The sequence below is a fragment of the Atractosteus spatula genome, chromosome 14 (genome assembly GCF_055471065.1).
Source record: "Atractosteus spatula isolate fAtrSpa1 chromosome 14, fAtrSpa1.hap1, whole genome shotgun sequence".
Classification (NCBI taxonomy): Eukaryota; Metazoa; Chordata; class Actinopteri; order Semionotiformes; family Lepisosteidae; genus Atractosteus; species Atractosteus spatula.
The window spans coordinates 31,533,777-31,605,152 of record NC_142719.1 but is presented as its reverse complement, the minus strand read 5'-3'; the positions used below and the strand labels follow the sequence as shown (position 1 = coordinate 31,605,152).

Sequence of the window (71,376 nt, the reverse complement as noted above, 5' to 3'; positions counted from 1 at the left end):
CGGGGTGACGGAACGAGCCTCTGCTCTCCTTAATTTATATCAATGACAACGATTCTGCTATAGTTAGTGAAAGGAAGAGTCTGTAGATGATACCAAAATTAGGAAGATTAACAAACACTGTAGAAGCAGCAAATGAAATGCAAAAAGATCTAGATCAAATTCAAGACTGAGCAACCCGCTGGCAGATGATGTTGAATATGGTCAAGGGCAGGGGTTTGCGTGTATATAAATACAAACGGGCAAACACTGAGATAGCACAGACTTCGTGTGAAGAAGGTGGTGTTTATGTTGACCCATCAGTTCAGACAGTGTGGAGAAGGAACAGAAAGGGCCAACAGACTGCTGGGGTACTGAGGCAGCCCTCTCAGTAGTAAGAGGCAGTGAGACTATTTGTTTCAGCTGACCTGCCACTAGGGGTCATCAAGGCCCCGTTGTCTGGAGATATGTTCACATGTGGACAGAAAGCTACATTCTCGTGTAGGGGCCGATAAGGACTAGTTTGGTATATTCACAGGGGAGCTTGGTTTAGAGTAGGGGGATGTTTCGTGTATGTTTACGCACTCTCCCTGTGCTCAGGCCTCCTGAGGCCTCTGCTGAGATGTGGGCCTGGTCACAGGAGCAGTACGTAGCTAGAAGGTCAGAGTTCACATTAAGGGGTGCCGTGTAAAACCTGTACAGTGCACTAGAAGGCCTCATATAGAGTACAGAGTGTAGTTTAGGTCATACAACAAAGATGATTACTCTGGAATCCGTCCAGAGATGAGCAACTAGATCTGTTCTGAGGCTTAAGGCAGCCCTGGCAGGCTGCAGTAACTGAACCTTCTTGTCAGAAAAGATTATGGAGGGAAAGTAATACATTCTTTCACATCTTAAAAGTCACTGACAGATCAATTCTGTGGACTTCTTCAGTGTGAATAGTGAAACACCAATCACAGGGCACAAGTGGAAACTACAGGCAAATGCATTTAACACGGAGAACAGGAGGCACAGATTTACACAAAGGGTGGTGGGAGTGTGGAACAACCTGCGAAGCCCTGTGGCTGAAGCCCATAACCTGGCTTCTTTCAAGGAATAGCTGAATGAGATCCTCAGATCAATTAGCTAATAATCAAATAGAACTCTTCTCATTTATGTCATGTTTTTCTATGTTCTTAAGTCCATGTTTCTCCAGGTTTCTGTCCAGTCTTTCCCTTCAGTGTCTCTCTCTCCAGTTTATCTCCCGGTCTCTCTCCAGTTTATCTCCTAGTCTCTCTCCAGTTTATCTCCCAGTCACTCTCCAGTCTCTCTCTCTCTCTCTCTCTCTCCAGTCTGTCTTCAGTTTCTCTTTCTCCAGTCTCTCTCCAGTCTCTCTCTCCCAGTCTCTCTCTCCAGTGTCTCTCCAGTCTCTCTTCAGTCTGTCTTCAGTTTCTCTTTCTCCAGTCTCTCTCCAGTCTCTCTCTCCCAGTGTCTCTCTCCCAGTGTCTCTCCAGTCTGTCTTCAGTTTCTCTTTCTCCAGTCTCTCTCTCCCAGTGTCTCTCCAGTCTCTCTCTCCAGTCTCTCTCCCAGTCTCTCTCTCCAGTGTCTCTCCCAGTCTCTCTCTCCAGTCTCTCTCTCCAGTCTCTCTCTCCAGTCTCTCTCTCCAGTCTCTCTCTCCAGTCTCTCTCCCAGTCTCTCTCTCCCAGTCTCTCTCTCTCCAGTCTCTCTCTCCAGTCTCTCTCTCACTCTCTCCAGTCTCTCTCTCACTCTCTCCAGTCTCTCTCTCTCCAGTCTCTCTCCCAGTCTGTCTCTCCAGTCTGTCTCTCCAGTCTCTCTCTCCAGTGTCTCTCTTTCTCTCTCTCTCTCTCCTGCTGGTGGTGCACAGAGGGTGTGGTAAATGTGAGAATATTAAAGGTGTCTGGGCTGGCCTCTACCAGAGCAATAAAGCAACAGTAAAGCTGCATTATTAAAAAATACAGAGAGAGAGAGGGAGAAAGAACAAAATAAAAATATTGGAGTTTTTTTGCAATTTTTTTTAATAGAAAAAAATACATATCTTTAAAAGTCCAAATGACCACTCAAATTGGATAGTGCATCACTTTTTGTCAGGGAGGAGAAAGCATCTCGGACAGCTATAATTCATCATTTTTGTGATTTAATACCAAAGAAATATATTAAAATAATAAAAAGAATCCTGAAGTGCCCAGAATTTGCAGTGATAAATAGCCCTCCCTGTCTTTATCCAATTACCAGCGCTAACAGATATATTGCGGCCAGGATTTCTGCAGACAAGCGCGATTGTTTTCCAATAAAAAGTTGCATATTAAATTCCAACACATGGAAGAGGGCTGGAGAGAGGAGCAGCCAGGAACCAGCCTGGAACAGCCCTCCTCCTCCCAGAGAGAGGGACAGAGGGAGACAGGGACAGTGAAGGAGAGAGAGAGAGGGACAGAGGGAGAGAGAGGGAGACAGGGGCAGTGGGAGAGAGAGAGGGACAGAGGGAGAGAGAGAGGGAGACAGGGACAGTGGGAGAGAGAGAGGGAGACAGGGGCAGAGGGAGAGAGAGAGGGAGAGAGAGGGAGACGGGGGCAGAGGGAGAGAGAGAGGGAGACAGGGACAGTGGGAGAGAGAGGGAGACAGGGGCAGTGGGAGAGAGAGAGGGACAGAGGGAGAGAGAGAGGGAGACAGGGGCAGTGGGAGAGAGAGAGGGAGACAGGGGCAGAGGGAGAGAGAGAGGGAGACAGGGGCAGAGGGAGAGAGAGAGGGACAGAGGGAGAGAGAGAGGGAGACGGGGCAGTGGGAGAGAGAGAGAGAGACGGGGGCAGAGGGAGAGAGAGAGGGAGAGAGAGGGAGATGGGGGCAGAGGGAGAGAGAGAGGGAGACAGGGACAGTGGGAGAGAGAGGGAGACAGGGGCAGTGGGAGAGAGAGAAGGAGACAGGGACAGAGAAGGAGAGGGACAACAGTGTCTGTGTGACGCCCCCAGAGCGCTCGATCAGTCGATTGATTCATCAATCAATCAGTAAAGGGCAGGATTCTCGATGGTGCCTGCCTTCTTGAATCAACCTGTTTCCTTGGGGACAGGAAGATGAAGAAATTAAAAACAAATGGGATGCCAGTCGCTCATATGGTATGGCCACGTGTGAATAAGGAGTCAGCAGCAGTCAGTCACTATGGAAAGTGAGTGTATGTGCCGCTACAGAGACTCGCAGACTTCCAGAGACTTTACCCCAGGGAAGAATGTCCTTCATTTTCAAACACTGCAGCCGCTGTAGTTTCCCCAAACTCTTCTGAAGTCGGAGGACAAGGACAGAGAGTCCTGATGTGGCTCCTGTGAACCTCTCTGCTCTAAGCTGATTTATCAGTTTCCCAGATCCTAGTCTGTGTGTGGAGAGGTTACGCTCTCAAACCCTGGACCCTGGAAGTGAATTCCACACACTCCCCCCCTCGCGTGTGTGTGTGTGTGCTCCTCCCCCCTCTCGATCCTTTCTCGCTGTGTGATAATGTGTTGTGAGCCCAGTCCTAATTCCCAGACTAATATCTCTCTCTTTAAGAGCCAGAATCGCCCTCAGCACTGTACACCCCCATATAAACACACACTCGGGTACACCCCCCCCATATAAACACACACACCCCCATATAAACACACACACACACCCACAGATACATACCCCTCCGTATAAATCCACACACCCCGGTATAAACACACACACACACCCATATAAACACACACACTGATACACACCCCCCCCCATATAAACACACACACACAGATATACACCCCCCATATAAACACACACATGGGTACACCCCCCCCATATAAACACACACAGATACATACCCCTCCATATAAATCCACACACCCCGGTATAAACACACACACACACCCATATAAACACACACACTGATACACACACCCCATATAAACACACACACACAGATACATACCCCTCCGTATAAATCCACACACCCCGGTATAAACACACACACACACCCATATAAACACACACACTGATACACACACCCCATATAAACACACACACACACACACACAGATACATACCCCTCCGTATAAATCCACACACCCCGGTATAAACACACACACACACCCATATAAACACACACACTGATACACACACCCCATATAAACACACACACACAGACACATACCCCTCCGTATAAATCCACACACCCCGGTATAAACACACACACACCCATATAAACACACACACTGATACACACACCCCATATAAACACACACACACACACACAGATACATACCCCTCCGTATAAATCCACACACCCCGGTATAAACACACACACACACCCATATAAACACACACACTGATACACACCCCCCCCCATATAAACACACACACACGGATATACACCCCCCATATAAACACACACACGGGTACACCCCCCCCCCCCATATAAACACACACAGATACATACCCCTCCGTATAAATCCACACACCCCGGTATAAACACACACACACCCATATAAACACACACACTGATACACACACCCCATATAAACACACACACACACACAGATACATACCCCTCCGTATAAATCCACACACCCAGGTATAAACACACACACTGATACACACACCCCCCATATAAACACACACACACGAATATACACCCCCCCCCCCATATAAACACACACACAGATATACACACACTCCCATATAAACACACACACTGATACACCCCCTCCATATAAAAACACATCCCCATATAGACACTCAGGTAAATACGCAAACTGACACGCACAGCCACATAATACTAATATTAATATCACTACTACTTCTGATAATAAGGAACAAGTAAAGGTTGGTTCCAGGCTGAAAAGAAAAGGTGTCACACCTGAAGAAGGCGCCACAGCCCAAACGTTGTGTTTCCTTTCTTCTCCCTTCAGCCTGGAGTAAACCTTTCCTTGTTCCTTTGCAGCCTACGCATGCTGACGCAGCTCCCTACTTGAACGTCTATCATAATTATAATAATAATAATAAAATAATAATAATAATAATAACAACAGAACCAGCCATGTAGAGCCTTATAGGTGAGCAGGAGGATTCTGAAGTCAACACGAGACCTGACAGGAAGCCAGTGCAAGGACTCCAGGACAGGAGTAATGTGACCACTTGCACGCGGCATGGTCAGGGTTCTGGGCGCCGAATTCTGGACATACTGTGGTTTGGTCAACGTGGATTAAGATATCCCATCGAGTAGAGCTTTGCAGTAATCAATTGGAGAGAAGAGAAAAGTGCTGACCAGCTTCTCAGCAACAATTAGTGTCAAGATAGGACATGATAGTCTGGCGATACTTCTGTCATTTCAGGATGATATTCACGTTAATACACACACTACCACAAAAATACACAAACCAATACGCACAACTCCATGTAAGCACACTGATGCACACACTCCCATATAAACACACAGTGATACTATACTCCCATTAAAACACACACACTGATGCTGATTGGTGTGTTGCAGGTATGGTGGGTTACAGTGCTGCTGTGTTACATCACTGGTCTCATCCAGCTGTTTCTTGAAGAACCCAGGGTACTGCCTTCAACGGCATGGCTGTGCAGCTTGTTCTACGCTCCCACCAGCCTTTGTGTAAAGAAGGGCCTCCTGTCCTTAGCTTCGTATGCTCCAACAAAATCCATTTTCAAATCTGGGAGAGATGCCAGTAAGCTCTAAAACAGAGCGTTAGCACTGTCAGACTGCGGTCTGTAGGAGAGGTGTGGAGAGACTGTGTGGTCTAGCTTGATGAGGTCACGGTAAACAGGTGTTCAATCAATCGATCGATCGATCGATCGAACAATCAATCAGTCGTGTGTTTACTTGAATTGGAGTTCAGCAACTGCTCTCGCTGTGCTGCAGGAGACTGCAGTGACTACAGCTGTTCCTGCAGCAGCGTTAATGACGCCAGGACCGTGAGGAGTGTCATTTCTGTGTGTTTATTTTGCACGCTTCTGCACCAGCCTCAGGCTGGGCTCCCCTGTCCCCCCACACAGCCAAGGCCCTCCCTCAAAACGCTAATCACTCCGCCGCTCGCCAGGACGGCTGCCATCTTAATCGTAATTAATTAGCACATTTGCTTATGCAAATGTAGGCAATTAAGTCATATTACCTTAATAATTGTTTACTAAACAGAAGACTCCCCTAATCCGGTTAGAATGCAATATTTATCTAACAGGAAATTATGCACGCCTAATTAAGCTCATTACTCTAAATTGGTAATTAACTGTCTCTAATTAGAGGGGGAATATTTACTTCAGGAGCAGTCGGCGTTCCTTTGTCTCTGGATGTGTCCGGGGAGCCGGGGCAGACAGGCTGACAGAGGCCGGACAGAGACTCCGACAGGGACCGGCCACGCCAGCAACACACCGGCCAGCCGGGCCACGGGTCCGAAAACCTCTCCGGATCGGGGGGGAGATCGGAGTGCGGCTAGATCGGTTGCCCCCGTCCAGATTCCTCCCGGCGAGGTCAGATGTTCTAGTCTGGGGGTCTCCGAGCCCGGCCCTGGGGAGCCCCAGTCCAGCAGCTCTGGGAGGTCACCCTTCCATGTCCTCTTTGGGAAGCCCTGCAGCAGTGAGTGTGTCAGAGCACCGGAACCCAAGACAGGACTCGGGCTGGACCGTACGGTCTGCTGGGTCATGAGGAGTTCAGTGACTTGAGGACCGTCCACCTGTTTCTAGAATGAGCCTCGTGTATTATCTGCAATCGCATATACGCCCACCCCCCTTTATTTTTCCACTGGTGCCCGTTTGTGATCAATTCAGCAGTAAAAAGCCCATAGTTGAGAAACAGAACACAGAGGCCCCCTCCCAGGAACTGGTCTTCCTTTAACTGCTCACAGACCCCCAACCATTCTCCGCTTTCAGAAACTGGTGATGGTGAGGGGCCTATGAGACCTTCTGGGACTAGGGCTGGAGACACCCTGTTCCGGGCCATTTCCAAGACGTCAGCTCCCTGTCTCTGCAGGCACCCCCACTGTCAGATCTCCTGAGCGAGGCTGTTCACTACAGGCCGATAGACTTGCCCACAGCTATTTCTGATTGCATACGTGTATGCAGGAATGTGCAGTGTATTGGCTTATATTACACTGCAATATTGGTATTGCAGGACCAGTCAATTATGGGCTGAAGAGGGGTGTCCAAGACTGATATCACATGTCAGCTATAGGTCAGCCCTTCGCTATAGTGGGCAACCCCCCCCAATACCAAATGGAATGCTCCTTGGTCCCTTGAAAGTTGTGTGCTGCTGGTTGTCAGGAACTGCCACCCCCCAGGATAACGTGGCACTGACTTGACCCCAGTCACATGTCTGGCTATCAAGACAATTCCACTTCCTGTGGCACAGGGGCTGGGGGAGGAGTTCAGTTCTATAAAGTCCCTGCGGACCCAGCCCACAGGGGTGTTCTGGTATCCAGTCATATTTCTTTCTGACACACAGTAAGTACAGATGCTGTAAGAATGCTGAAATGCATTTTTTTTTAAATCACATCTGGCAGCTTCTCTGTTTCGCTCAGCTACAGACACTCCTCTGTCTTTCAGAGTGGTCTTGTCTTTTGCAAAGGGAGGCTGTCCTGGCAGAGGAGGTGTGGCGTAGACTCGGAAGAGGAGAGAGCAGCAGTCTCCCTCTCTCTTCTGCTGTCTGTCCCTCACTGATCCGCTGTCTCCCTCTCCTGCTGCTGTCTGTCCCTCACTGATCCACTGTCTCCCTCCCTCTCCTGCTGTCTGTCCCTCTCTGATCTGCTGTCTCTCTCTCTCTCTCCGCCGTCTGTCCCTCTCTGATCCACTGTCTCCCTCTCCTGCTGTCTGTCCCTCTCTGATCCGCTGTCTCCCTCTCTCTCTCCGCCGTCTGTCCCTCTCTGATCCGCTGTCTCCCTCTCCTGCTGCTGTCTGTCCCTCTCTCTCCTGCTGTCTGTCCCTCACTCTCTCTCCTGCTGTCTGTCCCTCTCTGATCCGCTGTCTCCCTCTCTCTCCTGCCCTCTGTCCCTCTCTGATCCGCTGTCTCTCTCTCCGCCGTCTGTCCCTCTCTGATCCGCTGTCTCTCTCTCTCTCCGCCGTCTGTCCCTCTCTGATCCGCTGTCTCCCTCTCCTGCTGCTGTCTGTCCCTCACTGATCCACTGTCTCCCTCCCTCCCCTGTTGTCTGTCCCTCTCTGATCCGCTGTCTCCCTCTCCTGCCGTCTGTCCCTCTCTGATCCGCTGTCTCTCTCTCCGCCGTCTGTCCCTCTCTGATCCGCTGTCTCTCTCTCTCTCCGCTGTCTGTCCCTCTCTGATCCGCTGTCTCCCTCTCCTGCTGCTGTCTCCCTCACTGAGCCACTGTCTCCCTCTCTCTCCGCCGTCTGTCCATTCCTCCTGCTTCCCTCTGTCCCCCCGTCCCTCTCTTTCGCCATGCAGAGTGACGGCTGTAATAATTCTCTCCCTTACTTTCACACAAATACCCAAAGTCACTCTCTTCCCCAAATCACATTAAGTCATTAACATTGTTTCATTATTTTTAATAACCGATGAATATTTGTCTGTCTCTCTCAGCCACCGTTTCTCCTGCTGGCTCTTCAGAACATCTCTCCCCTTCTGTCTCCCTCTTCTTCATTCATCTTCTGAATCTTTCTCTGCCTTCTGTTTTTACCATTAACCCACACTGCCTCCCTCTCTCTCTTCCAGTGCCTTAGCTCTAACCACTAGCCCACACTGCCTCCCTCTCTCTCTTCCAGTGCCTCAGCTCTAACCACTAGCCCACACTGCCTCCCTCTCTCTCCCAGTGCCTCAGCTCTAACCACTAGCCCACACTGCCTCCCTCTCTCTCCCAGTGCCTCAGCTCTAACCACTAGCCCACACTGCCTCCCTCTCTCTCACAGTGTCTCAGCTCTAACCACTAGCCCACACTGCCTCTCTCTCTCTCCCAGTGCCTCAGCTCTAACCGCTAGCCCACACTGCCTCCCTCTCTCTCCCAGTGCCTCAGCTCTAACCACTAGCCCACACTGCCTCCCTCTCTCTCCCAGTGCCTCAGCTCTAACCACTAGCCCACACTGCCTCCTTCTCTCTCCCAGTGCCTCAGCTCTAACCACTAGCCCACACTGCCTCTCTCCCTCTCCCAGTGTCTCAGCTCTAACTGCTAGCCCACACTGCCTCCCTCTCTCTCCCAGTGCCTCAGCTCTAACCACTAGCCCACACTGCCTCCCTCTCTCTCACAGTGTCTCAGCTCTAACCACTAGCCCACACTGCCTCTCTCTCCCAGTGCCTCAGCTCTAACCACTAGCCCACACTGCCTCTCTCTCCCTGTCCCTCAGCTCTAACCACTAGCCCACACTGCCTCCCTCTCTCTCTCCCAGTGTCTCAGCTCTAACCACTAGCCCACACTGCCTCTCTCTCCCAGTGCCTCAGCTCTAACCACTAGCCCACACTGCCTCTCTCCCTCTCCCAGTGTCTCAGCTCTAACTGCTAGCCCACACTGCCTCCCTCTCTCTCCCAGTGCCTCAGCTCTAACCACTAGCCCACACTGCCTCCCTCTCTCTCACAGTGTCTCAGCTCTAACCACTAGCCCACACTGCCTCTCTCTCCCAGTGCCTCAGCTCTAACCACTAGCCCACACTGCCTCTCTCTCCCTGTCCCTCAGCTCTAACCACTAGCCCACACTGCCTCCCTCTCTCTCTCCCAGTGTCTCAGCTCTAACCACTAGCCCACACTGCCTCTCTCTCCCAGTGCCTCAGCTCTAACCACTAGCCCACACTGCCTCTCTCTCCCTGTCCCTCAGCTCTAACCATCAATCCTCAGTGTCTCTCTCCCTCTCCCTGTCTCCATGAGTGCTGTTCATGTTGTCAGTGTGTCCTGAGGTTATGATTGCTGTGATTTATTGGAGCCCCAGTAATATTTACAGCTCCTTTCCATTCTCCTCCTGTACTAATAATTCACCACCCAGGTCCCTCAGGCCACTGTGGGAAACAATAAGGGAACTTAACCCTTTCAGCCCTGTGCCCCTCAGACCCACACCTCTCTCTCTCTCCCAGTGCCTCAGCTCTCACCACTAGCCCACACTGCCTCTCTCTCTCTCCCAGTATCTCGGCTCTAACCACTAGCCCACACTGCCTCTCTCTCTCTCCCAGTGCCTCGGCTCTAACCACTAGCCCACACTGCCTCCCTCTCTTTCCCAGTATCTCGGCTCTAACCACTAGCCCACACTGCCTCTCTCTCTCTCCCAGTGCCTCAGCTCTAACCACTAGCCCACACTGCCTCCCTCTCTCTCCCAGTATCTCGGCTCTAACCACTAGCCCACACTGCCTCTCTCTCTCTCCCAGTGCCTCAGCTCTAACCACTAGCCCACACTGCCTCCCTCTCTCTCCCAGTATCTCGGCTCTCACCACTAGCCCACACTGCCTCCCTCTCTCTCCCAGTGCCTCAGCTCTCACCACTAGCCCACACTGCCTCTCTCTCTCTCCCAGTATCTTGGCTCTAACCGCTAGCCCACACTGCCTCTCTCTCTCTCCCAGTGCCTCAGCTCTAACCACTAGCCCACACTGCCTCCCTCTCTCTCCCAGTATCTCGGCTCTAACCACTAGCCCACACTGCCTCCCTCTCTCTCCCAGTATCTCGGTTCTAACCACTAGCCCACACTGCCTCCCTCTCTCTCCCAGTGCCTCAGCTCCAACCACTAGCCCACACTGCCTCCCTCTCTCTCCCAGTACTTCACCTCTAGCACTGCCTCTCTCTCTCAGTCCCTCAGCTCCTCCTCTCTCTCTTTCCTGCGGAGTTCAGTTCCCCTGGGCTGGGCTCCCAAACTGCAGCCTGGCGCTGACATTAATCACTCAGCTCTCTGCTCTCAAAAGTTTGGAGCTCAATTCATTAGCGCAGAGGGGGGGCACCTGTGGCCTGCAGTGCCCAGCGCCACCCCCCCTCCGCCCCCACCTGGCTCTTCCCTCAATCGCATTACCTCCCCCAAATGAAAACCGCGGTTTTAATCCTGCGCAGGGCTGGTGAAGCCTGATGCAATCAGCCTGGGAGCTCCCTGGGTGACTGTGGGCACAGGCTGCAGCAGGAGGGGAGACTGGGGGAAGCAAACAAGCAGAGACAGGAGGCAGTGTGGGGCCGTGGTTAGAGCTGAGGAACCGAGGCAGAGACAGGTGTAGAGACACAGGTGAGGGAGGCAGTGTGGGGCCGTGGTTAGAGCTGAGGAGCCGAGGCAGAGACAGGTGTAGAGACACAGGTGAGGGAGGCAGTGTGGGGCCGTGGTTAAAGCTGAGGAACTGAGGCAGAGACAGGAGGGAGACAGGTGTAGAGACACAGGTGAGGGAGGCAGTGTGGTGCCGTGGTTAGAGCTGAGGAACTGAGGCAGAGAGAGGAGGGAGAGAGGGAGGGAGAGCTGAGAAATCAAGATAGAAGCAGAGGCACTCTTCCTCCTACCTCCCACCTCACTGCCTCGTCCTCTCTGCCTCTCCCTGAGCAGCCTGTGCGAATCCCCAGAGCCGGAGAGGGAGACAGAGAGGGGGGCTCAGCCTGCTGGGGAAATTGGATCTGTGCGCTTCACGGCCGGCTCACTCTGTCCTGGTAAATGAGGTTAGGGGTGTAAATATTTTGCGCTGCTCTGCCTGGCGGTGTGCGGCAGTAATTGTTGTTAAAGAGGCAGTGATGAATGGTGTTAATGTACTGCAGGTCAGACACACTGCACTCTACTACAACAGAGAGAGAGATAGAGGGAAGGAGAAGTGAAGAGGGAGGAGTGGGAGAGAGAGAGTGATACAGGGAGAGAGGAGGACAGATCGAGGAGAGAGAGGAGGAATGAGGGAGACAGATCGAGGAGAGAGAGGAGGAATGAAGACAGATAGAGGAAAGAGAGGAGGAGGAATGAGGACAGATAGAGGAAAGAGAGGAGGAGGAATGAGGACAGATCAAGGAGAGAGAGAGGAGGAATGAGGGAGATAGATCGAGGAGAGAGAGGAGGAATGAGGGAGATAGATCGAGGAGAAAGAGGAGGAATGGGGGAGAGAGATCGAGGAGAAAGAGGAGGAATGGGGGAGAGAGATCGAGGAGAAAGAGGAGGAATGGGGGAGACAGATTGAGGAGAGAGAGGAGGAATGAGGGAGAGAGATCGAGGACAGAGAGGAGGAATGAGGACAGATCAAGGAGAGAGAGAAGGAATGAGGGAGACAGATCAAGGAGAGAGAGGAGGAATGAGGACAGATCGAGGAGAGATAATGAGGAGGAATGAGGACAGATCAAGGAGAGAGAGAGGAGGAATGAAGACAGATTGAGGAGAAAGAGGAGGAGGAATGAGGGAGAGAGATCGAGGAGAGAGAGGAGGAATGAGGACAGATCGAGGAGAGAGAGGAGGAATGAGGACAGATCGAGGAGAGATAATGAGGAGGAATGAGGACAGATCGAGGAGAGAGAGAGGAGGAATGAAGACAGATCGAGGAGAGAGAGGAGGAGGAATGAGGGAGAGAGATCGAGGAGAGAGAGGAGGAATGAGGGAGAGAGATCGAGGAGAGATAATGAGGAGGAATGAGGAAACCCAGGGCAGTAGGAAGGAGATGAACAGGAGAAGAAGAGAGATACACACAGAGGCGGAGGGGGACAGAGAGACAGAGGGAGAGAGGTGATGGGCACAGCCTGTACCTGTTTTCTTACACAGCTCGTTGGCCAGTACAGTAATCGTAATTATGGTGAATTAAGCAGCCTCTCAGTATCTCTGATTGTACCTTAATTGCTTTTAGTTTTAATTTCTATGTGTTTAACACAAATAGGACAGTTCTATTAGCAGTAAGTGGGACGTTTTAATAAGTTTCTGTGACCTGCGGGAGTCTAGGATCCTAATGTTTCACGGTAATCTTTCTCTCTCTCCCTCCCTCATCCCTGATCTCTTTCTCGTTCCCTTCATCCCTAAACTCAATTCAATTGAACGAGTTTTATTGGCCTGACTGATGAATTACGGTGTTGCCAAAGCAGATACAATCAAAACAACATCTACAGACATTTACAATACAAACATATCATAGGACATTTACATACAACATAAACACATAGAGCAGTATTGAGAGACGGGCTCCCTGCTCCTCAGGCTGTGACAGGAGATCACATACTGGGCTGCAGCTCTATTGAGTTTCCTCTCCCAGTAGGAATCGGAAGCTGTTCTGATTCTGGCAGGAGTGGGAATTCTGGGATTAGATTTGTTATTTTAGTGAAGAACGATGGTCTAATGCCAGAGTATTTCTCACAGTGCAGCAGAAAGTGCAGCTCTGTCCCTGCTTCTCCCTACTGGCTGTGTTGCCCAGTTCCTGTGGCCACATCATGGTCATTGAGCCTGTACTTCATCAAGGTCTGTTTCTCGGTCTGGTCAGATATTCAGCTAGTGTGTATTGTCTGTTTAGGATTCTGTAGCATTAAGGTTTGTGTTGTATTTGTGTGTGTGTCCCAGTGGGTGAGGTAGTGTTGTTTGGCTTGTCTTATGCTTTGATTGACTTTGATTCATGATGTTCTAGCTGTGCTGTCCTGAGGTTGGCTGGTGTCAGTGAGCTTCAGGACCAGCTGTCTGAGGGGGCTCTTCTCTGGGCTCAGCAGGGCCTTGTGGTGGTAGGAGCTCTGGTCAGTGTGTTTCAGGTAAAACCAAGATTTGTTTGCTCTATTCTGTATACTTATTAGTAATAGGTATGGGCCTAACAGCTCTGTTAGCTCATTGATAGAGATATTGATCGGTGTTGGACCAGGAGCTCAGACTGTTCCATACCTCTGTTAGCTCATCTCATAGAGATATTGATCAGTGTTGGGTCACTGTTCCACACCTCTTATAGCTCACTGATAGAGATGTTGATCAGTGTTGGGCCAGGAGCTCAGACTGTTCCACACCCCTGTTAGCTCATTGATAGAGATGTTGATCAGTGTTGGGCTCAGGCTGCAGCCCTGTCTCACCCCACGACCCTGAGTCGAGAACTCTATCCTTTTGGTTCTGATTTCCTCTGCACACCTGTTCTCTGTGTACATCCACTTCATCACGTCATAGACTACCTCCTACACCACTCAGCAGAAGTTTGTGAAACTCTCACTCTCCCCTTACAGTCTCTCTCACCCCCGCTCGTGTGGAAGGCTAATTAAAATAATCGTTCGACAACCAGATCTCTTAATTGCTTTGCTGCTCCCATCATCAGCTGGACTGAGAGAGAGGAGTCATTAGGAAAAGACATTAGTGTGATTGACTCTCAGTCCTCATTTATATCACATCATCTGTCTGTCTGTCTACTGCAGCTCTCACAAGAATGTAATCACCCAGAACACACTGTATATTAATCATATGGAATATGTCATAATAATCACTACAGACGCCCCTCTGGACACAAGGCAGATGAAAACTGCAAGTCGACTAGATGAGTGAGGCTCAGGGGCTGGCTCTCCAGTACCGCACTCATCCGACACTGACAGGCTGAAGGAACTGCATCTCTTCAGTCTCAAACACAACAAAGATCAATACCAGGGGACCCAACTCAAAAATTCACAATGCTCACAGAGACTGACACAGTCAGCCCAGCGGGTTATTTACACAAGGGGTGGTGGGTGTGTGGAACGTGCTGCACAGGACAGAAACAGCTGGATAAGATCCTCCAGTCAGGACAGGAGGTACTTCTTTACACAAAGGGCTCTGGGGGTGTGGAACAAGCTGCCCAGCCATGTTGCTGAGGCAGACAGCCTGATTTATTTTAAGAAACAACTGAACCTGGGATCAGCTATTAACCACCTGTAAAGAAGTACCTGCTGTTCACAGCGTCTGTGCTCTTCCCTGTAGTTTCCGCCGGTGTCATCTGGTTTGTGTTTAGCTGTTGATTCTGAACAAGTTCGCTGGATTGACTGTGTCGGCGTCTTTCACGATTTTAAACGCCGATATCTCTCCCCTCTCTTCGAGACTCTTCAATGGGGGTGACGTCACTTGTTAAAACAGCAAAGCTTTGGCTCGTGCCGATAGTATTCCTTCCTAGCCCCGTGCAGAACGAGCTGCACGCGCTCTCCTGCTGCGTTTCGTTTCGGAAAAAGATCATTTACTCTGTGCTCCAGGATGAGCTAATCGATCTTCCGATTCTTTGATTTGGTGCCAACGAGCTTTTCTTGAAATTACAGGTGAGATTTATTATTGTGCCGGAGCTCCCAATAAGATTTAAATTTGCACAGGAAAAGTACTGTAGGTCGAGCTGGTTCTTTCTGCGGTAGTGTAGTGTTCCAGCGCCATCTTGTGGCTGTACCGGGGCAGAGCACATCTTTGTAGGCAGCGCAAACTCGCAGAGCGCAGCGGTTCACTCCCAGCAGCGAGAATCATTGTGGATTCTACAGCCACAGACAGGCAACGCGCACAAAAGACAGAATCCGATACACAATCAAGACAACAATAATGATGACAATGAAACCTTTTCTCCGGGCGATGCTGATCAGCTCAGCAGGGTGAGATGGGACGGGTGAGTCAACCGTGTGTATAGACAGCCCTTTGCCGGAGCACCTCCCAGCTCCTGCCGGAGGACTGCAGGACTGCAGGCGCCAGAAGCCGACAGGGAATTCAGTCAGCCATGACAACAGGGGACATGTCTTCACACAAAGAGGTGGGGTATCTGGAGCTGCTGCAGGCTCCAGCTCTGGGCTCTGTGCTGCCGCTGGGTGAGCTCAGCTGCTCAGGTACCAGACAGCGTGTCCTCCTCTTTCTACCTGTGACCTCTGACCTGCTGGGGTGGCAGAGCCCCCAGTCCTTTTACTGCAGGGATGAACTGTCTCTGGAGTGTCCTTAAGCTGCCCTCGGGTTACCTAAACCACAACAGATCCACTACTCTGTAACAGACATCTGTCTGCATGTTGCTGGCGAGTTCAGGTAAACCCACTGCTGTAGTATTACATGAACGATCAGGAGTTCAGGTCAACGAGACAGTTTCTTCCCACACGCTGTCAGATGACAGAACTCCACCCCTACCGCTGGCTCACACTGGGTTTTTTTTAAGTTGAATGTTATTTAACTTGTTGTTGTTGCTGCTGTTCTGTGTTTTTGGTGATTCCTCTAATGTCTTTGTGTTGGAGCATACACGCACATAAGCATTTCATCGCACTTGTGCACATGACAATAAACTGAACTGAAGCAGTACTGGATTACATGAATAATCAGGCGTTAAGGTGAGTACAGTACTGTATTATTATGTGACTAATCAGGAGTTCAGGTAAATACAGTACTGTAATATGTGAATAATCAGGAGTTTGGGTACTTACAGTACTGTATTATGCACAGTAGTGGCCATCTCTCAGTTGTGTGTTTGTTCGTGTAGGTGTGTAAATGTGACTATGAATTTGTGTATATATGCATGCGTGTATCTTTATATCTATGTAGATTTGTGTAGGTGTACTTGGCTTGACTTCACCATTCCAAAATCTGATCCTTTTTCTTTCTCAGCTATCCAGTCGTAGTTCCTCTGAGACTTTAGCGGTTTGACAGCTGGTCTCTAGCTCTCCTCCGGAACGCGCTGGTGCGAGGAGGAATCCGTGGTGGATCCGTGATCAAGGCCACCAGCTCCTGCGGCTGCTGAGCCCCTGCACCAGCAGGCCGGACGGCTGGTAGGAGCTTCTTGCGGTGATCCTGCTTGATCATGTTGGTAATCATGTCTGTCTTTCGCCCCAGCGGTCCGACAGCTCCACGCTGGCCTCGTCTGCCCGGACGACGTTGTTCCAGGAGTCTTGCGGTTCGTTCAGGTGCTGTTCTGCAAACAGCAGGGCATTCAGGGCATTCCCAAGGGAATTACGAATGCTTACCGTATTGACAGAGTCCTTTAGATCCAAGAATGCAACCTTGGGGATCTTTGGGAGCATCACACAATCTGCTCTTGGGGTGATTTTGCTGGGACGTCCACTCCTGCAGAGTGTGGCAACTTTCTCCATTTGTAAATGATCCTCCTCACCCGTGGAATGATGGACTTCATCTTGTTTGGAAATGGCTTTATAACCCTTCCAGGACTCATAAGTAGCAGGAATTCTTTCTCTGAGACCAGCGGAGATATCCTTTGACCTAAAGATGACGTGTCACCACAATCCTGAATGCTACAGACCAAACTGCCAGTTTCTGGTTTTATATAGAAGTAGAAAGCACTTCCTGATGATCAGCTAATCGTGTGCATTTGTTCAGCAGCACCTGATTCTGATTACCTTCTATACTGACATGAAGGTGCACTTATTTTTTCACAAACGGCTTCTGAATGTTTTTGTTCAATAAATAATGACAAAGTAAAATTTGTGTGCGTTATTTGTAATAAGAAGTTAGATTTACCTACTGTTAAGACGAGGTGAATATCAGATATGTATTAAGGTGTAAAACCATAGAATAGCAAGAGGGTGTACTTTCTGTTTGTCCTCCCTGTATGTGTGTGTCCTGTAGCTGACTGGTGACCTGTCCAGTGTGTCGCCCTGCCCAGTGTCCTGCGATCTGGGACAGGCTCCAGACTGACCCTCACCAGGAGTGTCTGATCAGCACCCTCACCAGGAGAGAGCGGTGTCCGATCAGCACCCTCACCAGGAGTGTCCGATCAGCACCCTCACCAGGAGTGTCCGATCAGCACCCTCACCAGGAGTGTCCGATCAGCACCCTCACCAGGAGAGAGCGGTGTCCAATCAGCACCCTCACCAGGAGTGTCCGATCAGCACCCTCACCAGGAGTGTCCGATCAGCACCCTCACCAGGAGTGAGCAGTGTCCGATCAGCACCCTCACCAGGAGTGTCCGATCAGCACCCTCACCAGGAGTGTCCGATCAGCACCCTCACCAGGAGTGTCCGATCAGCACCCTCACCAGGAGAGAGCGGTGTCCAATCAGCACCCTCACCAGGAGTGTCCAATCAGCACCCTCACCAGGAGTGTCCGATCAGCACCCTCACCAGGAGTGTCCGATCAGCACCCTCACCAGGAGAGAGCGGTGTCCAATCAGGACCCTCACCAGGAGTGTCCGATCAGCACCCTCACCAGGAGTGTCTGATCAGCACCCTCACCAGGAGTGTCCGATCAGCACCCTCACCAGGAGTGTCCGATCAGCACCCTCACCAGGAGTGTCTGATCAGCACCCTCACCAGGAGAGAGCGGTGTCCAATCAGGACCCTCACCAGGAGTGTCTGATCAGCACCCTCACCAGGAGAGAGCGGTGTCCAATCAGGACCCTCACCAGGAGTGTCCGATCAGGACCCTCACCAGGAGTGTCCGATCAGCACCCTCACCAGGAGCGAGCGGTGTCCGATCAGCACCCTCACCAGGAGTGTCCGATCAGCACCCTCACCAGGAGTGTCTGATCAGCACCCTCACCAGGAGAGAGCGGTGTCCGATCAGCACCCTCACCAGGAGTGTCCGATCAGCACCCTCACCAGGAGTGTCTGATCAGCACCCTCACCAGGAGGGAGCTGTGTCCGATCAGCACCCTCACCAGGAGCGAGCAGTGTCCGATCAGCACCCTCACCAGGAGTGTCCGATCAGCACCCTCACCAGGAGTGAGCAGTGTCCAATCAGGACCCTCACCAGGAGTGTCCGATCAGCACCCTCACCAGGAGTGTCCGATCAGCACCCTCACCAGGAGTGAGCAGTGTCCAATCAGGACCCTCACCAGGAGTGTCCGATCAGCACCCTCACCAGGAGTGTCCGATCAGCACCCTCACCAGGAGCGAGCGGTGTCCGATCAGCACCCTCACCAGGAGTGTCCGATCAGCACCCTCACCAGGAGTGTCCGATCAGCACCCTCACCAGGAGTGAGCAGTGTCCAATCAGGACCCTCACCAGGAGTGTCCGATCAGCACCCTCACCAGGAGCGAGCAGTGTCCGATCAGCACCCTCACCAGGAGTGTCCGATCAGCACCCTCACCAGGAGTGAGCAGTGTCCGATCAGCACCCTCACCAGGAGCGAGCAGTGTCCGATCAGCACCCTCACCAGGAGCGAGCGGTGTCCGATCAGCACCCTCACCAGGAGTGTCTGATCAGCACCCTCACCAGGAGGGAGCTGTGTCCGATCAGCACCCTCACCAGGAGTGAGCAGTGTCCGATCAGCACCCTCACCAGGAGGGAGCTGTGTCCGATCAGCACCCTCACCAGGAGTGAGCAGTGTCCGATCAGGACCCTCACCAGAAGGGAGCAGTGTCTGATCAGGGGTGTGTTCATGAAAGCAAAGAACATCACTCTGAAAAGGTCCTCTTAAAATTTTATGTTAAATATTCTTTTTTACAACATCTCAACAGGAAAAGTAATGATGGTCCCAGTGTCTGAGAGTCTGCACGGCTGAGCGTCTGTCTGTGGGGGTTCTGAGAGTCCGTCCGGGAGAGCAGGGGCAGGACAGGGCCGAGACTCGGGGCCCAGTCCAGCTGCCCATCCGTCTGGCAGTCAGGGCTTCATCTTCGTTCTTCGCTCTGCTCTCCCTCTCCTCTCTCGGACAGTCGCGCCATCGCCTCAGTGTGCTGTCGAGAGAGTCGGGAAGGACACGGCCTAGGGAAGTCAGCGGGGGTCTCTATAACTTCCCGTTCCACTTCCTGTCACTCTCCGCGAGTCACAGAGCATCACAGTGCATTGGTGGCTGGTTTGGGCTCTCCGGCGCCCTCTCCTGGTCAGGGCATGAACACAGAACAAGTGCAACACTTGGCTGCCCCATCCCCACCCCTTTGCACACTGCAGTGGGGCATCCGCAGGCTCCCTTAAACACCCCCTTCCTCCCTCCCTCCTTCTCACTCTGTTCCTCCAAGGAAACTCCAGTCCAAGGCCCTGGGCGTCCTGACCCCAAGAGCAAGCGGTCAGATCTCCAGTGGGGACACTACTGCTGGACCCCTGAGCAAAGTACTTCACCCTCAAAACATACTGGCTCTGTACATGTGGCCCAGAACCTGGCTTTAAAAAACAGATTATTAGAATGACTAGGAGCTGGTTTGGCAGGTACAAGGCAGATAGATCGGTGATCAAACTTAAATGGTCTGAGCCATGGGGCAGCAGTCCATCTCTCTCAGTCAGCAAGGAGCTGCAGGACCCCATTGCTTTGTCCTTTGTACAGTATGTCTTCACTCTAATGAACCGAGCTAACGATCACAGTGAGCTGGACTAATTAACCCAGTAATTAACCCAGTGGAGTAATTTGAGAGCTGTAGCTCTCCGGAACCAGAGCTGCTAAAATCTAAACCTGCCGGAGGGGCAGGAAGAAAATTTGCGGCCGGTCCAATTAAGCAATTAATTGATTCAATTAACCAATTAAGGCTGTAGCTTGAAAGAAGAGCAGTAGACCCTCCAGCTTCTTCAAGACCAGGGTTACGGTGACCCAGGGGAAACTCAGAGGTCACACAAATCCCTGGTGTCAGTCTCCGCACTTCTGTGTCTTCTCACAGAGTGCTGATGGACCAGAACACAGGCTGTCAGGCTGGTGTTCAGGGCTTCTGTGGCAAAACCCCCTTCTTACCCCACGCCAAGCATCACCCCCTATTGGGACAATTGAACAGCCAAGTCGTACAGCTCACAAAACATTCACAGACAGACACACCCCCCACACACGTGTCAATCAGAATGTAAAGTAGCCCATATGCAACAGGAACTGTAAACAACAGCAGTTACCATAACAACAGGAGCGGCACCCATGGCAACAACAAGAGAGACAACAGCGTAGAGACGCATGGTGGACACGCCCCCCGGCTGGGGCTCGGACACACACACCAGACACTGTTCACTCCAGCACTGGGCAGCTCTGAATGCACGAGTCAGCTGATGGGCTGTGCACTCATAACACAACAAAGATATGCTCCTTTAGTGTAACACAAAACAGCTAGCAATGCTGGTAATAATGTTAACACCACTAGTTGTACTACTGCTACTCCTAACAACTCTACTATGAAGTTATAGCCAAATATCAACAAGGTTACACAGCAATGTAGCTTCTTTGAGAATATGACACTGTCTTTTACCATATTAGCAGAGCAGCAGACACCTCAGAGAGACGTTTCCATATCAGACCATGAAAGGTGCTATATAAAATAAAGGCTGTTATTTTTATTGTTCAGTTGTTGGTGCCTTCTCCTTCACCATCACAGTGAGGGTTTGTCTGCCACTGGTGTAGTACCACACCTCTCCACCAGGGGTCTGCCTGTCACTGGTGTAGTACCACACCTCTCCACCAGGGGTCTGCCTCTGTCTTCTTGCAGGAGTTGAACCCTGCAGGCTGATCCCTATTTAGTGAGGCCTCGCTTTTAAAAGAGAAGTGCAAGCCGAAATAACCTGCTAACTAATTAGAAGAGCAGAACCTTTAATAAAGAGCCAGAAAACATGAAAAAGCAGAACGGCATGCCAACAGATTCACAAAACAATTGTCAAAAACCGCTCCAACACTGGTGGAAACAAATGTCCTGGACGACTCAGTGTCTCTCAGACTCTCCTGGTGTCTCTCCAAGTCATTCAGGAAGCAGGAAGCAACACAGTGGAAGGAATGCAGGAGCAGGGGTGAAGCTCAGAGCCCACAGGACACACAGGCACAGAGACACTGGCAGGGCCGGACTGGGCGGACAGGAGAGGGAGGACCGGCACGCGCCCGCAGGGGGCGCCACCTCCCTCCCCTCTCTCGGCAAGGGTGGCAGCATGCATTAGAAACAGGGCGGGGGGGGTCTGGGAGCAGAAGCCCACCCCCCCCTCCCCACCGCAAGACACACAAGCACACAAACGAGATCCAGGATGCAAGACAAGCACCCCCACTGGCGAGCTCTCCGGGGGCTCGGGCTTGGCCAGGGGGGCAGGGGGCGGGGGGGAGTCCCAGTCGCTGAGGGGGGGCCTTGGGGGCAGGAGAGTGTCTGGTCACACATCTTCTTGACAGCGTTGGCTCTCCTCTAACTGCCCTCCTCTCTCTCTCTCGCTCCCTGCTGTTCTTGCTGTTGCTCCCCCTTTACATCACGTTCTCGAAGAGCTGCAGGGAGTGCATGATGTTCTCGTCCTGCACAGAGAGCACACAGTTAGTGTAGGGACCAAGCTAGCGCAGAGTCCTCATTGATGACACAGATACAGATGCCCAGAACTGCACTAGATGGTGAAATGACATCACCTATCAGTCTGCCCTGAGAAGGAGGGCAAGGGAGGGCAGACAGAGAAGCTCTTTCTGCTGCACTGGCAGTAATACTCTGGCGTTAGACCGTCAGTCTTCACTAAAATAGCGAATCTCATCCCAGAATTCCCACTCCTGCCAGAACTAGAACAGCTTCTGATCCTACTGGGAGAGGAAAGTCAATAGAACCGCAGCCCAGCGTGTGATCTCCTGTCACAGCCTGAGGAGCAGGGAGTCAGACTAATACTACATTTTCTGTTGTAAAGATTTTTAATCGTCTTGTAATCCTCATGCCAAAAAAGATGTTTGAATGTGAAGAAGAAATGGAGGAAGAGAGAGGAGGAGGAGGAGGAGACAGGAGGAGAATAGAGAGCAGGAGGAGAGAGAGGAGGAAGAAGAGAGAGGAGGAGAAAGAGAGGGAAGGACAAGGGCAGATTCAAACCCGGACACGTATAGGGCACCTGTGTGAGCAGTACTGCAGGGAAGTTTTTTAACAGCACAATCAAAACCTGAAGTCTGTTACTGAGCACAAAACCCCACAGCCCTGTACTGACTGAAAGTGTTCTGAGTCAGAGTCGGAGGGGTACAGAGTCCTGGGTCAGTCAGAGTCAGAGAGATACAGAGTCCTGAATGAGAGTCAGAGGGGCACAGAGTCCTGAGTCAGAGTCAGAGTCACACAGTGTCCCGAGTCAGAGTCAGAGAGGCACAGTGTCCTGGGTCAGAGAGGCAAAGAGTCCTGGGTCAGTCAGAGTAAAAAAAAAACAGAGTCCTGAATGAGAGTCAGAGGGGCACAGAGTCCTGAGTCAGAGTCAGAGTTACACAGTGTCCCGAGTCAGAGTCAGAGAGGCACAGAGTCCTGAGTCTGAGAGGCAAAGAGTCCTGGGTCAGTCAGAGTCAGAAAGGCACAGAGTCCTGAGTCAGAGGGCCACAGAGTCCTGAGTCAGAGTCAGAGGGGCACAGAGTCCTGAGTCAGAGAGGCAAAGAGTCCTGATCAGAGTCAGAAAGGCACAGAGTCCTGAATCAGAGTCAGAGAGGCGTAGAGTCCTGAGTCAGAGGGCCACAGGGTCTTGGGTCAGTCAGAGTCAGAAAGGCCCAGAGTCCTGAATGAGAGTCAGAGGGGCACAGAGTCCTGAGTCAGAGTCAGAGTCACACAGTGTCCCGAGTCAGAGTCAGAGAGGCACAGTGTCCTGGGTCAGAGAGGCAAAGAGTCCTGGGTCAGTCAGAGTAAAAAAAAAACAGAGTCCTGAATGAGAGTCAGAGGGGCACAGAGTCCTGAGTCAGAGTCAGAGTTACACAGTGTCCCGAGTCAGAGTCAGAGTCACACAGAGTCTCGAGTCAGAGTCAGAGAGGCACAGAGTCCTGAGTCTGAGAGGCAAAGAGTCCTGGGTCAGTCAGAGTCAGAAAGGCACAGAGTCCTGAGTCAGAGGGCCACAGAGTCCTGAGTCAGAGTCAGAGGGGCACAGAGTCCTGAGTCAGAGAGGCAAAGAGTCCTGATCAGAGTCAGAAAGGCACAGAGTCCTGAATCAGAGTCAGAGAGGCGTAGAGTCCTGAGTCAGAGGGCCACAGGGTCCTGGGTCAGTCAGAGTCAGAAAGGCCCAGAGTCCTGAATCAGAGTCAGAGAGGCACAGAGTCCTGAGTCAGAGGGGCGCACAGTCCTGAGTGAGAAAGGATTGCCATCTACAGAGCTTGTCCTGTGAGGAGTGAGACTGGCAGTAGTGTTTGGCTCTGTGTCTCTCCTCACCCATACCAGCACAGAAAGTGGCCTGGCAGTGGACATACCTCCTGACATGATGCGATAAACTCATCCAGAGTGACCACTCCGTCCTTGTTTTTGTCCATTTTCTGTGAATAGACAGACAGGCAGTGAGAGACAGGGAGGGACAGGGAGGGATTAGAGAGACAGGAAGAGAGGAGAAGGACAGGGAGGGATGGAGAGGGAGAGAGAGAGGAGAGAGGAGTTCAGTACTTGTGCACATGATGGTGGACAATTGGGCTGCTGTAAGGTCAGGTGCACAGGGTGTGTGATTGTGTAGCACAGTGCACAGTTGTGTAGTAGAATACGCAGTTGTGTAGCAGAGTTTGTAGTTATGTAGCACAGTGTGCAGTTGTGTAGAGAAGTATATGGTTGTGCAGTTCTGCATTAGAGTATGCAGTTGTGTATTGCAGTGCTCAGATGTATAGTAGTGTATGTGGTTGTGTAGTAGAGTATGCAGTTGTGTAGCGGAGTGTGTGGTTGTGTAGAACAGTGCAGTTGTGTAGTAGAGTATATGGTTGTGTAGCACGGTGTGCAGTTCTGTAGTTGTGTATTGCAGTTCTCAGGCATGTAGTAGTGTATGTGGTTGTGTAGCAGAGTGGGCAGTTGTGTAGCGCCGATCCTGACCTGAAAGAAGGCGTCCACATGTTGCTTCGGGGCCTCCACCCTCAGCGCAGGGTAGGTGTACTTCCCCATCATGTCATAGATCGCCCGCACAATGTCCGTCATCTCCTGCAACACAGCCAGCCCAGTCAGCCAGCCCACTCACAGAGAGAGTCGCAACACACACAGCGCCCCCTGACCCCCGACCCCTGACCTCCTTGTTGATGTATCCATCCCTGTTGATGTCATACAGGTTAAAGGTCCACTGGAGCTTCTCCCGCACTGAGCCTCGCAGCAGGATAGAGAGAGCCATGACAAAGTCCTGCAGGGACAGGGAGAGGAGGGAGAGAGAGGGGAGGTAGAGAGGAGAGAGAGGGAATGAGACAGAGAAGCCTGTAGACAGGAGAAGCACTCGCAGGTGTGCACTACTCACCTCGAACTTGATCGAGCCGTTGTGCGCAGAGTCGAAGGCGTTGAACAAATAGTGTGCGTAGGTGCTGGCGTCTGGGAGCAGAAGACACAGTCAGGGAGAGACACACAGCACACAGCACACAGCGCACACAGCGCACACAGCGCACAGCACACAGCACACAGCACACAGCACACAGCACACAGCACACAGCACACACACAGCACACAGCACACAGCACACAGCACACAGCACACAGCACACAGCACACAGCACACAACACACACACAGCACACACACAGCACACAGCACACACAGCACACAGCACACACACAGCACACAGCACACAGCACACACCACACACCACACACCACACACAGCACACACAGCACACACAGCACACAAAACACAACCCAAACACAAAATACAACACACACAACAGAGTACACACACCAAAGACAACACACACAGCAAACACACCAAAGGCAAAACACACACACACCAAATACAACACACACAGAACAATCACCCTGCTCCCCAGCACCTCTGAAATTGAATTAAAAATCATCGCTTAAAAGTGTTATTTGAAAGAAAAATGGCTAATCCCAGAGTATTTCTCACAGTGCAGCATAAAGTACATCTCTGTCTCTACTTCTCCCTGCTGGCAGTAAGAGCACAGCCTGTCCTCTCTGGACAGTCAGGTCTGTCTGTGTCCAGTTTCTATGGCCAGGCTGTGGTCACTGAGCCTGTCCTCTCTGGACAGTCAGGTCTGTCTGTGTCCAGTTTCTATGGCCAGGCTGTGGTCACTTTATTGCTCTGTTCTGTATGCTGATTAGTAATGGGTATTGACCTAATTCGGTCCTGCTCGCATTGTTAGGTGTTTTTTTCTGCACATGGAGAATGTTTTTCAATGGGGTGTTTGTCCTGTTTAGCGTGATCCCGGTCTGTGTCTGTCAGGCGCCCTGCCTCTCCGCCTCACCTCCATGTGGGAAGAACTGAGAGTAGATCTGTTTGAACGTCTCTTCGTTCACCACTCCGCTCGGGCACTCCTGAAAGGGAGAGGGAGGGCGGAGGAGGAGAAAGATGCTTTAGATTACACAGTACAAACACATGCTAGACACAGTGTGACATACATGGCTGGAAAGCTTTGTTCCAGACCCCCACCACCCTCTGTGTAAAGAAGTGCCTCCTGTCCTGACCCTGAAGAGATTCAGTTCCTCCAGCCTGCCAGAGTAGGGCATTCTTTAAGCGCAAGAATAGATCTGGTAGTTTGTTTCTGGACTGATTCTAGAGGAGCAATAACTATTTAGTTAGTACGGTGACCAAAGTTGTACCATATTAACACAGTCACTTGAGTGATACAGAGACAGAGGCAGTGGAGGCACAGACAGGAGACACAGAGAGAGGAGCACAGGGACTGGAGTGATGCAGAGACAGAGGCAGTGAGTGAGGAAGGAGGTACAGACAGGAGACACAGAGAGGGGAGCACAGAGAGAAAGGAGGTACATTTTTGAAGCCGCGGTAGAGGACTTGCAGCTCTCGGCGGGTGAAGTTGGTCTGGGATTCCAGCTGCTCCAGTCCTTCTGGCCTGTGGCAGACCATCGTCATCTCCAGCTCATCCTCCACCTTGTCTACAGAGAGAGACAGGGACAGGGAGAGAGAGGGAGGGACAGGGAGAGGGAGAAACAGGGAAAGAGAGGGAGAGGGAGATAGACCATCAGTTCATCTGGGAGTTTTGACCTGGCAGTGAAGGCACTGGAGGAGAAGGCACACAGGGCTTTCTATGCCATTAGATAGAGGCTCTACAACATCACCCCCCCCCCCATAGAAATGCAAATATTTGAATGTGAAATCCAACCCATTACTCCATATAGCAGTGAATTGTGGGGTCAACTCTCAGACTAGGTTTATACTAAATGAGAAAAACACCCCATTTTACTGCACACAGAGTTCTGTAAAAACATCCTTTATTCGAAGAAAAAAACTCCAAACAATGCATGCAAGGCAAATACCCACTGTTGATCAACATGCAGAAAAGAGTAATAAAGTATCGCCTTCATCTAAAAAGCAGTGACCCAGGCAGCTGGTTCTGAAGCTCACTGGCCCGAGCCACACCGACACCAGCCAGCCTCGGGACAGCACTGCTGGAGCACCACAACTCAACCACATCACAGCACAGATCAAACAATATCTCACACACTGGGACACACACACACAAACACAACACAAACTGGAATGGTACTGGTCCCTGAAACAACACTACACACTGGCTGAGTACCAAACCAGGGTGAGACACAGCACCTGGACACAGACAGACCTGACTGTCCAGAGAGGACAGGCTCAGTGACCACAGCCTGGCCATAGAAACTGGACACAGACAGACCTGACTGTCCAGAGAGGACAGGCTCAGTGACCACAGCCTGGCCATAGAAACTGGACACAGACAGAACAGACACACTGTACACTGACCACACACAGTGTTGATCACACACTACACTGGCAATGACACAGACACACTGTACACTGACCACACACAGTGTTGATCACACACTACACTGGCAATGACACAGACACACTGTACACTGACCACACACAGTGTTGATCACACACTACACTGGCAATGAGACAGACACACTGTACACTGACCACACACAGTGTTGATCACACACTACACTGGCAATGACACAGACACACTGTACACTGACCACACACAGTGTTGATCACACACTACACTGGCAATGACACAGACACACTGTACACTGACCACACACAGTGTTGATCACACACTGCACTGGCAATGACACAGACACACTGTACAATGATCACACACAGTGTTGATCACACACTACACTGGCAATGACACAGACACACTGTACACTGACCACACACAGTGTTGATCACACACTACACTGGCAATGAAACAGACACACTGTACACTGATCACACACAGTGTTGATCACACACTGCACTGGTAATGACACAGACACACTGTACACTGATCACACACAGTGTTGATCACACACTGCACTGGCAATGACACAGACACACTGTACACTGACCACACACAGTGTTGATCACACACTGCACTGGCAATGACACAGACACACTGTACACTGACCACACACAGTGTTGATCACACACTGCACTGGCAATGACACAGACACACTGTACACTGACCACACACAGTGTTGATCACACACTGCACTGGGAATGACACAGACACACTGTACACTGACCACACACAGTGTTGATCACACACTACACTGGCAATGACACAGACACACTGTACACTGACCACACACAGTGTTGATCACACACTACACTGGCAATGACACAGACACACTGTACACTGACCACACACAGTGTTGATCACACACTGCACTGGTAATGACACAGACACACTGTACACTGATCACACACAGCTGAGCCAATCCATGCTGACCACATTTTCATCCCCATGATCATCTTTAACAACAGGAGTGTTTTAACAGGCCAGCTAACTTTAGAAGCTCCCAGTACATACGATATGGGTGACGCTAAGAGAAGGTATTTTCCACAGCTCAGCACTTTTTCTCTCCCTGTGCCATACACCTGCACAGAGCCCCGGTTCGGGCCCATTTGCCTTCCAAGAGGAGAGGCCGTCATGAATAACCCCCAGGCCCACAGACAGCAGCCAACTGCGTACAAGGGGGCCTGGAGCCTGCAGTGACAGATCGTTACCACCAGGTGGAAGCAGACTCCAGGGAACTGAGCCCTGACTCACCCAGACGTAGAGCGGTAGAAATGGAAAGAGGAGGAGGTGGTGAAGAAAGGGGAGGGACAGAGAGAGGCAGATATTTACTAGCTGAATATTTAACCAAGATAAGAAACAGCAAAAAGAAACAGACCCTGACGAAATACAGGCTCAGCGACCACAGCTTGGCCATAGAAACTGGGCGACACAGGTAGACCTGGCTGTCCAGAGAGGACAGGCTCAGTGACCACAGCCTGGCCATAGAAACTGGACACAGACAGACCTGACTGTCCAGAGAGGACAGGCTCAGTGACCACAGCCTGGCCATAGAAACTGGACACAGACAGACCTGACTGTCCAGAGAGGACAGGCTCAGTGACCACAGCTTGGCTATAGAAACTGGACACAGACAGACCTGACTGTCCAGAGAGGACAGGCTGTGCTCCCACTGCCAGCAGGGAGAGGCAGAGATAGAGGTGAACTTCCTATTGCACTGTGACAGATACTCTGGGATTAGAGAAACATTCTTCCCTAAATTCAGAAATCTAATCCCAGAGTTCCCACACCTGCCAGAATCACAACGGGTCCCAATCCTACTGGGAGAGGGAGGAGGGAACTCAGTTGAACTGGCAGCCCAGTATGTGATCTCCTGTCACAGCCTGAGGAACAGTGAGTCTGTCTCCCAATAATGCTCAATATGTTTACAGTATATGTCAATATTTTATGCTACGTCTTTGTTGTAAATGTCTATAATATGTTTGTAAATTTTATTTTACTTTTATTTTTGTTTTGTTTCGTGTTCATTTTATTATTTCTATTTGTTTTGGCAACACCGATTGTACCCATCGGTCATGCTAATAAAGCACCTTGAATTGAATTGAGAGGCAGATAGAAGAAAGGGGTGAGGTGATGGAGGCTGAGAGAGAGGGAGATGGAATGCTGTGGATGCTGTAAGATTAAAGCAGTGCCAGAAACCATTGAATTTCAGCCTAATCAAACATCTTAATTCTTCCTTTCTCCTCCCTTCCTCTGTTTTTTCCCTTTCTCTGACTTGCTCTCTCTCCCACACTCCCCACCCCTCTCTCTGTGCACAAGTGCCTGGGAACCGACAGTATTTTCTCTCTAATCCACAGCCCTGCAGTTTCTCTGCCCCCACAGACTCACAATCCCACAATCCCTCAGTCCCTCAGCCCTACTGATTCACAATCCCTCAGCCCCTCAGCCCTACTGATTCACAATCCCACAATCCCTCAGCCCCTCGGACCCACAGACTCACAATCCCACAACACCTCAGCCTCACAGACTCACAGTCCCACAATCCCTCAGCCCTACAGATTCACAATCCCACAACCCCTCAGTCCCTCAGCCCTACAGATTCACAATCCCACAGCCCCTCAACTCCACAGGCTCACAACCCCTCAGCCTCACAGACCCACAGACTCACAATCCCACAATCCCTCAACCCTACAGATTCACAATCCCCCAATCCCTCAGCCCCTCAGACCCACAGACTCACAATCCCACAATCCCTCAGCCCCTCAGCCCTACTGATTCACAATCCCACAATCCCTCAGCCCCTCGGACCCACAGGCTCACAACCCCTCAGCCCCTCAGCTCCACAGGCTCACAACCCCTCAGCCTCACAGACCCACAGACTCACAATCCCACAATCCCTCAACCCTACAGATTCACAATCCCCCAATCCCTCAGCCTCTCAGACCCACAGACTCACAATCCCACAATCCCTCAGCCCCTCAGCCCTACTGATTCACAATCCCACAATCCCTCAGCCCCTCGGACCCTCAGTTTTACAATCTCTCAACCCAACAAACTCACAATCCCACCACCCCTCAGATCCACAGACTCACAATCCCACCACCCCTCAGATCCACAGACTCACAATCCCACCACCCCTCAGCTCCACAGGCTCACAATCCCACCACCCCTCAGCTCCACAGGCTCACAAGCCCTCACAGACCCACAATCGCACAACCCCATAGGCACACACACATTTGGTCTCTCAGTTCTACAGCCCTTTAACCCCACAGATAAATTCACCGGTGAAACCTGTCTGCTGAAAAATGCATGAAAGCAATTTCCAAGCCAGGCAGAGAGACCACAATGAATTCAACAAATTCCACAGAGCCCACAGCGCTCTGCAATAGCACTGTCTATCGCCAAGGCGGCCCTCTCTCCCACTCCCACTCCCACTCCCACTCTTTCCACCACACAGAAGATCAGACAGGGAGTGGGGGGCGTGATTAATAGCAGTCCTGCAGCTCTCTCAAAGGAGCCAGAAACACACCTCAGATGACAGGGAGGGAATGGGGTGGACAATCAAAGTAAACAGAGAAAGACTGCAGTGTGTTCAGTGGCTCAGTCTCACAGTGTCGTGCTGCAGAGTGTTCAGTGGCTCAGTCTCACAGTGTCGTGCTGCAGAGTGTTCAGTGGCTCAATGTCACAGTGCCGGGCTACAGTGTGTTCAGTGGCTCAATGTCACAGTGCCGGGCTACAGTGTGTTCAGTGGCTCAATGTCACAGTGCCGGGCTGCAGTGTGTTCAGTGGCTCAGTCTCACAGTGCCGGGCTACAGTGTGTTCAGTGGCTCAATGTCACAGTGCCGGGCTGCAGTGTGTTCAGTGGCTCAGTCTCACAGTGCCGGGCTGCGGTGTGTTCAGTGGCTCAGTCTCACAATGCCGGGCTGCAGAGTGTTCAGTGGCTCAGTGTCACAGTGCCGGGCTGCAGTGTGTTCAGTGGCTCAGTCTCACAGTACCTGGCTGCAGAGTGTTCAGTGGCTCAGTGTCACAATGCTGGGCTGTAGAGTGTTCAGTGGGGTAGCGGTGTGTTCAGTATCCTTTAATCCTGTACCTGCAGTGACAAGATTTTCTCTCTATATATGCAGTAGCTGAAGAATCTCTGTTTCTGCCCCACAGTGATTAAACTCATTTCCATAATCCGGATCAGCACAATCCCTGGGAACACGGTACACATGAGCACAATGATAACGAGCCCTGTCTCTATTACTGCTGTACTGCCACCATCCTGCCATTTGTAACTGGAACTACAGGGAACACTTAAGGTTGTAAGATCACCTTATTATGACTGAAAAATAGGGATTGAGCACAGCATCTCTGACACAGAGTGACTGAACACACCACGGCCCAGAGCTGTGACACTAAACCACTTAACACACCACGGCCCAGAGCTGTGACACTCAATGACTGAAAGACACTGCAGCCCAGCACTATGACACTGAGCTACTGAACACACTGCAGCCCAGCACTGTGACACTGAGCTACTGAACACACCAAAGCCCAGCACTGTGACACTGAGCCACTGAAAACACTGCAGCCCAGCACTATGACACTGAGCTACTGAACACACTGCAGCCCAGCACTGTGACACTGAGCTACTGAACACACTGCAGCCCAGCACTGTGACACTGAACACACTGCAGCCCAGTACTGTGACACTGAGCCACTGAAAACACTGCAGCCCAGCACTGTGACACTGAGCTACTGAACACACTGCAGCCCAGCACTGTGACACTGAGCTACTGAACACACTGCAGCCCAGCACTGTGACACTGAACACACTGCAGCCCGGCACAGTGACACTGAGCCACTGAACACACCAAAGCCCAGAGCAGTGACTGTAAACCACCGGACACACCACAGCCCAGAGCAGTGACTGTACACCACTGAACACACCAGGGCCCAGAGCTGTGACTGTAAACCACTGAACACACCACAGCCCAGAGCTGTGATTGTAAACCACTGAACACACCACATCCCAGAGCTGTGACTGTACACCACTGAACACACCACAGCCCAGAGCAGTGACTGTAAACCACTGAACACACCACAGCCCAGAGCTGTGACACCAAACCACCGAACACACCACAGCCCAGAGCAGTGACTGTAAACCACTGAACACACCACAGCCCAGAGCAGTGACTGCAAACCACTGAACACACCACAGCCCAGAGCTGTGACTGTACACCACTGAACACACCACAGCCCAGAGCTGTGACACCAAACCACCACACACACTGTGGTCCAGAGCAGGAAAGTTGGGACAGTCTGCAGCTCCTGGTCTCACACTACACGACACAGAGATCAAGTTCCTCTCTATGCTGATGACCAGGTTCTGCTGTCACCCACAGAACAGGGGCTGCAGCAGAGCCTGGCACTGCTGGAGCAGTACTGTCACACCTGGGCGCTGCCAGCCCATCTGGACCCAGAACAGGGGCTGCAGCAGAGCCTGGCACTGCTGGAGCAGTACTGTCACACCTGGGCGCTGCCAGCCCATCTGGACCCAGAACAGGGGCTGCAGCAGAGCCTGGCACTGCTGTAGCAGTACTGTCAGACCTGGGCGCTGCCAGCCCATCTGGACCCAGAACAGGGGCTGCAGTAGAGCCTGGCACTGCTGGAGCAGTACTGTCAGACCTGGGTGCTGACAGCCCATCTGGACCCACAACAGGGGCTGCAGCAGAGCCTGGCACTGCTGGAGCAGTACTGTCACACCTGGGCGCTGACAGTCAATCTGGGCAAGACCAAAGTTATGGTTTTCCAGAAAAAAGACAGGCCTCATGAAAACAAGTACCACTTCACAATCAACAACAACACATTGAAGCACACATCCAGCTACACATACCTTGGTCTGACTATCAGCTCATCTGGGAGTTTTGCCCTGGCAGTGAAGGCACTGAGGGAGAAGGCACTCAGGGCTTTCTACACAATAAGGAGGCTTTTCAACATCAACCCACCAACAAGAATCTGGCTCCAAATATTTGAAAGCGTAATCCAACCCATTGCCCTGTATGTGAAGGCAGTGAAGTGTGGGGTCCCCTCACAGACCAGGAGTACACTCAATGGGACAAACATCCCACTGTAAAAACATCCTCCAATGTGCAGAGGAAAACCCATAAGAATGTGTGTAGAGCCTAATTAGATCAATACCCACTGTTTAAACTTTCAAAAGAGAGCAATCAAATATTGGTTACACCTGAAACACACTGACCAGAGCTCCTACCACCACAAGGCCCTGCTGAGCCCAGAGAAGAGCCCCCTCAGACAGCTGGTCCTGAAGCTCACTGACACCAACCAACCTCAGGACAGCACAGCTAGAACATCATGGATCAAAGTCAATCAAAGCATAAGACAAGCCAAACAACACTACCTTACCCACTGGGACACACACAACGCTACCTCACCCACTGGGACACACACACAAACACAACATAAACTGGAACAGACAATACACTCTAGCTGAGTATGTGACCAGGGTAAGAGACAGAAAAAAGAAACAAGCCCTGACGAAGAGCAGGCTCAGTGTCCACAGCCTGGCCATAGAAACTGGACACAGACAGACCTGACTGTCCAGAGAGGACAGGCTCAGTGACCACAGCCTGGCCATAGAAACTGGACACAGACAGACCTGACTGTCCAGAGAGGACAGGCTCAGTGACCATAGCCTGGCCATAGAAACTGGACACAGACAGACCTGACTGTCCAGAGAGGACAGGCTCAGTGTCCACAGCCTGGCCATAGAAACTGGACACAGACAGACCTGACTGTCCAGAGAGGACAGGCTCAGTGTCCACAGCCTGGCCATAGAAACTGGACACAGACAGACCTGACTGTCCAGAGAGGACAGGCTCGGTGACCACAGCCTGGCCATAGAAACTGGACACAGACAGACCTGACTGTCCAGAGAGGACAGGCTCAGTGTCCACAACCTGGCCATAGAAACTGGACACAGACAGACCTGACTGTCCAGAGAGGACAGGCTCAGTGTCCACAACCTGGCCATAGAAACTGGACACAGACAGACCTGGCTGTCCAGAGAGGACAGGCTGTGCTCTTACTGCCAGCAGGGAGCAGCAGGGACAGAGATACACTTTCTGCTGCACTGTGAGAAATACTCTGGGATTAGACAAGCATTCTCTCTTAAAATAACAATTCTAATACCACAATTCCCACACCTGTTAGAATCAGCTTCCGCTGCTACTGGGAGAGGAAACTCAATAGAGCTGCAGCCCAGTCTGTGATCTTCTGGCACAGCCTGAGGAGCAGATAGTGAGCCTCTCAAATAATATTATTATGTTCAATATATTATGATATGTTAGTAGGTTGTTAATATATTGTTATGTTATTGTCCTGAACGTGTTTGTGCTTCGGCAAAACTGTAATTTTATGCAAGTTTAGCATGCAATAAAATTTCTTGAATTTGTATTTGAGAAACAGAGAGGGACAAAGACTGAGACTGTGTGTGACAGTGTGTTATTTTTTACCAGTCATTTTGTGCCTGTGTGTGACATTGTGTGTGGTGGTGGTGTTATTTTGTGACAGTTCTTGTGTATCAATGTATTTTATAGTGTTTGTTTGACAGTGAGCTGGAGTGTGTTTATATGCGTGTTTGTGAGAGTGTCTGTGTGTGACAGTAAATTGTACGGTGTCTCTGTGTGTGTCAGGGAGCTGGAGAGTGTCTATATGAGAATTTGTATGTCACACTTTATGTTTGTGTTTGTGTGTGACAGTGTGTGTCTGAAGGTTTATCTGTGTGGCAGTGTGTATTGTGAGTGCATCTGTGTGTGACGGTGTGTGTAACATTGTATGTGTATCTGTGTGTGACAGTTCATGTTTGAGTGTGACACTGTGTGCATTGAATTTATGTGTGGCAATATGTGTGTAACAATATATGGTTGTGTGTTTGTGTGTGAATCTGAGTATGTGTGTGATAGTACGTGTGAGCTTAGTGTAGTAAAATGTCCTCATTGTCATATCTGCTGACATATATACATTTAAGACAAAATGCTCATGAAGACTTCCTGCGCTAGACAACCATATCAAGGGACACATGGGTCGATTAGCGTAGCACACAGAAGATTGCCATTCTGATTAATTCAAGGGAAATTAATTCCTTTGAGGCAATCACGTTCTACACAAAGAATACTGCACCACTCTCACGCTGCACTGAAACTGATGTAGATACGAGAGTTCACATCTCCTCCACACAGACCCTGACACTGTACTCAAGCTCTACACAGTACACACCCTGACACTGTGCTCAAGCTCTATACAGACCCTGACACTCTAATAAGCTCTATATAGACCCTGACACTGTACTCAAGCTCTACACACACCCTGACACTGTACTCAAGCTCTATAGTGACCCTGACACTCTAATAAGCTCTATATAGACCCTGACACTCTAATAAGCTCTATATAGACCCTGACACTGTACTCAAGCTCTATACAGACCCTAACACTCTAATAAGCTCTATATAGACCCTGACACTGTACTCAAGCTCTATACAGATCCTGACACTCTAATAAGCTCTATATAGACCCTGACACTCTAATAAGCTCTATATAGACCCTGACACTGTACTCAAGCTCTACACACACCCTGACACTCTAATAAGCTCTATATGGACCCTGACACTGTACTCAAGCTCTACACACACCCTGACACTGTACTCAAGCTCTATAGTGACCCTGACACTCTAATAAGCTCTATATAGACCCTGACACTCTAATAAGCTCTATATAGACCCTGACACTGTACTCAAGCTCTATACAGACCCTGACACTCTAATAAGCTCTATATGGACCCTGACACTGTACTCAAGCTCTACACACACCCTGACACTGTACTCAAGCTCTATAGTGACCCTGACACTCTAATAAGCTCTATATAGACCCTGACACTGTACTCAAACTCCATACAGACCCTGACACTGTACTCAAGCTCTACACAGACCCTGACACTGTACTCAAACTCCATACTGACCCTGACACTGTACTCAAGCTCTACACAGACCCTGACATTGTACTCAAACTCCATACTGACCCTGACACTGTACTCAAGCTCTACACAGACCCTGACACTGTACTCAAACTCCATACTGACCCTGACACTGTACTCAAGCTCTACACAGACCCTGACACTGTACTCAAGCTCTACACACACTGTACTCAAGCTCTACACACCCTGACACTGTAAAGCTGTATACTGATCCTGACACTCTAATAAGCGCTATACAGACCCTGACACTGTACTCAAAGCTCTACACAGACCCTGAGACTGTACTCAAACTCCATACAGACCCTGACACTGTACTCAAGCTCTACACAGACCCTGACACTGTACTCAAACTCCATACTGACCCTGACACTGTACTCAAGCTCTATACAGACCCTGACACTGTACTCAAACTCCATACTGACCCTGACACACTGTACTCAAGCTCTACACAGACCCTGACACTGTACTCAAGCTCTACACACACTGTACTCAAGCTCTACACAGACCCTGACACTCTAATAAGCTCTATACTGACCCTGACACTGTACTCAAGCTCTACACACACCCTGACACTGTACTCAAGCTCTACACACACTGTACTCAAGCTCTACACAGACCCTGACACTCTAATAAGCTCTATATAGGCCCTGAAACTGTACTCAAGCTCTATACTGACCTGACACTACATATAACTGTTATAGATACAGTGACACTGTAAACACTCTCTTTGGAAACTGATACAGTATGCAAGCTGTATATCAATCCAGACAAATTATGCAAGCTCTATATACACCCTGAAATTATATACAAGCTTAATGTAAGCAATGAGGTTGTATAGAAGCTGTATGCAGATACAGTCACTGTATAAAAGCTGTATAGAATTCCTAACACTATATAGGAGTTCAACAGAGACCCTGACAGTGTTTTCACACACTACAAAGTTCTGACACTGTACAGAAGCCCACACGGAGCAATCACACAGTTCTACAGAGACTGCTAACCCTACATACTGTCCTCCCTGCCCCCCCCCCCCCCCGACATGCTGGCTGGTCTAGCTGGTGTCTGCCAATCGTGTGAGCCCCGCAGTCCTGTCCGGGGGGGCAGACGACCTCCGGATAATGGCCATCGGGCACGTGGAGCCCCAGCGCGGAAATGGGATTTTAATTGTGGTCTCGTGTAAGCTTGCTCATTAACATGGGAAACTAGCGGTCATGAGAAGAATGCGTGCCTTTTAAGAGAGCTATTATCCACAGCAGATCTCTGAAGCCGGAGAGACTGTCTGCCTGCTGAACGGACCAGCTGCGTTCCCGTTTCTCCATAGCAACCTGGTTGAACTCTCAACCCTCTGCGACTCCCCCCGCGCTTGCCCGAGTTACCGTGACAACGGCCCGCAAGGCGCAGGCTGTGCGCGGGCTTGGTAACCCACCTCTACGCTTCGTAACAGGCGCACCCGCCGCCCTGCCGACAGTGTTACTACACGCGCGCCCACGCAGACACGTCCCACACTCGCGCGCTCTCTTTACTTCACTCGGGCTCGCGGGGCGGCGACTCGCTCGCTTCGTTTCCTACTCGGTCTCGCTCAGCCTTTGGAAAGCGCGTTTACAGCGCAACTCTGCCGGAGCCGAGCTTTTCATACAGCTCCGCCTGTCTGCCTGCTCCCCCCGGCCCACACCTGTTACCTGCTCCCCTGTAACACTCCCGGCCCGTCCTCCCCAGGGGATCCCCCCGTGGTTTGGGGGTGCAGCCGCCTGTCAGCTGACAGGTCAGGCCCCTGAACTCCAGTCAGGCAGTGTGTCAGATCGCTGTCCAGCCAGGCAGTGTATCAGATCGCTGTCCAGTTAGTCTGTGTGTCAGATCGCTGTCCACTCAGGCAGTGTGTCAGATCGCTGTCCAGTCAGTCTGTGTGTCAGATCGCTGTCCACTCAGGCAGTGTGTCGGATCGCTGTCCAGTCAGGCAGTGTGTCGGATCGCTGTCCAGTCAGGCAGTGTGTCAGATCCCTGTCCAGTCAGTCTGTGTGCCAGATCGCTGTCCAGCCAGGCAGTGTGTCAGATCGCTGTCCAGTCAGTCTGTGTGTCAGATCGCTGTCCAGTCAGGCAGTGTGTCAGATCGCTGTCCAGTCAGGCAGTGTGTCAGATCACTGTCCACTCAGGCAGTGTGTCAGATCGCTGTCCAGTCAGTCTGTGTGTCAGATCGCTGTCCAGCCAGGCAGTGTGTCAGATCGCTGTCCAGTCAGTCTGTGTGTCAGATCGCTGTCCAGCCAGGCAGTGTGTCAGATCGCTGTCCAGTCAGTCTGTGTGTCAGATCGCTGTCCACTCAGGCAGTGTGTCAGATCGCTGTCCAGTTAGTCTGTGTGTCAGATCACTGTCCACTCAGGCAGTGTGTCAGATCGCTGTCCAGTCAGTCTGTGTGTCAGATCGCTGTCCAGTCAGGCAGTGTGTCGGATCGCTGTCCAGTCAGGCAGTGTGTCAGATCGCTGTCCAGTCAGTCTGTGTGCCAGATCGCTGTCCAGCCAGGCAGTGTGTCAGATCGCTGTCCAGTCAGGCAGTGTGTCAGATCACTGTCCACTCAGGCAGTGTGTCAGATCGCTGTCCAGTCAGTCTGTGTGTCAGATCACTGTCCACTCAGGCAGTGTGTCAGATCGCTGTCCAGTCAGTCTGTGTGTCGGATCGCTGTCCAGTCAGGCAGTGTGTCAGATCACTGTCCAGTCAGTCTGTGTGCCAGATCGCTGTCCAGCCAGGCAGTGTATCAGATCGCTGTCCAGTCAGGCAGTGTGTCGGATCGCTGTCCAGCCAGGCAGTGTGTCAGATCGCTGTCCAGTCAGTCTGTGTGTCAGATCGCTGTCCACTCAGGCAGTGTGTCAGATCGCTGTCCAGTCAGGCAGTGTGTCGGATCGCTGTCCAGTCAGGTAGTGTGTCAGATCGCTGTCCAGTCAGGCAGTGTGTCGGATCGCTGTCCAGTCAGGAAGTGTGTCAGATCGCTGTCCACTCAGGCAGTGTGTCAGATCGCTGTCCAGTCAGTCTGTGTGTCGGATCGCTGTCCAGTCAGGCAGTGTGTCAGATCGCTGTCCAGTCAGTCTGTGTGCCAGATCGCTGTCCAGCCAGGCAGTGTGTCAGATCGCTGTCCAGTCAGGCAGTGTGTCAGATCGCTGTCCATTCAGCCAGTGTGTCAGATTGCTGTCCAGTCAGTATCAGATTGTTGTCCAGTCAGGCAGTGTGTCAGATCGCTGTCCAGTCAGTCTGTGTGTCAGATCGCTGTCCAGTCAGTCTGTGTGTCGGATCGCTGTCCAGTCAGGCAGTGTGTCAGATCGCTGTCCAGTCAGTATCAGATCGCTGTCCAGTCAGTCTGTGAGTCAGATCGCTGTCCAGTCAGTATCAGATTGTTGTCCACTCAGGCAGTGTGTCAGATCGCTGTCCAGTCAGTCTGTGTGTCAGATCGCTGTCCAGTCAGGCAGTGTGTCAGATTGCTGTCCAGTCAGTATCAGATTGTTGTCCAGCCAGGCAGTGTGTCAGATCGCTGTCCACTCAGGCAGTGTGTCAGATCGCTGTCCAGTCAGGCAGTGTGTCAGATTGCTGTCCAGTCAGTATCAGATTGTTGTCCAGTCAAGCAGTGTGTCAGACCGCTGTCCAGTCAGTCTGTGTGTCAGATCGCTGTCCAGTCAGGCAGTGTGTCAGATCACTGTCCAGTCAGGCAGTTTGTCAGATCACTGTCCAGCCAGGCAGTGTGTCAGATTGCTGTCCAGTCAGGCAGTTTGTCAGATCGCTGTCCAGTCAGTATCAGATTGTTGTCCAGCCAGGCAGTGTGTCAGATCGCTGTCCAGTCAGGCAGTGTGTCAGATCACTGTCCAGCCAGGCAGTGTGTCAGATTGCTGTCCAGCCAGGCAGTGTGTCAGATTGCTGTCCAGTCAGTATCAGATTGTTGTCCAGCCAGGCAGTGTGTCAGATCGCTGTCCAGTCAGGCAGTGTGTCAGATCGCTGTCCAGCCAGGCAGTGTGTCAGATGGCTGTCCAGTCAGTCTGTGTGTCGGATCGCTGTCCAGTCAGGCAGTGTGTCGGATCGCTGTCCAGTCAGTCTGTGTGTCAGATCGCTGTCCAGTCAGGCAGTGTGTCAGATCGCTGTCCAGCCAGGCAGTGTGTCAGATCGCTGTCCAGTCAGTCTGTGTGTCAGATCGCTGTCCAGTCAGGCAGTGTGTCAGATCGCTGTCCAGCCAGGCAGTGTGTCAGATCGCTGTCCAGTCAGTCTGTGTGTCAGATCGCTGTCCAGCCAGGCAGTGTGTCAGATCGCTGTCCAGCCAGGCAGTGTGTCAGATAGCTGTCCAGTCAGGCAGTGTGTCAGATAGCTGTCCAGCCAGGCAGTGTGTCAGATCGCTGTCCAGTCAGGCAGTGTGTCAGATCGCTGTCCAGTCAGGCAGTGTGTCGGATCGCTGTCCAGTCAGTCTGTGTGTCAGATCGCTGTCCAGTCAGTATCAGATTGTTGTCCAGCCAGGCAGTGTGTCAGATCGCTGTCCAGTCAGTCTGTGTGTCAGATTGCTGTCCAGTCAGGCAGTGTGTCAGATCGCTGTCCAGTCAGTCTGTGTGTCAGATCGCTGTCCAGTCAGGCAGTGTGTCAGATCGCTGTCCAGTCAGTCTGTGTGTCAGATCGCTGTCCAGCCAGGCAGTGTGTCAGATCGCTGTCCAGTCAGTCTGTGTGTCGGATCGCTGTCCAGTCAGGCAGTGTGTCAGATCGCTGTCCAGTCAGTCTGTGTGTCAGATCGCTGTCCAGTCAGGCAGTGTGTCAGATCGCTGTCCAGCCAGGCAGTGTGTCAGATCGCTGTCCTGTCCAGTCAGTATCAGATTGTTGTCCAGTCAGGCAGCCTGTCAGTCAGGAGGCGTGTTGGTCAATCATAGTGTGTCAGATTAATCTCATACCTCTGGAGGGTCTCCTCTGCTTCGTTTGCATGGTGAGCGTGCCCACCACTGCGCCCATGCTGTTGCCGTGGAAACAGGCGTGTACCTGTCCAGGTGTCAGTCCTGCCTCCCGAGGGGCTCCCAGCGCCGGCCGGGCACTCCTTGTCCCCCCTCGCTCGGCGTGCCCTGTCCAGCAGTGCTGGGCTGCGGCTCCGCTCGGGTGCAGAGCTGCAGCTCTCTCGCATGCACACAGACACGCGGCTCCTGTTTGCCTTGCGCTCTGCCTCTCCGTCGTTCTCTCTTCCTCTCCCTCTTTCTCCCCCGCTCTCCCCCCGTCCGCTCGCTCTCCCTCTCTTCTCTCTTCTCCCTCTCCCCTCTCGCTCCCCCTCTCCCCCTTCCTCCCTCTCTCTATCACTCTCCTCTCCCTTCTCTCCCCCCTCCCTCTCTCTATCACTCTCTCTCTCCCTCTCTCCCCTTCTCTCCCCCCTCCCTCTCTCTATCACTCTCCTCTCCCTTCTCTCCCCCCTCCCTCTCTCTATCACTCTCTCTCTCTCCCTCTCCCCTTCTCTGCCCCTCTATTACCCTCCTACCACTCTCTCTCTCCCTTCTCTCCCCTCTTCCTCTGTCTTCCTCCCTCTCCCTCTATCACTCTCTCCCTCCCTCTCCCTCTCTCTATCACTCTCTCTCTCCCCCTCCCCCTCTTTCTTTCACTCTCTCTCCCCCTCTCTCTCTCTCTATCACTCTCTCTCTCCCCCTCTCCCCCCTTCCTCCCTCCCTCTCTCTCTCTCCCTCTCAAATTTAAATTCCGATTTCTCTGCCTCTCTGTTGTTATTCAGAGGCAGTACTGTTGCTGTCAGACCCCCCCCTCTCTCAGTGCAGCCCCCTCTGACAGAGGGATCAGAAAACCAGGGCTGGAACAAAGCTCTTTCTCTCTCTCTCCCTCTCTCTCTGTCCCCCTTTCTTTCTCTCCCTCTCTCCCTGCCTTCCGCCCCCTCTCTCTCTCATTCACACTCAATAAGTCAGAATCCCCCTCAGCATACTAACCTCGCTGTCTGCTAGGAATCTCTCGCTCGTTCCGTGTGGTTGTGTGTGTGATGTGAATGGATAAGTGCTCATACACACGGCACAACCAGCTAGATTTCGCTTATCTATCTGCCTCTGTATTAGTCTATCCACCCGTCTGCCTGCCTGCCTATGACTCTGGTCATCTCTCTGTCTGTCTGCCCATCTGTTTTTCTGTCTATGGATCTGTCTGTCTGCCTGTGCCTGTCTGTCTGACTGCCTGTCTGTGTGTCTGTAGGTCTGCTTGCCTGTGTGTCTGTCTGTAGGTCTGCATGCTTGTGTGTCTGCCTGTGTGTCTGTAGGTCTGCCTGTCTGTGTGTCTGCCTGTGTGTCTGTAGGTCTGCTTGCCTGTGTGTCTGCCTGTGTGTCTGTAGGTCTGCCTGCCTGTGTGTCTGCCTGTGTGTCTGTAGGTCTGCTTGCCTGTGTGTCTGTCTGTAGGTCTGCCTGCCTGTGTGTCTGTCTGTGTGTCTGTAGGTCTGCTCACCTGTGTGTCTGTCTGTGTGTCTGTCTGTAGGTCTGCTCACCTGTGTGTCTGTCTGTAGGTCTGCTCACCTGTGTGTCTGTCTGTGGCTCTACCCTCCTGTGTTTCTGCCTGCCTGCCTGTGTGTCTGTCCAATTCAAAGGCATTAATTGCCTTGATCACAGCTGTGCCAATACAGTCATGCAGTCAAAGCAAAGAGCACACAGTGACATTTACAATTGAAGTGGATTTTGAGTGAATGACATGGAAATAAAAGCTGTCCAGAAAGTGCAATTTCAGCTGCTTTCTGTAAATCACCATGGTGCCCACATTTACAAAAACAGCTCAAGGTTCTTCATTTAAAAATGAGCACAGAGGACTAATATGCATGTAATGCATTAAACATTAATGTAATATTGTGAAACTATAATCCAAACAGAACTTTTACTTTAATATTTTATATCTACGTCAATTTCCCTGTACAAATTATATGAAATAAGGCATGAAAGTGCACTGACTGAGCACTGTAAAGCCTGGAGTGGATCAGACTGCTCTGCAGCAGGAGTCTGTCTGACAGTACTATAAAGACTGGTGGATATAAATTTACTGATGGTGTAGAGTGGAGTTCTCTGCAGTTATCTGTATGCGTGCTGATAAGAGGAGCGTTAATTTGAGGTTGCAGTTGTGTTTTGTTACAGTGCTTTACTGGAAGAAAGACAGATTGAAGATTTATGCCAGACGCTCCCAAACCACAGATCAATACACAAACACAAGAAAAATCAAAATTGCAGCTTAATGATTTCTGCTTTGCCCCACATACCAGCAAATAACGGAGAGATACAGTCTGGAACACTGCACTGCGATTTCACTCCTGGACTCAGAGAGCTGAGCCCAAAGAAGAGCCCCCCTCAGCCCCCTCAGCCCACAACCAACCTCAGGACAGCATCATTAAAACACGAATCAAAGTCAACCACAGCAGAACGCAAGCCAAACAACACTACCTCACCCACTGGCACACACACAACACTACCTTACCTGCATCAACTGGAGCGATGCAGGACCCTAAACAGACAAGACATACCAGATGAGTGTCTGACCAGGGGAAGAGACAGCAAAGAGAAACAGACCCTGATGAAGTGCAGGCTCAGTGACCACAGCCTGGCCATAGAGACTGAACACAGACAGACCTGACTGTCCAGAGAGGACAGGCTCAGTGACCACAGCCTGGCCAGAGAAACTGGACACAGACAGACCTGACTGTCCAGAGAGGACAGGCTCAGTGACCACAGCCTGGACAGAGAAACTGGACACAGACAGACCTGACTGTCCAGAGAGGACAGGCTCAGTGACCACAGCCTGGCCATAGAAACTGGACACAGACAGACCGGACTGTCCAGAGAGGACAGGCTCAGTGACCACAGCCTGGCCAGAGAAACTGGACACAGACAGACCTGACTGTCCAGAGAGGACAGGCTCAGTGACCACAGCCTGGACAGAGAAACTGGACACAGACAGACCTGACTGTCCAGAGAGGACAGGCTCAGTGACCACAGCCTGGACAGAGAAACTGGACACAGACAGACCTGACTGTCCAGAGAGGACAGGCTCAGTGACCACAGCCTGGCCATAGAAACTGGACACAGACAGACCTGACTGTCCAGAGAGGACAGGCTCAGTGACCACAGCCTGGACAGAGAAACTGGACACAGACAGACCTGACTGTCCAGAGAGGACAGGCTCAGTGACCACAGCCCAGTTACAGAAACCAGACGCAGACAGACCTGACTGTCCTGTCTGCATTGTGGCCTGCCTGCCCTGCCTGCTCTCTGTGTATTGAGCACTGTACTGATTGTTACGGAAGATCAGTGCTCTGGCCTTGTTGGGGGAAGGGCCCAGTCCAGATCTGGTTTTTCATGGGGTCACAGAAGTCTTGAAACCCACACAGACCCTCTGACCAGGGCCTAGGCACTGTGGGGCCATCCTCTCCCTGGGGGTGTCAGCGGATGTCTTTCACGAGGCCCTGGGGGAAGTGCTCTGATGTCCCCGCCTGGGGGTGATCAGAGCGGCGGCGTGGTGGGGTGCAGGTGAGGAAGGAGAGCTCTAATCGTCACGGAGACATGAGACGTGCACTAAACAGCGCAATATGGACTCCGCGTGAGCCTAATCAGTGCGCTCGTTAGCACACAGCGGACAGCGGAGGCCTCGTTAGCGATAATGACTGGGGCCTTGCCCCCCCCCACGTGTGGAGGGCTGTTCTGTGGGCTGCAGGAGGGACAGTACAGAACACACAGTCCTCAGTGTGCTGCTGCTGTTCTTGTTGCTGTCCCTCTGCTTGTCGTGGTTGATGTCCCTGTTGCGGTTCTTGTTGTTGTTGTCCCTGTTGCTGTTCTTCTTGTTGTGGTTGTTGCTCCTGTTGCTGTTCTTGTTGTTGTTGTCCCTGTTGCTGTTCTTGTTGTGGTTGTTGTCCCTGTTGCTGTTCTTGTTGTGGTTGTTCCTGTTGATGTTCTTGTTGCTGTTCTTGTTGTGGTTGTTGCTCCTGCTGTTCTTCTTGTTGTCCCTGTTGCTGTTCTTGTTGTGGTTGTTGTTCCTGTTGCCGCTCCTCTTGTTGCTCTTCTTCTTGTCCCTGTTGCTGTTCTTGTTGTGGTTGTTGCTCCTGTTGCTGTTCCTCTTGTTGTCCCTGTTGCTGTTCTTGTTGTGGTTGTTGTTCCTGTTGCTGCTCCTCTTGTTGCTCTTCTTCTTGTCCCTGTTGCTGTTCTTGTTGTGGTTGTTGCTCCTGTTGCTGTTCCTCTTGTTGTCCCTGTTGCTCGCCCTGTTGCTGTTCTTGTTGTCCCTGTTGCTGCTGCTGAGGCTGCCTCTCTGCCTGTCTTCTGAGGTCAGCGCGCTGCTGCTGGAGCTGTGCCACCCTGTCAGGAACTATATGAAAATGTATCTGTGTGTACTTTCCACAGCCCTGCGCTTTCCGGCTCTCTTAATCAGATCTCTCTCGCGGCAGTGCTGTCCCCCTCTGCCTCCTTCCGGCTCATTAAACCGATAGAATTAACGTCCGCTCGTGGGGCTGGAGAAGCATGATGGGATTAGCGGGTTTAAGGAGGGGAATCCACTCGGAGAGCGAAACCGTCGTAAATCCCGCGCGCACGGGCCTCTCTCTCCCGACTCCCTGCCCTCTCGCTGTTATCCTCTAGCAGACCTCTTGGAGTGACAGCCAGCGGATCCCTGTTTCTGTGAGCTATGGGCAACATCAGTTCACTCAAGAGTTACTTAAGGCAGGGGTCCCCAGTCCTGGAGGGTCAGGGTGTCTGCAGCAGGGGTCCCCAGTCCTGGTCCTGGAGGGTCAGTGTGTCTGCAGCAGGGGTCCCCAGTCCTGGAGGGTCAGGGTGTCTGCAGCAGGGGTCCCCAGTCCTGCAGGGTCAGTGTGTCTGCAGCAGGGGTCCCCAGTCCTGCAGGGTCAGTGTGTCTGCAGCAGGGGTCCCCAGTCCTGGTCCTGGAGGGTCAGGGTGTCTGCAGCAGGGGTCCCCAGTCCTGGAGGGTCAGGGTGTCTGCAGCAGGGGTCCCCAGTCCTGGAGGGTCAGGGTGTCTGCAGCAGGGGTCCCCAGTCCTGCAGGGTCAGGGTGTCTGCAGCAGGGGTCCCCAGTCCTGGTCCTGGAGGGTCAGTGTGTCTGCAGCAGGGGTCCCCAGTCCTGGAGGGTCAGTGTGTCTACAGCAGGGGTCCCCAGTCCTGGTCCTGGAGGGTCAGGGTGTCTGCAGCAGGGGTCCCCAGTCCTGGAGGGTCAGTGTGTCTACAGCAGGGGTCCCCAGTCCTGGTCCTGGAGGGTCAGGGTGTCTGCAGCAGGGGTCCCCAGTCCTGGAGGGTCAGGGTGTCTGCAGCAGGGGTCCCCAGTCCTGGAGGGTCAGTGTGTCTGCAGCAGGGGTCCCCAGTCCTGGTCCTGGAGGGTCAGGGTGCAGCAGGGGTCCCCAGTCCTGGAGGGTCAGTGTGTCTGCAGCAGGGGTCCCCAGTCCTGGTCCTGGAGGGTTAGGGTCTCTGCAGGTCTCTCTACTACACCAGCACTTGAAGAGCTGGGAGAACTTCTTAAATTGGCCCAATTAAGACATTAATGAGCTGGTTTAAGACGATCTAGTGCTGTGCTCCCCAGCTCCACTCCGTGAATGGAGGGTCCAGTTCAGGTGTTGTAGGTATCCTACTGGAGGGTGAAGGCAGTCCAGTTCAGCCTCATGCTTGTGCCATTAGAAAACCTGAAAAACCTTCTGTCCTGCAGGACTCCTCCAAGGAGTGAGCTTTGGGAGTGCTGGCCCACTGGATAATGAATCAGCAATGCGCAGATCCAGTCCTGGGGGACACAGATCCAGTCCTGGGGGGACACACCTCCAGTCCTGGGGGGATACAGCTCCAGTCCTGGGGTCCACAGATCCAGTCCTGGGGTCCACAGCTCCAGTCCAGGGTGGATACAGCTCCAGTCCTGGGGTCCACAGATCCAGTCCTGGGGTCCACAGCTCCAGTCCAGGGTGGATACAGCTCCAGTCCTGGGGTCCACAGATCCAGTCCTGGGGGGATATAGCTCCAGTCCTGGGGTCCACAGCTCCAGTCCTGGGGTCCACAGCTCCAGTCCTGGGGGGATATAGCTCCAGTCCTGGGGTCCACAGATCCAGTCCTGGGGGGATACAGCTCCAGTCCTATGAAGAGCCCTGGCAGACTGCTGGCCCTAGTGGACAGGATCTGTGCACCAGTGGAGCTCAGCAGACAGGCAGTGCAGTGTCATGGTGGCCCAGCTGGACGGCCCAGCAGTCCTGAAAAGTAAGGGGAGCCCAGAAGAGGGCGCAAAACCAATCCCCCCACCACCACTCTCTTTTCTCTACATCCTTCTCTCTCCTGCCCCTTCTCCCCCTCCTCTCCACCCCTCTCTCATCCCACATCTCCCTCCTCCACCTCACCACCCACACTTCTCTCGCCCCGCCTCCCTCACGTTCCCAAAAAGCAGTGGGGGTGATCTGGTGCTGCCACCAGAGGAAGAACACAGGAAGAAAAGGGCAGACAGCTGGAAGAGAGCAAAGCTGGAAGAGCGCACAGCTGGAGGATATAGCACAGCTGGAAAAGAGCACTGCTGGAGGATATAGCACAGCTGGAAGAGAGCACTGCTGGAGGATATAGCACAGCTGGAAAAGAGCACAGCTGGAGGATATAGCACAGCTGGAAGAGAGCACAACTGGAGGATATAGCACAGCTGGAAAAGAGCACTGCTGGAGGATATAGCACAGCTGGAAGAGAGCACAACTGGAGGATATAGCACAGCTGGAGGAGAGCAGAGATGGAGGAGAGCAGAGATGGAGGAGAGCTCAGCTGAAAGAGAGCAGAGCTACAAAACCAGTCTTGGGAAATAAGGAATGATGCACCAGATGACGAAGGCACCATGTTCCTACAATGCCATGTCTCTCCCTGCTCTCCCCTCCCTCTCGCCCGCAGTGCTGAGCGCTGTGAGCTCTGTGCCTGTGGGCAGGCAGGCTGGTTATTAAACCCTGCAGCGGCTGGGAGATCGGCTGAGTGAAGATGTTGTTATTGTAATGTGAGGCTCTGGCAAAGAGGGGGGCGTGACAGAGAGAGATGAGTCTGGACCGATGCCGAGAGTGGGGAGGAGAGAGAGGTAGAGGAGAGGAGGGGGGATGGAGAGAAAGAGGAAGAAGAGAAGGAGAGGAGAAGATGGCGAAAGCAGAGAGGAAGGGGAGAAAGGAGAAGAGGGGGCAGGAGAGGAAGGGAGACAGGAGAGGAAGAGGAGCAGAGGATGGGAGAGGACAGGAGGGGGCGTTTAGAGCTCTGAAGAGCTCACTGTGGAGTGCTCTGGACACTCAGACACCCCTTCATCTTCAGGGTGCTGCTGGGAAGAGTGGTACCCCTGTGGGTCTCAGTCTCCCCTCTGTGACTCTGCGTCCAGAGCCGGGGTGTCCCAGCTGCCGAAAGAGCTGTCCACTTCACTGGGGATTTTACTTATTCTCTCCAGCAGGGGGTGCACTGCTGCACCAGGGCAGGTCCCAGGTTGAGTGCTGGTGGCTGGGGGGGAGGCGCCAGTGCTGTCCTGCCTGCTCGCCCCAGTGTGTCAGGGGTTGCTGTCTGAGTCCCCCTGTTCTGTGTGGGAGAGAGAGGCTCTCCCGGCTGTGCTCTGGTGCTGTCACACTGAGAGAGAGAGGGAGCAGGACCTCTGGGCTGCGTGAGAGCAGTGAGATTTCTGCGGGAGACTGTTGCTCTTCCTCGCTGTTCCTCCAGGCTGAAGAGCAGTGGAGTCGGGCAGGGGTGACTAAGCAAAGACTCCCTCCACTGCAATTTCACAACACACTGATGCTCCCTCCCCCAGCCTCTCCTGCTCCTTCACTGCCTCATTCCCCCACTGCTCCCTTCCTGAGTCTCCCCCAGGGCCAGGGAGAGGGGGAGAGGAGCAGGGTGAGGGGTGAAGGGGGAGAGGGAGAGGAGCAGGGGGAGAGGAGCAGGGTAGAGTATTGCATTAGAACTATTTCACAGCTATTGAGGCTATACAGCGGCTATCAGGCATGTCTGAACCGAGACATGTGTCTCTCTCCCCCATTGATAACTCGCTTCCCTTCTCTCTACCTCTTATTTATTCTCAAATTCAAAGAGACTCCCAGTGCACAGCAGTCTGATCCACTCCAGGCTTTACAGTGCTGTCAGTCACACTCCCAGTGCACAGCAGTCTGATCCACTCCAGGCTTTACAGTGCTGTCAGTCACACTCCCAGTGCACAGCAGTCTGATCCACTCCAGGCTTTACAGTGCTGTCAGTCACAGTCCCAGTGCACAGCAGACTGATCCACTCCAGGCTTTACAGTGCTGTCAGTCACACTCCCAGTGCACAGCAGTCTGATCCACTCCAGGCTTTACAGTGCTGTCAGTCACACTCCCAGTGCACAGCAGTCTGATCCACTCCAGGCTTTACAGTGCTGTCAGTCACACTCCCAGTGCACAGCAGTCTGATCTACTCCAGGCTTTACAGTGCTGTCAATCACACTCCCAGTGCATAGCAGACTGATCCACTCCAGGCTTTACAGTGCTGTCAGTCACAGTCCCAGTGCACAGCAGTCTGATCCACTCCAGGCTTTACAGTGCTGTGAGTCACACTCCCAGTGCACAGCAGTCTGATCCACTCCAGGCTTTACAGTGCTGTCAGTCTCAGTCCCAGTGCACAGCAGTCTGATCCACTCCAGGCTTTACAGTGCTGTCAGTCACACTCCTAGTGCACAGCAGTCTGATCTACTCCAGGGTTACAGTGCTGTCAGTTACACTCCCAGTGCACAGCAGTCTGATCCACTCCAGGCTTTACAGCGCTGTCAGTCTCACTCCCAGTGCACAGCAGTCTGATCCACTCCAGGCTTTACACTGCTGTCAGTCACACTCCTAGTGCACAGCAGTCTGATCTACTCCAGGGTTACAGTGCTGTCAGTCACACTCCCAGTGCACAGCAGTCTGATCCACTCCAGGCTTTACAGCGCTGTCAGTCTCACTCCCAGTGCACAGCAGTCTGATCCACTCCAGGCTTTACAGCGCTGTCAGTCTCACTCCCAGTGCACAGCAGACTGATCCACTCCAGGCTTTACAGTGCTGTGAGTCTGACTCCCAGTGCACAGCAGTCTGATCCACTCCAGGCTTTACAGTGCTGTCAGTCACACTCCCAGTGCACAGCAGTCTGATCCACTCCAGGCTTTACAGTGCTGTCAGTCACACTCCTAGTGCACAGCAGTCTGATCTATTCCAGGCTTTAAAGTGCTGTCAGTCACACTCCCAGTGCACAGCAGACTGATCCACTCCAGGCTTTACAGTGCTGTCAGTCACACTCCCAGTGCACAGCAGACTGATCCACTCCAGGCTTTACAGTGCTGTCAGTTTGACTCCCAGTGCACAGCAGTCTGATCCACTCCAGGCTTTACAGTGCTGTCAGTCACATTTCCAGTGCACAGCAGTCTGATCCACTCTAGATTCTACCAGCATTAGGTTTGTGGCACAGAATCCCATATCAGATATCGGCAATTTCAAAACTTTTGAAAGTATTTTGAGTACATTGACATAGATCATAGATTTTCAGCTTTAAATTCTCACACAGGCAAAAACATTGCTCTTGCTCACAGACAAAAAGACACACACACAGTACAAAGAGCCCCCGCACACAATCTCCCGCTCCAGAACTCACATGGGTGGGCTGGGGTGTGGGGGTGTACCTTTGCGATAGCTCACTTGCTTGGTCTGCAAGGAGAAGGTTCCCATGACAATCCCCATCTCCAGATCTTTGAGGGCAGCAGTGTGAGGGCACCACTCTGACAGCTGAGGAGCTGTCCTCTTCTTCCTCTGTCTCCTCTCGGAGTCTGTGTGCTGTCCTCTCTCTGTCCCTGTCTCTCTCGGAGTCTGTGTGCTGTCCTCTCTCTGTCCCCTCTCGGAGTCTGTGTGCTGTCCTCTCTCTGTCCCTGTCTCCTCTCAGAGTCTGTGTGCTGTCCTCTCTTTGTCTCCTCTCGGAGTCTGTGTGCTGTCCTCTCTCTGTCCCTGTCTCCTCTCAGAGTCTGTGTGCTGTCCTCTCTCTGTCTCCTCTCGGAGTCTGTGTGCTGTCCTCTCTCTGTCCCTGTCTCTCTCGGAGTCTGTGTGCTGTCCTCTCTCTGTCCCCTCTCGGAGTCTGTGTGCTGTCCTCTCTCTGTCCCTGTCTCTCTCGGAGTCTGTGTGCTGTCCTCTCTCTGTCTCCTCTCGGAGTCTGTGTGCTGTCCTCTCTCTGTCCCTGTCTCCTCTCAGAGTCTGTGTGCTGTCCTCTCTCTGTCTCCTGTCGGAGTCTGTGTGCTGTCCTCTCTCTGTCCCTGTCTCTCTCGGAGTCTGTGTGCTGTCCTCTCTCTGTCTCCTGTCGGAGTCTGTGTGCTGTCCTCTCTCTGTCTCCTGTCGGAGTCTGTGTGCTGTCCTCTCTCTGTCCCTGTCTCTCTCGGAGTCTGTGTGCTGTCCTCTCTCTGTCTCCTCTCGGAGTCTGTGTGCTGTCCTCTCTCTGTCCCTGTCTCCTTTCCCTCTCTCTGACTCTCTCGTGGGCAGTGCAGGGGTGCAGGCTGCTCACTGTGATGAGAGAGGGACTCCAGCAAGCAAGCTGAGCTGAGACACACACACGCACAGCGAGAGGGAGAGGAGAGAGGAGGGTATCAGCCCAGCCCTCGATGCAACGTGACACACACTCTGTTCTCCCCTCTCCTCCCTCTCTCTCTCCCTCTCCTCCGCCAAACCTCGAAATGAAAGAGCTTTATTGGCGTGATTGATGAAGTACAATGTTGCCAAAGCAATAACAATTACTAAACATTTACACATATTCCGAGTCTCAATGTCTGTTTCTCAGGCTGTGACGGGAGATCACACACTAGGCTGCAGCTCTATTGAGTTTCTTTCCCCAGCAGGATTGGGACCTATTTTGGAATTCTGGGATTAGATTAGTCATCTGGGGGAAGAATGTTCAAACCCTGAGTACTTGTCTCCTCCCCCTCTCTCTGCTTCATTCCTCTCTCCAGACCCAGCCAAGGAGTACTGTGAGCAACCAGGGGGCGTGTCTGCTGTGAGGGAGGGGCCAGGATGGCGAGGGGTGGGGCCTGGGCGGAGTCAGGGTGCTGGGGAAGACTACAACTGCTTTTTTTATGATCACCATCACACTGTATCCTGTACTGACACCTGACACTGACACCCTGAATAGTCAGATAATGGTTAAATCAAATAACAATTCTGCCTGATTGATTTAGACACCGACACTGTTGTCAGCCGTTACTCATAGCTGACTGAGTTCTGGGCCATTCAGCCTCTAGAACAAGGTCTGATTTTTCCTAAAGGCCAACTCTCCAGGCCACAGTCACTCTCTCTACCTCCAGTTCACCTGTCTATCTTAATCCCAGTTTCAGGCAGCACCCAGACTGTGTTGCTGCAATAAAACCACTCTCTGTGTGGAGAGGGAGAGTGCTGGATGAATAATACAGAGCTACACAAATAATTCAAGTGCACACATCACATCACCCCAAGCAGAGTACAGCCAAGAGTCTGGAGCACTGACTGACACACAGGCTGACAGACTGCCACCCCGACAGACCGACTGGCACACAGGCTGACAGACTGACACCCCGACCGACCGACTGGCACACAGGCTGACAGACTGACACCCCGACCGACCGACTGGCACACAGGCTGACAGACTGACACCCCGACCGACTGACTGGCACACAGGCTGACAGACTGACACCCCGACCGACCGACTGGCACACAGGCTGACAGACTGACACCCTGACAGACTGACACCCTGACAGACCTACTGGCACACAGGCTGACAGACTGACACCCTGACAGACAGACTGACACACAGGCTGACAGACTGACACCCCGACAGACTGACTGAGACCCCGACAGACCGACTGACACCCCGACAGACCGACACCCCAACAGACAGACGGACACACAGGCAGACAGACTGACTGACACACAGGCAGACAGTGGTGAACAGGTCTCCATTCTGGAAGCTGTGCTCCCCGTGGAAGTGAGAACACCACCCCTATCTCCTCCTGTGTGACTGGGAAAACCCCACCAGGACCTCATGAGCTACTGGCCTTCAGCTGCCCTGCCCCTGTGGGCCCCTCAGTGACAGTATTCCCTTAGCAAGTTCACCCCAGATTCACTATCTTATGAGTCTGCTGCCATCTCGGAAACTATTTACTCCTGCTTTTACTGTTGAGAGACTGCTGTGAGACGTGGAGTGTTATTTTAAGCTCCCCGTGCAATATCCTTTGCTGCCTCCCTCTTAGTAATTGTAATGTCTCTTTTCAGCTGAGCCTCTCTCCACCTCTGAGCCCTGACACGCACAGCCTGTGCTCAGCTCTCCTCTTTCTCTTGCCTTTACTTATCCATCAGTCCACCTGTTTCCCTGGATGTGAACTTCACTGGCTCAGGGCTGAAACTGGGCTGAGCCCTTAGCACCCCATTTCTGAATCACCCTTCTTCCACGGACCTGGTCTCCTCCCCCAGTATCCTTCTTCCACAGTCTGCTTCCCTGAAGTTACAAACCCTAGTTCCACTCTGGCTGTATACCTCAAGGGTTTCCACATGAACACGGGCACAACTCCCCTGTGTTTCAGCACACCTGATCGGGTGATTCTCTCCTGCATGTTTGAAAAGGTCAGGTCTACAGGCAGGACTCACGTTGACAGCACGACCCTCCGTCCCCTTATTCCCCACAGCAGGCCCACTTTCTGTCTGGGAAGTTGAAGTCACCCATTGACGTCACGTCACCTTGGCTAGGCACCCAGCCCGGCCTTTTCATACAGGAGCCTGCGCCCACGTCTGAGAGAAGTGGTCTGTAACAGGTGTTGGTGTCTGCCACTAGTCTCTGTTGTCTCTCCATCCTGGACTTTAATGACTTGGATGATATTTAATGTTAAAGATGTGAAGGTGCCTCTAAAACCAGCAGAAAGCCAGGACTTGAGGCCGGTGTCACACTGGAGACCTGCAGGGGGACTGGACTGTACTGTACTGGGGAACAGACTGTCACACTGGAGACCTGCAGGGGGACTGTACTGTACTGTACTGGGGAACAGGCTGTCACACTGGAGACCTGCAGGGGGCTGTACTGTACTGTACCGGGGAACAGACTGTCACACTGGAGACCTGCAGGGGGACTGTACTGTACTGTACCGGGGAACAGACTGTCACACTGGAGACCTGCAGGGGGACTGTACTGTACTGTACCGGGGAACAGACTGTCACACTGGAGACCTGCAGGGGGACTGGACTGTACTGTACCGGGGAACAGACTGTCACACTGGAGACCTGCAGGGGGACTGGACTGTACTGTACCGGGGAACAGACTGTCACACTGGAGACCTGCAGGGGGACTGTACTGTACTGTACCGGGGAACAGGCTGTCACACTGGAGACCTGCAGGGGGACTGTACTGTACTGTACCGGGGAACAGGCTGTCACACTGGAGACCTGCAGGGGGACTGTACTGTACTGTACCGGGGAACAGACTGTCACACTGGAGACCTGCAGGGGGACTGGACTGTACTGTACCGGGGAACAGGCTGTCACACTGGAGACCTGCAGGGGGCTGTACTGTACTGTACCTGGGAACAGACTGTCACACTGGAGACCTGCAGGGGGCTGTACTGTACTGTACCGGGGAACAGACTGTCACACTGGAGACCTGCAGGGGGCTGTACTGTACTGTACTGGGGAACAGACTGTCACACTGGAGACCTGTAGGGGGACTGGACTGTACCGGGGAACAGGCTGTCACACTGGAGACCTGCAGGGGGACTGTACTGTACTGTACCGGGGAACAGACTGTCACACTGGAGACCTGCAGGGGGACTGTACTGTACTGTACCGGGGAACAGGCTGTCACACTGGAGACCTGTAGGGGGACTGTACTGTACTGTACCGGGGAACAGGCTGTCACACTGGAGACCTGCAGGGGGACTGTACTGTACTGTACCGGGGAACAGACTGTCACACTGGAGACCTGCAGGGGGACTGGACTGTACTGTACCGGGGAACAGGCTGTCACACTGGAGACCTGCAGGGGGCTGTACTGTACTGTACCTGGGAACAGACTGTCACACTGGAGACCTGCAGGGGGACTGTACTGTACTGTACCGGGGAACAGGCTGTCACACTGGAGACCTGCAGGGGGACTGTACTGTACTGTACCGGGGAACAGGCTGTCACACTGGAGACCTGCAGGGGGACTGGACTGTACTGTACCGGGGAACAGACTGTCACACTGGAGACCTGCAGGGGGACTGGACTGTACTGTACCGGGGAACAGGCTGTCACACTGGAGACCTGCAGGGGGACTGGACTGTACTGTACCGGGGAACAGACTGTCACACTGGAGACCTGCAGGGGGACTGGACTGTACTGTACCGGGGAACAGACTGTCACACTGGAGACCTGCAGGGGGACTGGACTGTACTGTACCGGGGAACAGGCTGTCACACTGGAGACCTGCAGGGGGCTGTACTGTACTGTACCTGGGAACAGACTGTCACACTGGAGACCTGCAGGGGGCTGTACTGTACTGTACCGGGGAACAGACTGTCACACTGGAGACCTGCAGGGGGCTGTACTGTACTGTACTGGGGAACAGACTGTCACACTGGAGACCTGTAGGGGGACTGGACTGTACCGGGGAACAGGCTGTCACACTGGAGACCTGCAGGGGGACTGTACTGTACTGTACCGGGGAACAGACTGTCACACTGGAGACCTGCAGGGGGACTGTACTGTACTGTACCGGGGAACAGGCTGTCACACTGGAGACCTGCAGGGGGACTGTACTGTACTGTACCGGGGAACAGACTGTCACACTGGAGACCTGCAGGGGGACTGGACTGTACTGTACCGGGGAACAGGCTGTCACACTGGAGACCTGCAGGGGGACTGTACTGTACTGTACCGGGGAACAGACTGTCACACTGGAGACCTGCAGGGGGACTGGACTGTACTGTACCGGGGAACAGGCTGTCACACTGGAGACCTGCAGGGGGCTGTACTGTACTGTACCTGGGAACAGACTGTCACACTGGAGACCTGCAGGGGGCTGTACTGTACTGTACCGGGGAACAGACTGTCACACTGGAGACCTGCAGGGGGCTGTACTGTACTGTACTGGGGAACAGACTGTCACACTGGAGACCTGTAGGGGGACTGGACTGTACCGGGGAACAGGCTGTCACACTGGAGACCTGCAGGGGGACTGTACTGTACTGTACCGGGGAACAGACTGTCACACTGGAGACCTGCAGGGGGACTGTACTGTACTGTACCGGGGAACAGGCTGTCACACTGGAGACCTGTAGGGGGACTGTACTGTACTGTACCGGGGAACAGGCTGTCACACTGGAGACCTGCAGGGGGACTGTACTGTACTGTACCGGGGAACAGACTGTCACACTGGAGACCTGCAGGGGGACTGGACTGTACTGTACCGGGGAACAGGCTGTCACACTGGAGACCTGCAGGGGGCTGTACTGTACTGTACCTGGGAACAGACTGTCACACTGGAGACCTGCAGGGGGACTGTACTGTACTGTACCGGGGAACAGGCTGTCACACTGGAGACCTGCAGGGGGACTGTACTGTACTGTACCGGGGAACAGGCTGTCACACTGGAGACCTGCAGGGGGACTGGACTGTACTGTACCGGGGAACAGACTGTCACACTGGAGACCTGCAGGGGGACTGGACTGTACTGTACCGGGGAACAGGCTGTCACACTGGAGACCTGCAGGGGGACTGGACTGTACTGTACCGGGGAACAGACTGTCACACTGGAGACCTGCAGGGGGACTGTACTGTACTGTACCGGGGAACAGGCTGTCACACTGGAGACCTGTAGGGGGACTGTACTGTACTGTACCGGGGAACAGGCTGTCACACTGGAGACCTGCAGGGGGACTGTACTGTACTGTACCGGGGAACAGACTGTCACACTGGAGACCTGCAGGGGGACTGGACTGTACTGTACCGGGGAACAGGCTGTCACACTGGAGACCTGCAGGGGGCTGTACTGTACTGTACCTGGGAACAGACTGTCACACTGGAGACCTGCAGGGGGCTGTACTGTACTGTACCGGGGAACAGACTGTCACACTGGAGACCTGCAGGGGGACTGTACTGTACTGTACCGGGGAACAGGCTGTCACACTGGAGACCTGCAGGGGGACTGTACTGTACTGTACTGGGGAACAGGCTGTCACACTGGAGACCTGCAGGGGGACTGGACTGTACTGTACCGGGGAACAGGCTGTCACACTGGAGACCTGCAGGGGGCTGTACTGTACTGTACCGGGGAACAGACTGTCAGCTGCAGCCTTCATATGGATTTATAAAGAAAGAGTAAGGAAATGAGAGAGGGATAGAAGACAGTAAAAGAGAGGGAGGAAAGGATGAATTACAGTGAGAAAGAGGACTGGAGAAAAAAAATGGAAGACGAGATGAATGAGCGAGAATGTGAGTACGGTAAAGTGAATATAAATATTTGTATTTTTCATCTTATTTATACCAACTCCATTACCTGTTTAAATCACATAATGCGGACGTGCACCTGAACCCTTCAAAGGTAAACAGAGGGTCGGGAGAAGGAGGCAGGCAGAGGCGCGCTGCGCAATTTCATGCAGCGAAACAGACATCCGTTGCCAAGGCAACTGCCATTGTAATTGTAACCGGGGCAACGCTTCGCCGTCCCACACACGCGCGTAGCTGGAGTCGCGGCTCCCCCGTGTGGAGCCGTGTGGGAACTGGGCTCTCCGCTCAGAGGTCACAACACAGGCTCCCTCACCGCTCCTCGCACGCCTCACCAGCTCATCGTGACCTAGTCCGAGTAGGGAGCTGCGTCAGCATGCGTAGGCTGCAAAGGAACAAGTAAAGGTGTATTCCAGGCTGAAAGGAGCAGAAAAGCACGGAATAAACCTTTACTCGCTCCTTCATCGTTACTTAACCGAAATGATCACTTCCAAAAGTAGAGCCCTCCTTTCCTCACAGCTCTAAGAATCGGTAACCAGTTGTAAACAGTTCCAGCCCCTTGTACGTCAACTTCCTACTTCCTAGCCCTGGTTAAAGTTATAGCTGCTACCCCTGTTCCAGCCTCCAGGAATTGTGATGTCATGCGTTATGTCATTTTCTGTGTCGATGTTATGTCATCTTTCAGGTCCTCTGTTATGTCATTTGTCACGTGAGGAAAACGCGCAAATAAGCAATTCATTGTCTTTAGATGCACATGACAATAAACCTGAACTTAAAGTGTATGAAATACTGTTCTTTGAAGGCGATGCCTCGTCACCCGAGCTCCGCGGGCAGCCTCATGCTCGTGTCTGTTGACTGCCGGTCCCGGCGCATGTCTCTGCGCGGTCCCGGCGGGTCTGCGCGCTGGGTGCCGTGTCTGCGGCTCTCCGACTCCGGTCTCAGCGGCCCGGCGTTACAGCAGATCAGTTTTCCCCGCTCTGGCGGACCACGCCCGTGTACACACACAGCACACTCGCGACCACACAAAATAATCATCTTATTAACGGACACGTTCGTCTACGAAGATAGGATTTCACTCCGAGAAGCCTGACTCGGCTTGCAGAAAACCCTGAGCTCTTGTGGACAAGCGCTGTTAATTCTCGTTCTGACCAGTAGAGAGCAGCACAGGCCCGCGTTTCACTCCATGACACCAGGCCCCGAGATCATCTCCTCCTCGTGGCTTTCCCGCATTGTTCAAAAGACTATCAAAGTGCAGACCTCAACACAAACACCACACGGACTTCAATACTCTGCATACAAAATACAGGCCTCTTACAGACCAGCAGGGGGCTCGTGAGGGCTGAGCACATGGACAGCAATCACTGTCCACATAAGGAGATCTTATTCTACCAAGATTCTTCACTGTACAGTATGTACAGAACAATCACCAACTCTAAACCATCACCTTGAATCCCATTATATACCATCCCTCCGGTTTCTAAATACGTTATCCAACACAGTGAAGCCAGAGCCCATCCCAAGCAAGAAACAGACAAGGCAGAGACCATGCAGTCATCACAAGGCAGGCAGGCAGACACACACGCTCACAGCAGGGCCAGTTCTCCCAGAAGCCAGTTAACCCACCAGCATGTCTTTGGACTGAGGGAGGAAACCCACACAAACACAGGGAGAACACACAGACTCCACACAGACAGCACCCAGCACTGGGACTGAACCCAGGGCCTCACTCCTGTGATGCAGCAATGATATCCACTGCGCCACCAGGGGCGATTACTGCATCACAGCTCAGCAGGCAGAGGGCAGTGGGAGCCCGTCACTACCAACCCAGACAGTACAGCCCGTCACTACTGACAGACACTACAGTCTGTTACTACTGACCCAGACACTACAGCCTGTCACTACTGACAGAGACACTACAGTCTGTCACTACTGACAGAGACACTACAGTCTGTTACTACTGACCCAGACACTACAGCCTGTCACTACTGACAGAGACACTACAGTCTGTTACTACTGACAGAGACACTACCGTCACTACCGACCCAGACACTATAGCCCGTCACTACTGACGACACAGTACTGCCTGTCACTACCGACCCAGACAGTACAGTCTGTTACTACTGACCCAGACACTACAGCCTGTCACTACTGACAGAGACACTACAGTCTGTCACTACTGACAGAGACACTACAGTCTGTTACTACTGACCCAGACACTACAGTCTGTTACTACTGACCCAGACACTACAGTCTGTCACTACAGCCTTTTACTACTGATGAGACAGTACAGCCCGTCACTACCGATGAAACACTACTGTCACTACCGACAGAGACAGTACAGCCCATCACTACCGACGAGACAGTACCGTCACTACCAACAGAGACAGTACAGCCCGTCACTACCGACGAGACACCGCAGCCTGTCACTACTCACACCTGAAGAAGGCTTCACAGCCGAAACGTTGTGTTTTCTCTCTTCTCTTTTCAGCATGGAATAAACCTATTACCTGTTCCTTTGTTACTACTGACCAAGACACCTCAGCCTGTTACTACTGCCTGAGAGTTACCACAGCCTGATACACTAACTCTGGAGCCAGCTGAGACCTCCTGCCGGAGGGAGGATGGAGACACCTGTCTTAATTGGCTAATTAGTAGTAGTCAGCTCACTCCACAGGTGAAACATGGGTCCTTTTGATTGCCCCTAATTAGGAATGAGGTTACACCAGCAGCCAGGCGCTGTGTCCAAGCTCCTGCAGTTCAGGGAGAGAGTAAGTCGAGCTGTAGAGGGTGCACACAGCACAGGGGGAGATATTTCACTCCTGTGCTTTAACACCAGCCTCCAGCCCGCAGTCCTAAACCCTGCTGTTAGCACCTTACAGAAATAAAACAAACTTGCCAGTATTTTGTTTGGGATTGGACGTGGCTGGTGAATGATATGTCCCAGTGAAGCTTGCACTTTGTCCCCCCCCTCGTGCTCCTGGCTAAGTCTGAGGTCTCCGCAGTAACTCAAGCAGGACCTCCCTGTCGAAGGGCGCAGGGAGGAAGAGGAATGGAGCTTGTCAGGGACGCGGCTGTTCCGGCTCCTCCAGGGGATTTCAGAAGACGCGGAGGAGATTAACAAGGACTGGAAGATATTTGAACTCAGACCTCTGGGACGGACTGTTTCTCTGGGGAAGAGCAGGGGGACGACAGGTACATCTCAGGAGCCCGGAGGGGTTCTGCTGAGCCGCCGTCTCTGGGGTACAGCCTGTGGCCTGGGGGTGGCTTTCGCTACGCAGGAGCCTGCTAATACTGTCTGTGAGACATCACTCTGTCTCCGTCTCTGCATCACAGCGTTAACACTCCTGAACGGCTCATTCTCTTCAAGGAGGAGAGAGAAAAGGGAAACTGGCGTTAAAAATATATTGGGAAACTGCAGTTACATAAGAATGAAAGGGCTGCTTTAAAAATTAAATAGCAGCTCTGAAAGTCTGTGTGTAGTATGTCAGTTCCAATCTGTCTGGAGCTGATAGTACTCCTGCACAGCTCAGAGAGGCAGGGCCAGAGAGAAGAACACAGGGAGACAGCAAGCAGAGAGACAGGGAGAGGAGCAGAGAGAGAAAGAGTGCAGAGAGGGAGAGGAGCAGAGAGAGAAAGAGTGCAGAGAGGGAGCAAAGGGAGGGAGAGGAGCAGAGAGAGGATCAGGGAGGAGGAGCTAGGGCAGTTAAGGCAGTGAGAGGAGCAGGGAGGAGGAGTGAGGGCAGTGAGAGGAGCACAGAGGAGGGGTGAGGGCAGTGAGAGGAGCACAGAGGAGGAGTGAGGGCAGTGAGAGCAGTGAGAGGAGCACAGAGGAGGGGTGAGGGCAGTGAGAGCAGTGAGAGGAGCAGGGAGGAGGAGCGAGGGGAGGGAGAGGAGAGAGGAGGGGTGAGGGCAGTGGGAGGAGCAGGGAGGACGAGCGAGGGGAGGGAGAGGAGAAAGGAGGGGTGAGGGCAGTGGGAGGAGCAGGGAGGAGGAGTGAGGGGAGGGAGAGGAGAAAGGAGGGGTGAGGGCAGTGGGAGGAGCAGGGAGGAGGAGCGAGGGGAGGGAGAGGAGAGGAGAGAGGAGGGGTGAGGGCAGTGGGAGGAGCAGGGAGGAGGAGCGAGGGGAGGGAGAGGAGAGAGGAGGGGTGAGGGCAGTGGGAGGAGCAGGGAGGAGGAGCGAGGGGAGGGAGAGGAGAGGAGAGAGGAGGGGTGAGGGCAGTGGGAGGAGCAGGGAGGAGGAGCGAGGGGAGGGAGAGGAGAGAGGAGGAGTGAGGGCAGTGGGAGGAGCACAGAGGAGGGGTGAGGGCAGTGGGAGGAGCAGGGAGGAGGAGCGAGGGGAGGGAGAGGAGAGGAGAGAGGAGGGGTGAGGGCAGTGGGAGGAGCAGGGAGGAGGAGCGAGGGGAGGGAGAGGAGAGAGGAGGGGTGAGGGCAGTGGGAGGAGCAGGGAGGAGGAGTGAGGGGAGGGAGAGGAGAAAGGAGGGGTGAGGGCAGTGGGAGGAGCAGGGAGGAGGTGCGAGGGGAGGGAGAGGAGAGAGGAGGGGTGAGGGCAGTGGGAGGAGCAGGGAGGACGAGCGAGGGGAGGGAGAGGAGAGGAGAGGAGGGGTGAGGGCAGTGGGAGGAGCAGGGAGGACGAGCGAGGGGAGGGAGAGGAGAGAGGAGGGGTGAGGGCAGTGGGAGGAGCACAGAGGAGGGGTGAGGGCAGTGGGAGGAGCAGGGAGGACGAGCGAGGGGAGGGAGAGGAGAGGAGAGGAGGGGTGAGGGCAGTGGGAGGAGCAGGGAGGACGAGCGAGGGGAGGGAGAGGAGAGAGGAGGGGTGAGGGCAGTGGGAGGAGCAGGGAGGACGAGCGAGGGGAGGGAGAGGAGAGGAGAGGAGGGGTGAGGGCAGTGGGAGGAGCAGGGAGGACGAGCGAGGGGAGGGAGAGGAGAGGAGAGGAGGGGTGAGGGCAGTGGGAGGAGCAGGGAGGACGAGCGAGGGGAGGGAGAGGAGAGGAGAGAGGAGGGGTGAGGGCAGTGAGGGCAGTGAGAGGCGTAGAGGTCAGAGAGAGGAGGAGAGAGACTCTGGGAGACACAAACAAGCCTGAGAGACAATATTGTCAGTTGTGCTCCTCTGATCTCCCAGCACATATCAGACCAGTCCAGCCTGCCACCTCAAGGTGCTTTCCCTAGGGCCCGGCTGATTACTTTATTGTGAAGCACCAGCAGCTGTCCGCCCAAAGGTTTCTATGGCAGCTATTCTGGCTTTAACAACGTAGGTGACGACTGATTCAATGGAGAATGGAGACGATATTTAAAATCATGAAAGACACTGACACAGTTAACCCAGAGAACTCCTCCTTCAGAATCAACAGCTGAACACAAACCAGTGGAAACAGGGAACAGCTGTTAAAACCGATAACTGGAGGCATTTAAAGGTCGTTAAAAGTTCATTGATACCAGGATTTCATCGGAATGAAAGACGCTGACACCGTCAACCCAGTGATCTTCAGAATCAACAGTGGAACACAAGCCAGATTACACAGTGGAAACTACAGGGAAGAGCGTTTAAAACTGAGCACAGGGACACTGAACACACCCTGCCCTGACACACTGAACACACAGCCTCCTCCTTGCTCTGACACACTGAACACATAGCCTCCTCCCTGCACACACTGAACACACAGCCTCAGTGCTCTGACACACTGAACACACAGCCTCCCCCCTGCTCTGACACACTGAACACACAGCCTCCGTGCTCTGACACACTGAACACACCCTGCTCTGACACACTGAACACACAGCCTCCTCCCTGCTCTGACACACTGAACACACAGCCTCAGTGCTCTGACACACTGAAGACACAGCCTCCTCCTTGCTCTGACACACTGAACACACAGCCTCCTCCCTGCTCTGACACACTGAAGACACAGCCTCCTCCTTGCTCTGACACACTGAACACACAGCCTCCTCCCTGCTCTGACACACTGAACACACAGCCTCAGTGCTCTGACACACTGAACACACAGCCTCCCCCCTGCTCTGACACACTGAACACACAGCCTCCGTGCTATGACACACTGAACACACCCTGCTCTGACACACTGACCACACAGCCTCCTCCCTGCTCTGACACACTGAACACACAGCCTCAGTGCTCTGACACACTGAACACACAGCCTCCTCCTTGCTCTGACACACTGAACACACAGCCTCCTCCCTGCTCGGACACACTGAACACACAGCCTCCTCCCTGCTCTGACACACTGAACACACAGCCTCCTCCTTGCTCTGACACACTGACCACACAACCTCCTCCCTGCTCTGACACACTGAACACACAGCCTCAGTGCTCTGACACACTGAACACACAGCCTCCTCCTTGCTCTGACACACTGAACACACAGCCTCCTCCCTGCTCTGACACACTGAACACCTATCTTCACTGCATACTGTATCTGCGCAGCAGTTGAGCTCTGCAGGAATCCCACACTGGCTACTCCCACTGTGGTTTTACAGAAGCCAGCAATAGACGTCAGGGAAAGTACCAGCATAACACAACTGAGACATGCAGCCGTGTAAAATCAGCACTGAAGAGCCTTCTGAAAGACTTCCTGTCTAGAAGGGCCTGAGGAAGCTCTGCTCTGCTTGTGCAGCTCCTGCACCAGCTCACTGATCCAGAAACCTCATCCTGTCCTTTACTGATGCTTTCAGAGACGCACAATTACAGCGTCTCTTCATTCCAAAGCTCTCTCCCCTCTCTCATGAACCCAGAACCTCACTGTAACTCCCAGTGCACAGCAGTCTGATCCACTCCAGGCTTTACAGTGCTGTCAGTCACACTCCCAGTGCACAGCAGTCTGATCCACTCCAGGCTTTACAGCGCTGTCAGTCACACTCCCAGTGCACAGCAGTCTGATCCACTCCAGGCTTTACAGCGCTGTCAGTCTCACTCCCAGTGCACAGCAGTCTGATCCACTCCAGGCTTTACAGCGCTGTCAGTTTCACTCCCAGTGCACAGCAGTCTGATCCACTCCAGGCTTTACAGCGCTGTCAGTCTCACTCCCAGTGCACAGCAGCCTGGTTCACTCCAGGCTTTACAGTGCTGTCAGTCAAGAGTTTGATACACAAGCCTTGCTAACATCTTAAATTTTAATGTATTTTAAAGCAGTATTGATAAATCATATAATTCATTTACTGAGAGGTTTATATGGTTTATTAAATTCTGCTTATCTGCCTCTGATGCTTCTAAGTCGATGTCTTTCCTGCTGGCAAGTGGCTGAGAAAGATCTGCCAGCTAACGAACAACCTCAAGGTAGCAGAGAGCAGTCTGGAGCTGCACAGTCTCTGCAGGTGAATGTCTGACACAGACGCTTGGTCATTCCCACTGGAGCACACTGGGGACCTAGCTGACTGGTGGGACGGGCCAGCAGCCGTCTGACGCAGCGCAGAGTGTGGACATGATCTCTTACTGGGTCATAAACACTGTGCTGAGCAGACAAAACCCTCAGACTGTAATCTGCCCTTAATTACAGAGAGTGAGCTGAACAGGCTGGAGTGATTTCTCAGCAGGAAGGTGTGTGAGGAGGGTGTGGGTGTAACTGTGTGGGTGTAGGGTGAGATGAGTGGGTGTGTGTGGCATGTGTGGGATCTAACTCTCCCCCCTGTACATTCCTGCAACTGTCTCAGAAACGCACTGATTGATCAATTGATCGATGATTCTTTACTTGACAGGGCCCGTCAGAGCGGTGTCTCCTGAGCAGGATGACCTGGTCAGCAGATCGGAGCCCCTGCAGCAGAGGAAGCAGGCTGGGGGGCTTCACGGACACATGAGGGTGCACAACTGTGGCAAGATCCCAGCCCGTGCCGAAAACTGGCGATCAAACAGTGGAATACCAACCTGAGGACACCTGTGCAAACTACAGGGACGAGCTCTAAACAAAGAGAACGGAGGCAGTTCTTTACACTAAGAGGTGTGGGAGTGTGGAACAAGCTGGCCAGCCAGAAGAAGTGTGTTGCCCCACTGAGCTAAGAGCAAAGGCAGTGTCTGTCCCACATTGCGCCTTGCACAGCAGCTGGAGCTCTCGGCACGCGGAAGGAGCAAGCTGGCTGGGGAGCTGGAGAATCTTGGATTTCCATGGTATTTCTGTCTGGAACATCTGCTGCCAGGCTGCGGGCAGCACTCAGGGCTCCAGTCTTGTGATTGAGAGGTTGCAAGTTCAAATCTCAGATGGTGGCACAGCTCCAGCACTCCTTACCAAGGCTCCTGTGTGTACCCTTACATAGCCTGCAACTGTACTTTTATTAAAAAGAAACTTATTCTAAATAAAGTACAGTATATACACTTGCCAGCGGAAGGAAAACCTTCCATTGTTTAGTGGGAAAATGCTAAAAGATAACTGAGTGTGAGAGTGAGTGTGTGACAGTGTGTCGGGGAGAGTGTGAGAGTGTGTGAGAGTGTGTCTGTGAGAGTGTGAGAGTGTGTCAGGGACAGTGTGAGAGTGTGTCTGTGAGAGTGTGAGAGTGTGTCAGGGAGAGTGTGAGATTGAGTGTGAGAGTGTGTCAGGGAGAGTGTGAGAGTGTGTGACAGTGTGTCAGGGAGAGTGTGAGAGTGTGTGAGAGTGTGTCAGGGAGAGTGTGAGAGTGTGAGAGTGAGTGTGCGACAGTGTGTGACAGTGTGTCTGTGAGAGTGTGAGAGTGTGTCTGTGAGAGTGTGAGAGTATGTCATGGAGAGTGTGAGAGTGTGAGAGTGAGTGTGCGACAGTGTGTGACAGTGTGTCTGTGAGAGTGTGAGAGTGTGTCTGTGAGAGTGTGAGAGTATGTCACGGAGAGTGTGAGAGTGTGTGACAGTGTGTCTGTGAGAGTGTGTCAGGGAGAGTGTGAGAGTGTGTGTCAGGGAGTGTGTGAGAGTGCCTGTGAGAGTGTGAGAGTGTGTCAGGGAGAGTGTGAGAGTGTGTCTGTGAGAGTGTGAGAGTTTGTGAGAGTGTGTCAGGGAGAGTGTGAGAGTGTGTGTCTGTGAGAGTGTGAGAGTGTGTGAGAGTGTGTCTGTGAGAGAGTGAGAGTGTGTCAGGGAGAGTGTGAGAGTGTGTGACAGTGTGTCTGTGAGAGTGTGTGAGTGTGTGAGAGTGTGTCTGTGAGAGTGTGAGAGTATGTGACAGTGTGTCTGTGAGAGTGTGTCAGGGAGAGTGTGAGAGTGTGTGACAGTGTGTCTGTGAGAGTGTGTCAGGGAGAGTGTGAGAGTGTGAGAGTGTGTGAATGTGTCTGTGAGAGTGTGTGAGAGTGTGTGTCTGTGAGAGTGTGAGAGTATGTCAGGGAGAGTGTGAGAGTGTGTGAGAGTGTGTCTGTGAGAGTGTGTGAGTGTGTGAGAGTGTGTCTGTGAGAGTGTGAGAGTATGTGACAGTGTGTCTGTGAGAGTGTGTCAGGGAGAGTGTGAGAGTGTGTGACAGTGTGTCTGTGAGAGTGTGTCAGGGAGAGTGTGAGAGTGTGAGAGTGTGTGAATGTGTCTGTGAGAGTGTGTGAGAGTGTGTGTCTGTGAGAGTGTGAGAGTATGTCAGGGAGAGTGTGAGAGTGTGTGAGAGTGTGTCTGTGAGAGTGTGAGAGTGTGTCAGGGAGAGTGTGAGAGTGTGTGACAGTGTGTCTGTGAGAGTGTGAGAGTATGTCAGGGAGAGTGTGAGAGTGTGAGAGTGTGTCAGGGAGAGTGTGAGAGTGTGTCAGGGAGAGTATGAGAGTGTGAGTGTGTGTGTCAGGGAGAGTGTGAGAGTGTGTGAGAGTGTATCTGTGAGAGTGTGTGAGTGTGTGAGAGTGTGTCTGTGAGAGTGTGTGAGTGTGTGTCAGGGAGAGTGTGTGAGAGTGTGAGAGTGTGTGAGAGTGTCTGTGAGAGTGTGTGAGAGTGTGAGAGTGTGAGAGTGTGTGAGTGTGTGAGAGTGTGTGAGTGTGTCTGTGAGAGTGTGTGAGAGTGTGTGAGAGTGTGAGAGTGTGTGTCAGGGAGAGTGTGAGAGTGTGTCTGTGAGAGTGTGTGAGAGTGTGAGTGTGTGAGAGTGTGTGAGAGTGTGAGAGTGTGTGAGAGTGTGAGAGTGTGAGAGTGTGTCTGTGAGAGTGTGTGAGAGTGTGTGAGAGTGTGTGAGAGTGTGTCTGTGAGAGTGTGAGAGTGTGTGAGAGTGTGAGAGTGTGTGCCAGGCAGTGAGAGATGGACACAGTTAGGGGAGAACACCCCAGCGCCCCTTGCTTTCACAGCTGACCTGCCCTGCACTGTGACCTATCTGATGTGCCCTGGCGTCAGTCCTGAAGGACAGCGCCTGAGCAGCAGCAAAGGTCACGGCGCACGAGCCCAGCGCTCGCGTGAGAGACTCGTTCCCTCAGTGTGTGTGCACTTCGTTAGCATTCAACATTCCCAAAACAAGCTCAGTACAAGGGGCCACTCCGGTGTTCCTTCCTTCTGCACAGCTGCTGACTTCATCTCATCTGATCGGTCTCTGTCACCTCCAGTTCCAGCAGATAACATGTGGGTAATATCCAGTTTCCAGATCCCATGACTGGGGCTTTTAGTTCAGAAAACAGCATGACAGGTTCTCAGTGTAACGAGCCAGAAAATGTTAGTACTTATAACCTTTAGTGCCAATGTTTATGCATTATTCCCCTGTCTTTGATGGGATTTGGATTTGCTGGGAATTGTGGGTGTACAGAACAAACTGCCAAGCCTTGTTATAGAAGCTGACAGCCTGGCTTCTTTCAGGAAACAGCTGGTCGCCATGTGTCTGTGCCAAGGATCCCAGTGTGAGGGCAGCAGGTTACTGTGTGTCTGTACAACAGGTCCAGTGTGAGGACAGCAGGTCCCTATGTGTCTATACTGCAGGTCCAGTGTGAGGACAGGAGGTCCCTGTGTGTCGTCTATATTGCATGTCCATTGTGAGGACAGTGAGTCCCTGTATGTCTATACTGCAGGTCCAGTGTGAGGGCAGCAGGTCCTGTGTGTCTGTACATCAGGTCCAGTGTGAGGACAGCGGGTCCCTGTGTGTCTATAATGCAGGTCTAGTGTGAGGACAGGAGGTCCCTGTGTGTCTATACTGCAGGTCCAGTGTGAGGACAGCAGGTCCCTGTGTGTCTGTACATCAGGTCCAGTGTGAGGACATCAGGTCCAGTGTGAGGACAGCAGGTCCCTGTGTGTCTGTACATCAGGTCCAGTGTGAGGACAGCAGGTCCCTGTGTGTCTGTACATCAGGTCCAGTGTGAGGACAGCAGGTCCCTGTGTGTCTGTACATCAGGTCCAGTGTGAGGACAGCAGGTCCCTGTGTGTCTGTACATCAGGTCCAGTGTGAGGACAGCAGGTCCCTGTGTGTCTGTACTGTGCACGTGCTAATCTTAGCGTGACAGCATGTTTAGAACACAAAACACAGATACAAGCATCGCCACAGAGGGGTCTGCACCTGCTGACGCCCCTTATGCACAGCGGAACATGCCACAGCCTCAGGCTTCCCTCCAGCTCACTCATCCGACACACTCACACAGCCCCAGTCCCATCACTGACCTCTGCTACACCAGAGCCGCGCTCGGGTGCCACAAGCCTCAGACACTGGCAGACTAGAGAAGTCGACCCAGGAAGAAAGCAGGACCCCCCTCCACATCTCCTCCAGCTGCAGCCCCCCCAGCTCAAGGTCCCAGGCAGGCTTACCTTTGCTCAGCGTGCCGGTGATGAGCCTGTGCGCGCTCTGCAGGAACTTCACCAGCCCCAGCTTGCAGCGCTTGGCACAGCCCGTCATCCCCACCCCCGGAGAAGGCGGCGGGCGGGACGGGGGCAGGCGGGTCCCAGGGGCTGGGATCCGCCGAATCCACCGGCTCCCCGTCTTCTTGGATCAACTGCCCCCCCCCCCCAACCTCCCAGACGCTTCTCGCCCCTCGCTCCGCTCCGGGGGTGGCAGGTGGAAGACCGCAGCTCTGACAGATCCCAACTTGAGAGAAAGTTCCTCAGAATGACAATGGGGGCGCAGCCCGGAGCTCCTGGAGGCACAGCTGATCCGATCCCGATCCCGGAGCAGAGCAGGGGGAGAGCTGTGGTCCCCAGCGAGTGTCCGAGGAGCTCCGCTCTCTCTCTCTCTCTCTCCCCTCTCCGCAGCTCCGTTCGCTGCTCTCTCCGTGCGCCGAGCCGAGCGAAGAGCAGCAGCTGGCGTCCACTTTCAGCACTACCGGAGAAGGACAGCTCCCCTCGGAGCTGAGCGCAGCACAGCCCTGCTCCCACTCCCTCCCTCCCTCCCTCCCTCTCGTCAGGCCAGGCAGGATCGGGACTCGGCGCAGAGGCACGACGCTCTGTCTCTCTCTCTCCCTCCCTCCCTCCCTCCCTCTCTCTCCCCCTCTCTCTCACATGCAGAGCAGCTCGATCACTTCATCAGCCCCGCTCAAGTGCCAGAAAGGCTGTTCAGAAAAGTGCTTTAAAATACATGCATTTAAAAAAAAAACCCCAATCCCCAAGCTTCAAAATCACATGAGCGCATCTCCATGTGTTCCTTTCTTTGCTTACAGGAGGAAGCTTGTTTAAAATTCTTACTGCTGTTTTCCTTTGGCTTCTCTGTTTGGCATCTGTGTTGAGGGTTAGAATCTCAAAGCCAGCGATGTGTTGTGTCAGTCAGTGCCAGTGTGTTAATGTGTTGATCAGCCGGTGTGTCAGTCAGTGCCAGTGTGTTAATGTGTTGATCAGCCGGTGTGTCAGTCAGTGTGTTAATGTGTTATTCAGCCAGCGTGTCAGTCAACCAGTCAGTGAGTCAGTGACACAGTGCGTCAGCCAGCATGTCAATCAGCCAGTGTGTCAGTCAGTGTCAGTGTGTCAGTCAGCCAGTGCGTCAGTGTGTTATTCAGCCGGTGTGTCAGTCAGTGTCAGTGTGTTATTCAGCCGGTGTGTCAGTCAGTGTCAGTGTGTCAGTCAGCCAGTGTGTCAGTGTGTTATTCAGCCGGTGTGTCAGTCAGTGTCAGTGTGTTATTCAGCCGGTGTGTCAGTCAGCCAGTGTGTCAGTGTGTTATTCAGCCGGTGTGTCAGTCAGTGTCAGTGTGTTATTCAGCCGGTGTGTCAGTCAGTGTCAGTGTGTCAGTCAGCCAGTGTGTCAGTCAGTGTCAGTGTGTCAGTCAGCCAGTGTGTCAGTCAGTGTTAGTGTGTCAGTCAGCCAGTGTGTCAGTGTGTTATTTAGCCGGTGTGTCAGTCAGTGTCAGTGTGTTATTCAGCCAGTGTGTCAGTCAGTGTCAGTGTGTTATTCAGCCGGTGTGCCAGTCAGTGTCAGTGTGTCAGTCAGCCGGTGTGTCAGTCAGTGTCAGTGTGTCAGTCAGCCAGTGCGTCAGTGTGTTATTCAGCCGGTGTGTCAGTCAGTGTCAGTGTGTTATTCAGCCGGTGTGCCAGTCAGTGTCAGTGTGTTATTCAGCCGGTGTGTCAGTCAGTGTCAGCGTGTTATTCAGCTGGTGTGTCAGTCAGTGTTAGTGTGTCAGTCAGCCAGTGTGTCAGTGTGTTATTCAGCCGGTGTGTCAGTCAGTGTCAGTGTGTTATTCAGCCGGTGTGTCAGTCAGTGTCAGTGTGTCAGTCAGCCAGTGAGTCAGTGTGTTATTCAGCCGGTGTGTCAGTCAGTGTTAGTGTGTCAGTCAGCCGGTGTGTCAGTCAGTGTCAGTGTGTTATTCAGCCGGTGTGCCAGTCAG

The 71,376-nt window shown here is 52.7% G+C and overlaps 1 protein-coding gene across 2 annotated transcripts; it reads right to left on the bottom strand.

The window, feature by feature from the left end:
• Positions 1-19,143: 19,143 nt before the first annotated feature.
• Positions 19,144-69,931, bottom strand: LOC148821100 (A-type potassium channel modulatory protein KCNIP1). Of its 2 annotated transcripts, none has more exons than XM_088932210.1 (8): positions 69,377-69,931; positions 26,286-26,410; positions 25,759-25,828; positions 24,804-24,874; positions 24,585-24,692; positions 24,395-24,499; positions 23,794-23,856; positions 19,144-21,906 (listed from the first exon to the last, which is right to left on the bottom strand). In XM_088932210.1, the coding sequence occupies exons 1-8, from the start codon at positions 69,462-69,464 to the stop codon at positions 21,859-21,861; spliced, it is 678 nt and encodes a 225-aa protein (XP_088788336.1). In that variant the 5' UTR covers positions 69,465-69,931; the 3' UTR covers positions 19,144-21,858. The 2 variants fall into 2 exon arrangements, with proteins under 2 accessions (XP_088788336.1, XP_088788337.1); XM_088932211.1 differs by lacking the exon at positions 69,377-69,931 and adding an exon at positions 41,227-41,752.
• Positions 69,932-71,376: the final 1,445 nt, after the last annotated feature.

Bases quoted from the DNA above. Each gene is read 5' to 3' on its own strand.
- LOC148821100 (XM_088932210.1), bottom strand. From the start codon at position 69,464: ATGACGGGCTGTGCCAAGCGCTGCAAGCTGGGGCTGGTGAAGTTCCTG. The intron at 24,693-24,803 runs GTGAGTAGTGCA...CTGTCCCTGCAG, and splicing joins ACGGCTCGATCAAGTTCGAG to GACTTTGTCATGGCTCTCTC. The intron at 24,500-24,584 runs GTCAGGGGTCGG...GCTGTGTTGCAG, and splicing joins ATGGATACATCAACAAGGAG to GAGATGACGGACATTGTGCG.